Source organism: Lactuca virosa, chromosome 8 (assembly GCF_052849685.1).
Source record: "Lactuca virosa cultivar CGN04683 chromosome 8, Lactuca_virosa_CGN04683_v6, whole genome shotgun sequence".
Taxonomy (NCBI): Eukaryota; Viridiplantae; Streptophyta; class Magnoliopsida; order Asterales; family Asteraceae; genus Lactuca; species Lactuca virosa.
In genome coordinates this window covers 28719070-28791158 of record NC_136433.1, presented here as the reverse complement: position 1 = coordinate 28791158, position 72089 = coordinate 28719070, and the positions used below count along the sequence as shown (strand labels likewise).

Below are 72089 nucleotides of genomic sequence, written 5' to 3'. Positions count from 1 at the left end.
TTGGCAGATACGATGCCACGAGGAGAAGCCCTAAAGATGTCATGGGAAGAGTTCTTGGAACAATTGAAAATGCAGTACTGTTCAGAGATAGATCTGATAGACCTAAACAACGAGATTCAGAACCTGAAGAAAGGGAAGATGAGTGTTGATGAGTATGCCACCGCATTCACCGAGAGGATGAAGCTATTTCCCTACTTGGTTCCTACTGAACTCTCCAAGATTGATAGGTTTGCTAACGGACTGCCCACAGACTTTGGCCCAATGGTCAAAATGGCAACTACTTTGAAAACAGCCGTTAGAGCAGCTAAGAATGTAGAGACCCAGATAAGAGAAAAAGGTCTAGAAAAAGATAAGGCGGGAGAAAAGCGAAAGTTTGAAGGATCTTCAAGGTCCAATAAGGAGAGCAAATTCTCAAAGCCTGGAGAAGGAGAAAGAGGTGAAGCGAGATGGTGTGATAAATGCAAGAAGAAGCATTATGGGAAATGCAACGAAGAAGTGACTTGTTACAAGTGTGGAAGGACTGGTCACTATTCCAAGGATTGTACACATAATGATAAGGTATGCTACGGATGTGGAGGAAAGGGGCACCTGTCTAGAAATTGCCCAAAGAAAAACGAAGCAGCAGGGCCAGAAGCACCACCAAGGCCAAGGGCATTCCACATGATCCTCGACGAAGCAGAAAACAACGCGAGGAATCAAGGACGAGGACTTCATATATGAAAATAGAGTTATGCAGTAGCCATAGTATCGTATGATGTAACCTGTTAGAGGCATAGTCTAGGGTGAACTTGAACACCTATGTAATAGTTTCAAGAAATAATAAAGCCTTCGTTTTGTTATCTGATGTGTTAAACTGTTATGTGATTTTCTTGGTGACTTGGGGACTGCGAGACAATACTTGGGACGAGTATGAGTAGGTGTGAAAGGTAGTAGATGCATATACTACCGGAAGCACAAGACTCACGCTTGGATCAGAGAAAGTCACAAGGTTACCAAGGCACTAGTAATTGATTATGTTTTGTTCATGTGTGTCGTTACCATCATTTCGGTAATGACTAAGAAGATGATTGTTATTCCGACCCTGGTGGTCATATCAAATCGAGTCCGACTAAGATGAATATGTTACGTGGTTCAAAATACCAAGTTTGTTGTAGCATCTGACTTAAGCTAGAAGATTGAAGTGAAAGATAATCAAAGCAGTTGTGATCGTTGTTAAAGTAAGAAACTTGTAGCTAGAAATGCTACATGCTAAAAGGTGATTATATCACATTAGAACATGAAGGAAGGTATATTCCATTATGGAATGTGACTCTAAGAGACCTGAGTCTAAACGTTGCATCACACGATGATAGGTCATTAGAATATGACACATCGGTCCATTGTAGTAGTAAAAGAACTTATCTTAAGTTCGTATCCAATGAGGATCGAGATTGTGACTTGAAGGTCATAATTTGGAGTCTAACGTGAGATAGGGAGCAGGTGCAAGATCGAGCACCGCCTGCAGTTAAGGAGTCCAGAGAGTTAGATACTCGTTTGAAACAACATAGAAGATACAATTATTACCTAGGATGAAGAGATAACGTATGGAGTCATTATACAACCCTGTTTTGTTGATGATTCCGGGACGTAATCATCCTAAGGGGGAGATAATTGTAACGCCCGTAGATCCGGGCTAGTCAATTTAAAGACAATGAACGTCAAAAATGACTTTTTGATAGAAGATTATTTAGAATAAATAATCTTAACCAAGTTGTAGAATATGTCTCAAGGTTTCCGTACATATAAAGAACGCTGAAATCCGAGTTATAACGAAGAAGTTATGACCCGTCGAAGTTTCGCGACGGAACCGACACAATACCGGGAAGCGTAAATAGTGAATTTACGATAGAGCGACTTTTAGCCTTAGCGATCTAAACGAAATTTGTAGAATACGTTAAACCGAGAGCGTCCATAAAAAGAACGCCCAAATCTGACTTCGTATGAGGAAGTTATGATTTTTCGAAGTTTCGGCGTAACAGTGTACAACCCGAAATTCGAATATCAGATCGAGCTGTATTTAGCCGAAACAACCTAAACGAGAATCGAATATCTCGTTAATAGTAGTGTAACGATAAAAAGACAGACGAAAACGGACATCAGATGAAGAAGTTATGAATTTTTAACGGACCAACCCTGTCCCGGCCTGTTAAAAATATAACTTTTAAAATAGAGTCAAAATTAGCCGATGGAGTCTAAACGAAAGTTGTAGAGTACGTTCCCGCCTACATGTGGATATAAAGAACGTCGAAAACGGAGCTCGTATGCGAAAGTTATGATTTTTAGAAGTCGGGAAGCAAAATTGCGAATCTGCGAGAAGGGTGATGATGTGGCCGCATCTGAGCCGTTGCTTGTTGCCCAAGGCCTCGCTTCGGATGGATGACACGTCCCCTCGCATTACGCCCAGCGTCCGAGATCTCGTACGCGCAGCGTACAGCTGGTCTCCTCGGCCCAGCAGCGAACACGTCGCACCACCGAGCCTTCGCCACCTGTCGTCCCTATCCGAAGTTACGCGGCGCGTAACCTGCTGAACGCGCAGCGTAGTCCGAGCTGCTGGCCCTAAAAATACCATGTGAATTCTCCCGGATTTCTCACACATTTCTCCACTCTTTCTCTCACTACGTTCTCTCTCTAGGGTTTCTAACCCCCCCCTAAAGCCTAGGTGGACCCCTAGCTCCTGAAGGAAGCCCCGAGGCTCCCGGAGTCCCGAGAAAAAGGGTCTTTCGGTTTGGAAATGCTGCTCCAAGCGAAGCCCAGTTTTCTATAAAACTCGTTGTAAGTGAGCTACGCCTACGCTATTTTTAATATAACTTTTATTTAATTATAGAAACATTATTAGGACTTTAAAATAATTATTTGGGCTATTATTATGAGTTATATAGGGTGTTGTTTAACGCTTATATAATAATAATAATAATAGCTAGACTATTAATTAGTCACGGTTAACGTTAGACTAAACCCTAGTGGTATTGATACTAGGTTTTGTCAAGGGAAAAATTGTTTGGAGATAACGAAGCGCTGTCCGAGTTCCGAGTCACCACCTTTCAGGTGAGTGCATAGTCCCTTTCATCTTACACATAGATATGCCGTATTTAATATAAATTACGTGCTATGTGTGCATATTATCTGTATACTTGCTATCTATGCTGGATGAACGTTTTTATACATGTTTTAACTGATTTAAACTGTATACGTATTTTTATATCTACAAATATGTTGGGTATAACATGGGTAGATGAATGATGAGAGATAAAAGATGATGTGAGTAAACATTGGCAGCTATAAACTTAGTGCCCAATAAATAAACACCGGCAGCTATGGACTTAGTGCCTATTGGAAAAACGATGGTAGCTATGGACTTAGTACCTATTAGGTAAACACAGGTAGCTATGGACTTAGTACTTGTTAGTGTTGGATTAATGTCTAAGTCCATAACTATATTTGGTATGTACTTGACCCAACCCGGCATGGTCCATTTGGGTTGCACTTCACCGACACAATTTATATGGATAGTCTTTTGAGAATAGTATATTTATGATTTATATTAATATATTATAAGTTCTAATATATTAATATGGAATCATATTATTTAATTAGTATTGATCAAGAATTAATTTAGAATTAATTAAGTGATCAAAAAGAACTAATTAAATATGGACTCTTATATATATGGAATGGGCCAAGTTCATTTAGGTTGGGCTAAGCTTTCATGGATGGTCCATGGAGCTTTTAACCCATGGATCCTATGTAAATGAAAGGTCATGGGTATTAGGGTTTACATGGATGTAACCCTAATCCTCCATAATATATAAAGGGGTCCTTGGCTCACAAAATTGGCACAAGTGTGTGAAAATAAGAGTGGGCCGATTTTAGTGTGCATACATATTCTCTCAAGTTCTTCCAAGGTGTTTTGGTGATTTGTGATTCCATTTGAGGCTTCCACACTATTGGGGCTAAGCTCTTAAAGCTTGAAGACATCAAGCTACATCAAAAGGTATGTCATCTAACTAGAACTTTGTAGTATAGGTGCTTCGTAATATGCTAGTTAGGATGAAACCTTGGAATAGTTAATATTTGCATGTATAATAGAGAAAACATAGATCCAAGGTTTATAGGGTTGCATGTACACCATAGGAGTGTTAGAATGCTTAAAACCCAACAGTTAGGTGTTAGTAGCTGTGGATTTAGTACCTGGTAGCTATGGACTTAGTACCTGTTAGATAAACGTTGGTAGCTATGGACTTAGTACCTACACTGGTAGCTATGGATTTAGTACCCGATGAAGGAACTTTTGCAGCTATGGAATTAGTGCATTGGCAGCTATGGACTTAGTGCCGACCTTATAACCCTGGAAGAAAGGGACTTCAGAATAAACGAATAGATGACTCTTAGGGTAGACCCTTGAGAGTAAGGAAGATAATGGGGATGGGTAAATGGGGTTGATTGTTTGTTGTTTAAACATAATAATTATATTATTATGGGTTGAAAACCCTATATACTCACCAGGTTTCCCAACCTGACCCACTCAAGCTTATTTGTATCACAGGTGTCGATACGAAGCTACTTTACACCGAGAGATTTAAAAGAGATGTAGATCACTAGTGTAAATAATGTAAGTTCTGTTTATGCTTATGTTTTTGTATTGACAATGACATCCCAATGTTTTGAAAATGAATAAAAATACATTTCCTTGGAAATACATTGATAACCTATTTATCATGTTTTTCTGGGAACAAATTCCGCAATATTTTTATTAAAAAAGGTACTCTGATTTTTATAAAGCATAAACAAAATCGGTCTTTTCTGGCCGTGAAAATGGGGATGTCACAACACCTTTAGCGAGCTAGGCAGTTTCTTGGACCCTAAGGCAGTCTCCAACAATTTCAAGGACCCCAAGGAGGAAAGGAACACCCCCAACATATTCTAATAGCGATTTATTTATTCATGGACTGCATTTTTTTCCATGCAATGCATTCACTCATAAGCTAGAGCACATATGGGTCGGGAAATGCTTTTTACTTCACCAATAGTGCTTTTTGTCATGCTCCACCAGAAAGTTATGTCAAAAATGCTCTGTCAAAAAGCTCCGTCGGAATGCTCCTTCAAAATTGCAAAATGTTAAGTCTCATTTAACAAATATAATTTTGCAAAGTATTTTTATGGAAAAAAATACCACATACCAAAAAATAAATGGGCAACAGGTTCTCCTTCCCAATCCCGATACGAGCTCATTAAGAGACACAGAAGCTGCTTTTGGTGCATTAAGATGTGCATGTAGGCCATAGCTTCTTATATATATCAACACCTAAGATTCTAAATTAAATTACACAACATTAACTACAAAATTGTTTTTGTACCTATGGCCCTAAACCAAAATAATTTGTCTTAGTATACCATATTGACTACTGAAGCATCATCACTTGCCCAATAGAACCAAACTTATTATCCCAAAGAAGTTAGATTGTTCTAGAATGATCTGGAAGATTCTAGAACAATATGAAAGACTATGAAAGATTCCATAACATACCATCATATTCTAGAATATTCTATAATGATAATGAAGATCTTAGAATGTTATGAAATATTCTAGAAGATCGTGGAAGACACTAGAATGTCCTAGACTTCTCTTGGATATGGTAGAACTTTCTAGAAACATATGGAAGATATTATATAGATATAGAGTATGTTAGATGATTCTAGAATGTTGTATATGTATCTAGTAACAAAAAGTCTAGGACCTTCCCTAGAGGAGGTAGTAACACCTATAAATAGGTGTGAAGATCATTTGTTCTAATCCCATCATCAAACATCCAACCATCCAAGAAACAATTGAACAAAACAAAGTGCAGTAGTATCTCAAAATGTAAGTTCTTATCAAATGGCCTTAATAAAAGTGTTGACGGAAGTGAAACTACGTTACCGAGGAAGATGTTAATGGGGCCTTGCACAAATAGAGAATGAAAGAAACCAAAACGATGTTTACCTTGGAGACCACAATCAAAGAAGAGATGTTAGAGCATATTCGGGACGAGAAGAGGCCAAAAGAACCACAAGACATGTTTGTGACACTTTTCTCGAAGAAGAATTATATGAGATTTTAACTTTTAAAGAATGTGCTATTATCAATGTCACAACATGACGTGACTATTTCTCAGTATTTCCATAAGGTAAAGTTAATATGTCGGGAGATTATTAAATCAGATTTGTTATTGTTGTATAAAAATGACCCATTCAACCACCACTTATAGTGTTTGAGAATTTGCTGGTCATTCAAGAAGCTATTACTAAGCAGATGGGAGGCATCGCACTGAAGAGTGAAGAGGAAAGTTTTACATAAGTAAAATATGGATAAATTTCAAGCTGCCATCTAAATAAGGATACAAAGATGCTAGCACAGGAAGGAGTCAGCAAGGAACCTCATAACCATCAGGGACGGACGCAGGAATACATGGTAGGTGTTGCCGGGATGAATATGTGTTGCCGATACATGAAAAATAGGTAGAAAAAACTGAAAAATCGAAAAAATTTCACTACGGCCAAAAAAGTTAGGGGCACACTGGGAACCCCTTAGAACTGTCCTTGATAACCATGGAGATTTGAAAATACTAACAATAAGAGTTCTTGGGGTAGAGGTTTGAAGCAAATTGCAACAAATGTGGAAAGTGGGACCACTCGTCCAAGGATTGTTGGTCAAATAAAAAGTCCAGTGAAAGCAATGCGGTAACTTCCAAAAAGGAAATAAATGATGAATTGGATGATAATGCATTAGGTGCTATTAAAGAAAATGAGTTGTCACTCATAACAATGATGCAAGAGCATATCAATTATGAGAGCGACTGGATAACTGATTAGAGATGCTCTAACCACATGATTGAAGATTATAGGATACTACATGACATGAAGGAGTATAAAGGGAGTCATATGGTACTTACAACGAACAATGAACAATTGCCAATTGCTCAAATTAGTAACACGACAATAATGCCTCGAAATGAATATGACATGGCGTCGCTACATAATGTCTATCATGTGTCGGGTATAAAGAAGAACTTGTATCAATTTCACAAATAAAGTCATGGGCCAACTACGTCTTGTTTGGGCCACATATTAGAGGATAAAAATGATACGTACTACTTTGAAAATCATCTTGTAGGTGTGAAAAGGGGGGAGTAAATGGAATGTCAATGTGTTCATGCATGAGAAAGTTCATTTCTTCAAGTAAATTGTCTTGCCCTTATTTGTCCTCAATGTCGTACTTATCACATCAGATTGGCGGGGTATTTCTATTAATTAAGTTATGCGTGATAATATTTCTATCTACAAAATAGGTTTATGTATAATATCAATTATATAGGAGTAAATTCATGATTATTCTTAGTCTAGGCATGATTATCTATGTTTCAACATCCGATTTAAGTTACCTACCTTTCAAAAAGATATAAGGGGCATGCCTCATCCTGGTATACATTAAAACTCTCACATATTGTGATGTTGAAACTCTGCCTGGTATGCATTGAAGTTCTCACATATTGTGATACTTTCAACATTAGCTGAGGTGTTCAATTTTGAAGACCTTGATTAAATGCATAATGTTTTTTTGATCAATTACATACTTAGATATGATGTAGTTTAGCACTATGGACATTCAGTTGGAGAGAATTTTTTCCATTTCTTATGTTTTAACCGAAGAGATGAGCATATATATATATATATATATATATATATATATATATATATATATATATATATATATATATATATATGGTTGTCATTTACCTAAAATTATATATAGAACCCTACAAACAATGTAGTTTTGATCAATTTATATCCAAACTAATCATGATATCTCTTTTACTATTCTTCCTTAATCATGTAACTTACTAAATCGATCAAATTTATGTTCTTTTTCTTCATTGTGTCTAAGAACTTAAAACATTAAAAGTCGTGACCATTTAATCAACCCTACTAAATTCTAAATGGAAACTAAGAGAATAAAAGAGAAAAGAAGAACATGTCATAACTCAATAAAGCTTTTCACAAAATCATTGGATATAATTTTTTAATTGAAAGACAAAACGCTTGAGTTATATTCGTTAAAAAATATTGGTTTTTTATTTTCTCTATAAACTTCAATAATTATTTGCAATAAAAATATATATAATTGATCTTTTTTTCATTTCATAATTGAACTTAATTCAATGGTATTCTATTAAAACAAAACTAAGATAAAATGAAATTGGATTTGTTTTGTTGAAAACTATGTTGTTTAAAAGGTTCTATACCTAAGCTTAGGTACATAACAACCACATATTCACTTTTCCCATATATATATATATATATATATATATATATATATATATATATATATATATATATATATATATATATATATATATATATTGTGACAACCCGAAACTTTTCCTGTTTTCGTTTCGTGATTTCCGTTAATAAAATTTCAAATTCGTTAACTTTTCCGTCAAACTTCTTGGTTTAGAAAATAATCTAGTTATATTTAATTAAATTATTTACGAGTCGGAACCAAAAATCGCACGGAAACCCGATTATCTCGAAAAATCAAACATTTCTGGTCTAAGTGAGATTACGACCGTAAACGTGTTTACCGCCGTAAACTCGTTTACGACCGTAAACCTGTTTACGGTCAGTAACGAGTGGACCCCCACCTCACCCCTTTAAATACGATGCCTCCACCTTCATTATAACATTTCTGGCCAAAAACTCTCTCCTTCTCTCTCTAAGAACCTTAACCGTAAACACTCAAAACGCCTTCAAACTTCGGAAATCATCAAGAAACCACGTTTGGAGTCACTAGGGAACGCTTGGAAACGATTATCTCATCAAAATCAGCAATCAGAACCATTTTTCTTGAGTTTACGATCCACCTTCAAGAACCGTAAACCCTGTTCTTGAGTTTACGGTCCAAGCCTTCAAGAACCGTAAACTCTGTTCTTGAGTTTACGGTCCGAGCCTTCAAGAACCGTAAACTCTGTTCTTGAGTTTACGGCCGTAAACTCACCGAGCCTTCAGGAACCGTAAACTCCTCTTCGACCGTAAACATCTTTTAAGTGGTGCTTTTGACTGAAAACCCACTTTCATCGATTCGATCAAGTCCCGGTAACATTCCTCAACCGAATACAAGTGTACCTCTAACACGTTATCTAACGAAATCGCTAATTTAGATACATATATGTATTTATTTGATAATAGGATTCCGTTAAGTGTCACGTGCAACAACTCGAGGATCTTCATTTCAGTCAACGATTTCACAACAAGAACTGTGAGTTCATACCCCTACATTTTTCCGTGTTTTTAATGTTTTCAGGGGGGAATACAAGCTAAACATAAATGTTTTCAAAACTCATGCAATTCTCATACTCTAACCCTTTTGTACTGTGTTGAGCATAAGGGACGTTTTCACTAAAATTGCATAGTTTTCCGGATTTGCTATTCACTACATTATACATGCAAACTATAATCGGTATAGTTTGGGAATTTTCTAAAACATATCAAGTATAGAAACTTTCACTACTAAACATATGTGCTGAAACAGAAACCGTTTATAGTTTACATCACTACTTTATCATGGTATCCATAACTGAAATTATCACTATATACGGTATACATACGGATTTTCACTACGGTAGAACGCTACTACACTACATGTAAACTAGATTGTACGATACTGTGAGGCGCTACTTCACTACTGTACCCTTAGGTGTACAGGGATAAATCCTACCACTGTATAACCAGAGTCTCCTGGAGGGAGAGCGTGAGATTTGTGAATAGATCTATTCGGGACTGACAATCCCACATCTGGACTGCTAGCTACAGTTAGGCGGCCACGCCTGAGATGTACAAATGTCATTTAACTCGACGCCTGAAGAACGTTGGAAAGGTCTCTAGTCATATCAAGCATGGTTATACGACTCACATTATGTATAAATCACCTTTAGTTTATAGCTTAATATTCTTCAACAGTTCTACTTTTACTAAATAGAACTGATACACACTACGTATTCTGGCTAAAGCCAGGGTTTTTCAAACAGAACCGATTATGCAATGGGTTCACATATAAAATACTTACACTTCATGATTAGTTTTAGCTAGTCACATGAGGTAGTATTTTCGCATGTCACTACAGTTTTCAGTAACGAACATTCATGGTTTTATACGAAATCGATAACGCTACCTTTTCACTAAAGAAAATATCGGATTTTCTTGGAAACATACATATATTCATGGTTTATTACAGAACTGATAACACTACATTTTCACTAAGGAAAATATCGGATTTTCTTGAAACTATACAAATATTTTCCGAACTCATCAACGATTTTCACTACAAACCACCTCTTACGAACTCACCAGCTTTATGCTGATACTCTTTTAAACTGCTTGTATTCTCAGGAAATCAGTAGACAGGTACTTGCTGGATTTTCGAGGACGGGAGCAATAAGAGTTTTAAGTTTATACTATACAAAGCTATTGAATGTAATTCAAACAACATTACAAACTGATGTAAACATTTTTATTTTAGTATGCACTGTACTGGTTGTGTTGCTATGATTGCTATTATTCATTGGTTGTGATGCTACACATGACGTCCTCCACCCCGGAACGTTTCCGCCTTTCTGGTTTCGGGGTGTGATATATATATATATATATATATATATATATATATATATAGAGAGAGAGAGAGAGAGAGAGAGATAGGTTCATGTGTTTAATGTATCTATTGTGTTATTGTATGCATAATTGTGGGACAATCAAAATTAAATAAAAAATTAAATAATTAAATAAATAAATAAGGGTAATTTACTAATTTGTTTAGTAACTTCCAAATATAATCCCTATAATCATGGTATTGACCTAATCTCTCCAATTTAAATCTCGTTCCCCTCTATATCTAAAAGCCAAATCTTGGCCGATCTACAAAATTGGAATAGATTACAAAATCAATCTGGTGTGATTGCCATCGCCATAAAATCGAAGAACAGATACCCACCTCCTCTTAAATCGACAAAGAGAAAAACACACAAACAAAGTTACAATCCCCATAATTGATAACGAAAGAAAACAAAAAACAAGAAAAAAAGTTCGTCGCTTTGGGTATTTCCGCCAACATCTCATCTGGGTTGTCCTTCGTCGGTGTTTTAGGGTTCGAGGTGTACCATTCTTGGATGGCCTGGGGACTGCGTTTTTCGGGTCATTGTGCCGGTGCTCAAGGTTGGGAGTATAATTGGACGGGAAGGAGATATAATCAAAAAGATGTGCGAAGGCACCAAAGCTCGAATTCGCTTACTCGACGCCCCTGTTGGTACCCTGATCGCATTGTAAGTTGTTTACAAATTCTTCTCTTCAGTTTCAACCTGTAAATCTAGAATCTTTTCATTGAATTCAAGCATTCTTTCACCTCTACTTAATTCGAGAAGCCCTACACCAATTTAGGGTTCATAATTACGCAAGTTTTACTTTCTGTATGCGAGATATAAACGTAGTTAGCCATAATACTTGTGGTTACTTCATTAGATCTTAATCTATGGCAAAGAAGAAACAGAGGCACCTCTCTCACCTGCCATGGATGCTGTAATAAGAGTATTTGTTTTTGTTTGAAATTTTGATAGAAATCAAAGGGAAGAATTTGTGTTTGGTTTGATCGTTTGACAGAAAACGTAGAAGAAGAAGAAAAAACACAGAAGTGATTCGATTTTTTTTCTTTTTGTGTGTGGTTTTAATATTTCCTTTGTGTGTGATTTGGGTATAAGTTTTTTGTGTATGGCTTTGGTTTTGGTTTAATTGTTGAAAGCTAGGGATTTGATTTTTTTATTTCTAATTCGCAGATGACATCCTTTAGTGGTTTAATTTTATTTGGGACTAATATACATATCAGAATGAGAAGTTTTTTGGCTGCATTTTATGAATTGATTCATATTTCAATTTATGTTTTTTTTTTTCTGATTTAACACTTCATTTATGTGGACAGTGCAGGATCTTGACAAAGTTGAATTCTGAAAAGGTATCAAGTATGTTTACATAGATGAGTCAATGGATGATAGTGGTGAGATTCCAATTCTACTGGAATGGAATCACGAATTCCAATTCTGTTGGAATGGAATCACAAATTCCAATTCTGTTGGAATCACAGAAGTTGATGCTTGAAGAACGGACCACAAAATTGAAATGGACCACATTATTCTTTTAGAATGTATTAGTCGTTGTTAGATTTTGATGTTTTCTTTCCCGTTTTGAAAGTTTTTTTAGTTTTATTCTTTAACAATAAATGTAATTCTTAACGATTGTTACTCGTATTCTATAAGAAATAATGTATTTTTTGTTTTTATTCTTCAATTGATTGTTCTAGAATTTATATTCTATAAGAAGTTTTTAAAGTCATGATCAAGAAATAGGTTAAGAATATTTTTATTATGTATGGTTCAAGAATATTTTTATTTTTTAAATATACTTATAAACATATTCTGTCAGAATATCCGAATTAAAAGAATTATAATTCGTAAAATCGGATTTTTAAAATTAATAAAATCTATGATCCCTTAAAATATGCAATTTTCCTTTATTAAATCTATATTAATTGACTAAAATACATTTCTAATTAAATTAGACGATATTTTCAATTATATTTAATTCAATGATATATATTAATCACTTTCTTAAAATAAGCAAAATTGATTGGCCCACATTTATGCATACAATAACACAATAATTACTTTGAATAGAATAACCTAAGCCTATATATATATATATATATATATATATATATATATATATATATATATATATATATATATATATATATATATATATATATATATATATATAAAGCGAGGTTCAAATGTTTCCTACAACTATTGTGTGCATGAATGCACCAATAGGAATTTAGGAAAAAATAAATAATTAAATAAATCATTTGAAAGTATTATAGTAATCTTTGTCTATTTAATTATGGTAGATAATTAATATATTTATTATCCTTTTAAATATGGGATATCAAAGTCAAACCCGGTAGAAATTGGAAGGCAACGAAGGCGGCTTGGAAGGCAACGAAGGCGGCGAAGGTGGAAGCCCTAATTTCATATCAAAACGAAGGAACGACTGTGGGGTCATTTCGTCTTATCTTCTTCCCCAAAAAAATGAGACTCACAAACAACGACACAGGATATGAGTCGCAAACTAGACTACTCTTTTTCTTCTTCTTCATTAGGTACAATCCCTTGCTCTCATCTTCGTCTTCACCAGCTTCTCCATGGCGGGTGGTGTTGCAACGGTGCAACATAACCTCAAGATGCAGCCTTCTGTCTCACTCCTCCCCTCATCTCAATCCTCCTTCTATGGCACCAAATTCAACACCTCCATTCAGCATAACCCGATTTTGAATTGAAAATCATAACCAAGTACAGGGAACCATTTGGGTTATTTCTCCCTCTGCCTCTCTCTTGGCTTGATTAAAATAGTGGAGATGGAAATCCATGTCAGGTGGTGATGGTGAAATTAGCAAATTTCAGGAAAGAATTCGTTTTTGTAAGTCCTTTATACCTCTCTCTCCTTTTGCAATTTTGATTCTTATGATTGGATAATTACCACAAATTTTTTATTATGGGTGTATCTGACAGCAATTATGCCGGAATGGAAGATCAAGTTCTAATTCTATCATAATGGAATCTCGATTTTATGGCATGGAATTTCAAATTACTCGTTAGTATTTGAAGGTATATGCTCTTTTATTGTAAATTTAGTCACATTCATGTATTTATTAATTACATATGTTGTATGTTACATCAAATGGAGTATAAAGATATAAGCATCCGATTTTGCCTGCCAATTGTTTGCTAAAATGCTTGAATCAAATATTTCAGCCAATTTTTTTGTAATCTTTGAACTATCATATCTCTCTCATACTAGCTTGGAATGATTTGAAGTTTTTTTATGCATGTTCTCCTTTGTGTTAGATACAAGTTAGGTTCTGAAGTCATTTTAATTGGATTAATATTGGTCGAGCTACAATCCTTCGAACATTGGATGTTACAGCTATATTTTTAGCACTTCTACTTTGTTCAGAAAATTTTTGTTATCTTTGAACTGTCATATTTCCCACATTCTTGCTTGTAATAATATGACTTTTTTCCAACATATTGTCATCTGTGTTAGCTACAATGTAGGCTCTAGAATCATTGTAATCAGATTAAGTCAATTATTTGGATCAAGTGACTCGGGGAATACTTGATCAAGTGACTTGAGTATTACATTCTGTTAGAATAAATTAAAATTCTTTAATGTCTAACACATTCTATTAGAATTTATAGTTTTATTCTTTTAGAATATACTAAAAGTTTTAATATTTTAAAGTTGATTATGTTTTCTTTGTGGATATAGATTTTGAAGAGGTTGCCATTGATATGGAAAAAGAAGAAAACATGGAGAACGAGAGTATTCTAGCAGAATGTATTCTGCCAGAATGTATAAAGCGTTTCTTAACAATAATATTCTTTCAGAATAGATTAGTGTTTTGTTAGATTTTGATGTTTTTATTTTTATTTTTTTACCCATTCTTAGTTTTAATCTTTAAGAATAAACGTGAGTCTTATTCTTTACGAATTAATGTAATTAGTGATTCTTAAAAAATAAAATCCGTATTCTTTAGAAAATGTTATTCTTGATAATATGTTGTATAATTCTTTAAGCATGTTAATTATAAAAACTATATTGAATGAACCATATTCTGCACGAATAAAATCGAAAATATATTTACAAGTTTATGTTTGACTCTCTGTCATTCTGACAGAATAAAATCGGTTAGTATTAGAAATTATAATAAAATTAAATTTGAATTAATTTTAAAAAATCAGATTTTAAAAAAAGGAAATTAATTATCCCTTAAAATCCAAAATTTTGCTTTTTTAATATAGGTTAATTGACCAAAACACCCTTCTGCTGAAATTTGTGTGATTATATGGTACATGTTACCCTATTGTAAAATCGTAGACTCTCAGATCATAACCATTGATTTTATTCATCCATTGGTCCAGAATTGTGCTTACGGGCCCATAATATATGTAAGAAACAAAATAACCTAGCCATATATATATATATATATATATATATATATATATATATATATAGAGAGAGAGAGACTAATTTAGCCAAAACACTAATGATTTATCATTTAATAGCAAAAAAATAACCACTAGCCAAAAATAGCAAACCAAACAGTAGACGAGATTAAGAAACCTATGGTTTGGAGAGTATCGGACCATAGTGGGCTACAATTTTGGGTATTTGGGCTACGGTTTGGGGGCCCATTAGTCCAAAATATATAAAGTTAAAAAAAATCATTTAGGTCATTTTCGGGTAATAGAAGCTAGCGATTCTCTTAATGGCGGCTCCATACAACATTCATGTTTTTCTTTTAAACCTCAATTTTTATTTGCTTTCTATCATTTACCTTGAAATTTAATAGTATTGGATATAGATTTTTTTGCAAAAAATCAAAAAGAATAAGAAAACCCTAGATGCGGTATGCCTCCTACGGTGTACAAGTTGTTAATGCACACAATGTTCATTAGTAGATTGTACACTGTAGGTGGCATACCACATCTACGGTTTTTAGAATTAAATATTGTTATTTTTGGTGTTTTTGTTTCTAACATGTGTAGTGATATCCTTTTACTACTATTTGGGTTGATTCAGTACTTTGAATGAAATATCTTTTGAATGCCAAGAACGAAACAGTATTTGGTATGATGAAACAGTAGTCAACACCAACCAAATAGTAGTCAAAACTATTCTGAAATAGTAGTCAACTTCAACCAAATAGTAGTTAACACAAAAAAAAACTACAAAACCGTAGCTGACGGAGGGAAATCATAGGTGCGGAGTCCTAAGCTATAATTTTTTTTCATCCAAACACCAAACCGTAGCTTAGTTGAGAGTATACCATAGGTGAGTAACTTCATCTACGGTTTTTCCAAAAAAATGAATTGGTGGGAGTTGGGATACTTATCCTATTTTAGAAAAATTCTCCTACAACAATAGTTACCACGTCAACATTGATATGCCTCCCTTCGAGTTGTTTTATAGGAGGAGATGTCGGACTCCTATTTGATGGGCTAAGGTCGGTCAACGGGTGATAGGGAGCTTCGAAGTGGTGCTCAAGACCACTGAGTATATTCAGCAGGTGTGGGATAGGTTGCGGACCGCACAAAGCAGGCATAAGAGTTACGCTGACCGACACCGATCTGACCTTGAGTTTCAGGTAGGATATCTTGTGCTTCTGAAGGTGTCACATTGGAAAGGTGTCATCCGGTTTTGGAAGCGAGGCAAGTTAGGACCCAAATTTATTGGACCTTTCCGAGTTGTCGCATGAGTGAGCAAGGTTGTGTATCAATTGGATCTACCCACCGAGCTTAACTAGATTCACAATACATTTCATGTCTCTCAGCTACAGAAATGTTTGGCCAATAAAGGTATTCTACGAACACGTCTCTTTATAGAAAAAAAAATTCTTTCATAAATATTTCTAATGATTTATTTTTCAAATTTCCATGAAGAAGTGAATTTCCCTTTGCATGAACAAGAAATTCAACTTGATCCCCCTATTTCACTCTTACAAGATGGACAAGATGTAAGTACATTACTATTATGTCTAAAGAAATATAAATTTGTTCGTATTTTAGGTGAAAAAAAATAAAGTTTATTTTACAAGTTTGATGTTATATAGATCAAAATTGGTAAGTGCATTAAAGACCACTCTCCAAATACTTAAAACCTATGACAACTCTCCAAGCGTTGGATTTGAAACTTGTTATAATCACAATAACAATTCGAGTACATGAGAGAAAGAAGCAACAAACTAGAACAAAATAATTTTCTGGAAAATTGCTTTGGTTTCGATGCTTTTATTAAGAAACGAGAATCAAAACTTAACAAAAATTACTTTTAAATAACATATTATCTTCCTAATAGATAAAAATATTTTTGACACATGTCCTTTTCTAATAATACTTTCTTCATATGGTGTTGATATCACATCTTATATGGTTTTTTATTTAATTTTTGTTTCAAAATTCTAAATATTTTTTATATTTTATTTTAATAATATATAAATAAAACCAAATATAAAATAAAAATAAAAGGAAAAATAAAACCAATCAAGGGTGGGAAACTGAAATCAAAGAGTGGGTTTGCAAATAAAATGTGTAAAATCAAAATCTTGGAAAAAATGGATTTAAGGGGTGAAATAAATTTAATAGATAAAGAGGATTTTTCCTAGATTTTGATTTTACACATTTTATTTGGAAAGGGAAACCCACTCCTTGATTTGGGTTTATTTTTTCCTTTTATTTATATTCTTTTGTTTAATTTGAATTTTGTCTTTTCCTTGCTTGCTAGAAATAGAAGTATATGCCATGCCATACAAGTTTCCATCTTCATCAACATTAACATAGCAAGCATCCTTTCTTCAAAATTAATTCTGATATATATATATATATATATATATATATATATATATATATATATATATATATATATATATATATATATATATATCCATTCTTCTTGCCCAACACATCCGGTTATAAGTTTGATAATATGCATCAACTTTACACACCCGTTTCAAATCCTTCATCAATTTCTTTTGTAGAGATTCAAGGCTAAAGTTTGATATATATCCATTCTTCTTGCCCAACACATCCGGTTATAAGTTTGATAATATGCATCAACTTTACACACCCGTTTCAAATCCTTCATCAATTTCTTTTGTAGAGATTCAAGGCTAAACATTCACCCAAAAGCAAGTGCTTCCAAGAAAATGAGAAAAACTTGTCTTGTCATATGATTGTCTTTTAGAGTAGAAAAAGCTATATATCAATAAAATCTCAAATTCAGATGACCAAACAATAACATGCCCTAACAGTTGTATATAAGAAGAATAGCACAAGAAGCCTGACCTGAGAAGATCACGGAGCCACTGATCAAGCTTTATCCTGGGATTCCACCATAAATGACCAGTTCTTTCCATCCAGTACTCTCCACAGGGTATTCCATTGATGTGTTGTAGTGTTCCTTTAGAATCATTTTGAAGAATGATAGTGTGCCACATCATCAATGTCAAAACTCTTTCTCTTGAACAAGCCACTAGAATTCAAATTTTCAATGTCTTCTGAATTTCCTAAAGGCATGTATTATTAATTAAGCATCAGTGCAAGTGTACATTAACTATAAACCAATTGTACAGCATGTTTTGTTACCTGCTAAGATTGAATTAATAGGCACATGTATGACAATGGGTAGACAGACTATCAGAATTCAAACAAGACAATATATATATATATATATATATATATATATATATATATATATATATATATATATATATATATATATATATATATATGGAAATGATTAAATAAGAACACCGTAAAAGGTTGAGAACGCGAAAACAGTTCTGGACCAATCAATATATAAGGGTATATTAGTAATTGTATATTTTAATAAAATTAAAATAAAATAAAATCAATCAAATTCCCTTAAATTTAGGATCAGTTACCAAAAAAGAAGGATATATTTGATTTTTTATTTTTCTTATTAATGAAATATAGATAACATTTTTATCAAAAAAAGAATTTTAAACTAAAAAAAATTAATTTTTTTTTCTTAAAAAATAACTTTTTTCTCTTATTTCACGTTTTTTTTTTTTTTCGAAAAAATTAATAGAAATCCAACCCCCAATCAATACATTTGTATTCATAAACGTTTTTTTTTTCAAAAAAACTAATACTACTACAATCACAAATGAATACATATCAATTTACTAGTAATCCAATTCCTTTCTTTTAATCAACCGAAAATATCAATTTACTAGTAATCCAATTCCTTTCTTTTAATCAACCGAAAATAAAAGGGGTGTAAAAGTTATCATTTCTTCATAAAAGAATACATTTAATCATAAATAAATACACTTATTCACATATGATTACACTGCTATTTACAAATGAATACATTGTTATTAACAAATGAATACTCTGGTATTCACAAATGAATAAAAGACTACATCTAATCATAAATAAATACATTCATTCACACATGATTACACTGCTATTTACAAATGAATACATTGTTATTAACAAATGAATACCCTGCTATTCACAAATGAATACCTCTCTCACACATTTCATCAAACAGCCCAATCGTCCCAGATACAAAGCCAATGAACCCGATGTCAAATACGCCCTCCACAACCAAAGATAATCCTTATACAAAGCTGGAAGCAACACAAATCTAATGTTGCCCCTCTTGCTCATTGGTAATTACTTTTTTCCCTTTATACCCTTCCTTTTGTATGTGTAATGTAACAGTGGCATAGCACAAACTTTCCCATGCAACCTGTAGAACGGATCACTTGAAGATACAAAAACAATCAATGATAAACTCTAGAGTATCTGCCACAGTGATGACCTGCAAACAAATCAATGATGTTTTGAGAAAATTGGCAATTCACAAACTTTCCCAGCTACCCTGTCAAGAATGTGTTTTGTTTTTACTCTTCAAATTGCTCCTGGGATTCCGAAATCAGAATCCACCAAGAAAAAAATATAGTCAACTAACCTTAAAAAATCTAAACATCCAAAAATTGAATATAATAGAATTTGGATGTAATTAGACCTCGACTCCATGTTCTTGACTAAATCGCTCCACCACAAATAGACTATAGCGACAATCAATACATTTGTAAATCAAAATTGAATCGTTGGTTTCAAAATTCACACCACACAACGCCAACAAAGACAAATAATCCTCAATTTCAATTAATTATCGATTGCAATTGATAATCTTCGAAAGACAGTTCTGGAGACGCAACAAAAAAATGCTCCAGTTGTTGATTTTTGTTGTTGTCGCATCTCAAAATTCAAACCACACAACGCCAACAAAGACAATCCTCAATTTCAATTAATTTTTTTGTTGACCTGGTGGATCGAAACGAGAAATCAGAAGCTTAGGAAGGAAGCTTATTAATTGAATTTATGTTAAAATGACAATCAAGGAAATTTTACAAGGGCTTAATATCAATCGACATTATGAACTTGGACAACAGAAATACGAAATTGATTTAACTCGTACCTTTTTTCGGACACCTCCGGTTGAGCTCCGCCGTTTCCCTCTCTGGTGGTCAGTGTTGCCGCCATCGGCGACTACCCTGCTCTTATTTCTGTTCTCGTGACCATACAGCAACACAGGGAGATTGAGAACCCATGTGCGTTCGATTTATTCCCTCTGTATCTCGATTTCCTTCAACCAAATTACCTCAAATTGTGTTTGATGCTTCGAATCCACTCCCGTCTCCTCGTCTCTTCTGATTTTTAAGACCACACACACCCACCCAAAACGCAATTAGTGTTTTGTTGTTTTATCCGGGATTTTAATTGTGCGATGGTCGACGATGGAGGATGGCAGAAGATGATGAACGAAAACAGTGGTGAAGAAGGTGGGGGTGTGCGGCCGGTTTTTTCAAAAAAATTAGATTAGGGTTTTCTAGTTAAGTAGAGAGAGAGAGAGAGAGAGAGAGAGAGAGAGAGAGAGAGAGAGAAATTTCTATTTAATTAAATTATATGGATTTCCTATTGTACCTTTCTTGCCATTTCAAAGTTACATATTTAGCACATCAGTTTTATAAATATTCATAAATGGTCCAGTTGATAATAGCCATAGATCTAATTATTTGTAAGGTTGTGATCTGTTCTCGTGTTCTCAACCTTTTAGGTGTTCTCATTTGATCCTACTCCTATATATATATATATATATATATATATATATATATATATATATATATATATATATATATATATAAGCCATGCAGGAGTCAGGAGTAGTAGGGGGATAATACTCTCAGCAAGTTGGCAAAATCATCTCCAAGCATGCTAATACAGATAATCGGGAAGCAGGGGAGACCTCTAAAATTCTTCAAGATCCACAACTGATACAGGTGCCAGCATGCATCTACAGGTTGAGCTGGGAAGGGAAGAATCCTGAAAGCAAAATAAAAATAATAATTAAAAATGGTTGCCTATTTGTGTATTAAATCCAGTTATGTGCCACATAATAAAGAATAGCATAATGGTATTCCAAAATAACAACTTAAACAGAAGGATGCATTTTGGCTCTTTAAAAGAAAGAATAAATAACACAACTTAAACAGAAGGTATCTCGTGTGAAACTACCTACAAGACTTTCAGTAGAGACAGGGCACCAATCCATAGATGAACAACATGTAATAAGAAAGACAAAGCACAAACATTAACATATAAAAGATTAGCTAGCCTAGCAATGGCATTAAAATGCAAGAAAACAACTGGTGATTAACATGAGATCCGAAAATACGATGCCCACTGGCTTTCAGATACAACATTACATTGAAAAGGCCTTTGTTTGAAGGAGAAAGTGTGTACAAAACAGCAAGCAACCGTGATTTACTATTTAGAATGTGGAGTCAAACCATTGAATTTTAACAACTCTTTCTCTAATCCCATGACACCTAGTAAGTAAGATATAGAAATGAACACCCCTCTTATTCATGAACATCATAAGATTCTAAAAAGCTTCACTTTCAAGAAGAAATGAAGACAATAGAAGGGTGAAATAGTTGTTAACCTTCTGAAAGATTACGGGAACCTCACGACACAGTATGAAGGCAAGCTTTAATCCAGAAATATCACAACCATCTTTCCTAGAAAAACAAATAGCAAACAGATCACGTGTTAGTAAAATCAAAAGGTTTAATTGAGAAAAACTGTTTCATTTCACAGAAAAAACTTTTACAAATCAAATTGAGAAAAAACTCTTCTCTGGCAATCACATGCAACTATCTGATTGTAGAAATATAGCAAAACAATGTGATTGTCTAGCTAGCAATTACCTTGTACCCAGTGAAAAGCAGCAGCATATGTTGTAGAGGATTGATGCATGCTCAACAGCAAAGACATCTGTGGTCACATTCTTCTTCTCGATTAACTCGGCTAAGAAAGAAACTGAAATTGAAAAACATGAGGGCTGAAAATGTGCTTCTGTTGACCAGCATTCCCGCCTATCAAAAGAGCATCACAGAACATTGTGTTCCTTCCACTTGCTTCACTCACACAGTTTTTCCATTCAGAAAGTTTCAGCTTATCTGTAGCAGATCTATACAGAGTATAAAAAGGTATATTCTATTACCTCTTTTATTTTTATTCCATTGATTTCGTATAACTGTATACCAACATTGTGCAAATAGGGAAAGAGATATTTCAGCCCATTAGCTTTCATCCAATCAGCTGAAATAAGATGCATAAGAAAAGTAGTACTCTCCTGCAATGAGTAAAGACAAACATAAGCTCAGCATATAACTCGGATCTGCAATAATAAAAAAGACAATCAACATAAAACATGATTTGTAGCTAGCTGTCTTATAATGCTTCAGAAAAAATAAACCTCAACATTTTCCAGTATGAAAGCAGCTGCAGCTATAGTGAGTACAGTTTTCATATTGACCTCATATACATCTCTTTCCCTTTCATATGTACTGCATCTGTAAGTCAAAGAGAATAACACTTGTTTATTATCTAATAACATATGAAATTGATAATCTTTTGTTCTCTAAGATTAGCTCAGTGTCACTATATGTATGAAAGAGAAAAAAAAAATTATGTTACAGCATTTAAAGTTGAATGAAAAATCGTGATCATTCAAGGTTATTATGCATCAACATTTGGCTTACTTGTAAGCAAGGAAAACAAGTCCAAACTGATGGAGAGCATCTTGAATATTAGGCAGCTTCATAGAAAACAAGACATCTTCAGGTCCACAAAGTATGTCATCATGCTCAATCATCACTAACCTAGAAAGGGGCCCACACAAGAATCTTAATGCAGTAAACCACAAAGGCACATAGGTCCTTTCAGTAATTTTACACTGACATGTAAATGAGCCAAGTGTGGCAGTTAAATTTTGTAGCTGATCCTCCATGTTAAGCAAAATTTTGGGGAGGGAAGTGTCTTTTCCAGCTTTCTTGTTGCCCATCGTTGAATAAGTATTCAAGTAACAGACAGGCAATGCGATAGCATAAAGCCTCGTGATAAAACAGATTCCAAACAACTGAGGCAAAGCGTGTACACTTCAAACAGTTCGAAGGCGTAACAAGATTCGATTTTGGGGGTATCCTCCAGGCGTTTGGGGATAATATTTAGGGCTTTGTTAAAGAAGGAAGTGAACGTCTTGGCGAGCGACTGGATAGTAGTTGACGCTTCGACATTGATTTTTGAAGATTTGGACTGTCTCTTGGGTTTATTGATGATGGCGGTGAAGGGGTGGAGGTAAGAGGAGAAAAGGCGGTGGATGGAGGAGAGATCTGAGGACGACTGGAGCTTGGAGAGGATGGAAGATTCGGTGATGGTGGCTGAATCCTCCATAGCGGGTGTATGTATGAGAGAGAAGGGGAGTGAGGAAGAATGAGAGGAGTTAAAGAAGAGGTGGACGCCAACAAAGAGTTTTGGATTTTGAATTTAACGGAACACGGGTTTGGTTTTACACCTTGATTAGGTTTTACACCTAGATTATAGATTATTAGCTTATTGCTTATTAGCTTATTTGTGGCGGTAATAAGTAATAAACAATAAGCAAGGGGAGATGCTTATTAAAATCAACTTATTTAGCTTATCCCTACCACAATAAACTGATTTTTAAGGATTCATATCCAAACACTTAAACTTAGCTTATTGTGGTGGGAATAAGCAATAAGCACCCTTTTTTTCCCTATCCAAACACCCCCTTACATAATCCTATATATTGAACAAGGGTCCACCATTTGGACCAGAGCGAATCGAACCAGATCGGACCGGTTTTAGAGAATATTGTGGATCGTGGACCGGACAGGATGAGACTTACCGGGTCCAGGTCCGGGTTTTCCGGTTCTTGGACCGGTACAACTTTACATACATACGATACAACTTGTTAAAACGCATTTTTGAGTTTGATACAACTCATTAAAATGAATATGTTGTTGGGTTTGATACGTTATAACTCGTTAAAATAAATACTTTTTTGAGTTTGATACGGTACAAATCGTAAAAATGAATATGTTTTCATTTCTTGTGCCCTTTGAACCGGTCAAACTTTGATTGTTTATACTTTATACCATTTGTTTGAAGGATTATAACTCATTGAATATAACACCAAAAATAACAAAATTATAGTCTAAAATCATCTACAAACTCTAAATTACACGTTGGAAAAAACCTCTTGTCAATCCGACTTAAAACAAATGAGATATGCTTGCTTAAAGAATTTCACATAATACAAAAGTTTAAATTCTTGCTGAAAAGCTGGAATATTTCAGCTTTGATATCTCATCTTTGAAGGATTTTAACTCATCAAATATAACACCAAAAACAACAAAATTATAGTCTAAAATCATTTACAGACTCTAAATTACGCGTTGGAAAAAAATATTTGTTCTGACTTAAAACGAATGAAATATTCTGGTTTAAAGAATTTCACATAATACAAAAGTTTAAATTTTTGTATGAAAAGCTGAAATATTTCAGCTTTGATATATCATCTTTGAAGGATTGTAACTCATCAAATATAACACCAAAAACAACAAAATTATAGTCTAAAATCATTTACAAACTCTAAATTACGCGTTGGAAAAAACTGCATGTCAATCCGACTTAAAACGAATGAGATATGTTTGTTTAAAGAATTTCATAGAATACAAATGACAATTGTTAGAAGCGAAGTGCTGCCCGAATTTCGATTCGTCACTTTAACAAGTGAGTGCATAGTTACTTTCATCTTACACATAGACATGAAATATTTAATATTAATACATGCAATATGTGCTTATTATCTGTTAAAATATAAATTTTTAAATAAAGTCAAAATTAGCCGACAGAGTCTAAACGAAAGTTGTAGATCCCGTCGATACCTATATGTGGATATAAAGAACGTAAAAAACGGAGCTTGTATGCGAAAGTTACGGAATTTAAAAGATAATTAATGTTTGGGATTAATAAGCGAGTGACACGTGGCAAGATCTGGGTCACACCTTCCTCCCCACGGCTTCGCATGCGATGCTGACACGTGGCTTAAGTACGCCTAACGTAGCTCTATGTACGCCCCGCGTACTGAGTATGCGTCGTGTACCCTTGTGTACGCCCAGCATACGCGAGTGCTGCCAGCCTATAAATAAAGCTTGTTTTTCCTCATTTCTCCACACCAATCTCATCTATTTCTCTCCCAAACCCTCAAGGCTTTTCGCTAGCACCTCCTAGGTGTTAGTAGCGAGCCCCGGAGCTCCAAAAGGCTCCGAGAAGAAGAGCTTTCGGCTCAGAAGTTCTGCCCGCGCAGAGCTCAGTTCCTCGTTAAACCCCCCTTGTAAGTGAGTTATGCTTACCATACTTTATGTATAATTTATGTTTAAGTTCATTATCGTTATTATGAACCTATAAACAAGATTTATCAGTGATTCCAAGTCGTTATATTGATTGATCTACTTACGGGGATGATGTCTAGGCTGTGATTTAGTGATGTGTGTAAAGTGGGATTTCCAAACTGTCACAACTGGCATTTTTGCCAGGAAATTCTGTGATCATGTAAGCGTCAACTATGATAATACTTGTAACTCTAACTTGATATCATACACTATGTTCATCCTATGACCACCAACTTAGTCAAGATTTATAATTGAAATTCAAAACTCTATTCAAAACATTTCAGAAAGTCAATTGGGGAGTTGAAAACCCTAGAGATCCAGGTTCAAGTTCATTATGGACGAGGACTTCCTTATTGGGCCTAATGGGCCAATAAGCATTCAATTCAACTATATTGGGCTTAGAAACCCTGTTTGGATTCTAATGTGACCCAATTCATAAATCTATAACATTTTGGACCATTTGGGCCTAGAATGATTCATTCTAACCCTAATGGGCCTTATTGGGCCATAAATGAATTAATTTGCCTTAATGGGCCACAAACTCCCTTTCTTTCTTTCAAATGGCCAGTGGACCATCTAACGAGCCCAATGGGCCGAAAAATAATATTGGGCCTATAAAATTCGATCGAGCCAAGAGTTTGGGCCCAACACCATTTCTTCATCCTCTTTCCTCCTAGCCCATTCTCGGCCCAGGAGTAAAACAAAAAAAAAAGGAAATGGAGGATTTCTTAACTCTTGACACCTAATCTTTATATGTTGGGTATCCATGCAAGGGTGCATGTACCCATGCACCTATCACACCACCATTAATCAAACTCTATGTCTCTCTCTCTTCTTCTTATCCTCTCGTCCGAGAGCTAACACACACACACACACACACACTTTCAAATCCTCTCCAAACACTCTCAAGATCATCCTCCTTCCTCCAAGGATCTCGAAATTTTGCTTGTGTTTCAAGGATCTTCATCAAGTATTTTCAATCTTTGGTAAGTTGTTATCAAACACAAACATCTCCTTTCATTTTAACATTTAGAACTCCTTCTTACATAGCTTTACTCCATGATCACACTCTTAGAAACTTCTTAAGCTCGAAATCTACTCAAGAAGGCTTGTTAGGGCCGAAAACACACTCACTTCTTCTTCAAAACCGAGAACAACAAGCAAAGGTGAGTTCATACCCCCTTGTTTTCGGTTTTCACTTGTTTTTGGGGGAGAATACAAGTATTTATGTGTAGATCTATGTATTTATGCATGTTATGTGTGATTTTCTTGGCTTTTGTTGTGCTTGTGTGATAAACTCGATGGATCTATAAAACTCTAACAAAAGTAAGTGAGAATCACAAACAAAAACACTCTAGACACTATACTACAAAGTTAAAAGTGTTATAAATGCCTAAGTTGTGAAAAACCAAACAAAATCTTGTATAAGGATCATTTTTGGCAAATGAACAAAAGTTTGGGGTCAAGAGTGACACCTGCGGTTTTATAGGGGCTAAAAGGGTATTATTAGCTTAAAAATGAGTTTTTATAACAACCATATTTTTCTAAGGGTCAAAAGTGTAAAATTTGGTATTTTGGGCCTTAATGTGGGCCTCATGGCCTATTGGGCCCAAATTGCCAAAATATCAATTTTTGGGGATTAAAATGTTATTTAATCAAAACTTGAGCCAAAAATGAGAATAAACGAGATTAAGGGCTGAAAATGACACTATCTCAAGATTTGGACCAAAAATGTTAATTTTATAAAAATTGGGCCGGAAATGTTATTTTATGCAAATAAGGGCTGAAATTGTAAATTTCTGCAAAAATGGACTGAAAATGTCATTATATGTATTTTTGGGCCAAACCCGTCAATCACTAAACATTTGGGGCGAAAATATAAATTTTTATAAATTTATGGACTAAAATGTTATTTTTGATTTAAAATAGACCAAAATGGCATTTTATGTAAAAATAAGCCTTTAAATGTTCAAATTAGTTCTTAAGAGACCTAAAGGGTAATTTCTAATAAATACGGGTTCAAATTATAGAATTTTGACGTATCAAACTAAAAATATCATTATAACAAAATATTGGATTTTTTTATAACGCTATGGATAAATAATTCGATTAAACGAAATACAACAATGGTGCGATTATTGGGCCTAGTATTTGCTATACATGTTTATTGGGCCTTCGTGATCCAATTACATGTTTATTGGGCCCAATGTATTCATCACATGTCTATTGGGCCTCAGTGACCAAATTACATGCTAAATGGGCCAAATTTAGCTTTTACATGTTATTGGGCCTTAGTGGCCCATTTACATGCTAATTTAGCCTGGAAATAACTTACACGTCTAATGGGCCATAGTTTCCTTTTCTTCATGTTTGTTGGGCCTTATCTTTTCATTTCATACATCATCTAGTGTTCGAACTTCTAAATATATATAACATTATACAAATTCATGTGGAGACAAATGGGATCTAGTGAGACGTGTCGGTTGACACCACTGAGTGTATGGTCGTAGCTTGTAGTTATAATCAGAGTCTCCTGTAGGGAGAGCGAGAGTTTGTGTATAGATCTATATGGGGGTGACTCCCCCACACCTGAGCTGTTCTCTACAGTTAGACTAGGCCAGTATAGGGTGACAAAACCTTGATCGAAAATCCGACGTTTGGAAAAATGCCAAGACATGCAATCAGTCACTATCATGTATGGTTATAACGACTCATATAGAGATCCATTCCCATCATGACATTACGGAAAATTAAAAACTCGTAAGTCATATTGATACAAAACATTTCGACAGTGCAAAGACCGTGACATTTTTTTTATAAATCAGAAAATATCGGATTTTCTGGCGAAATACTATTATTCAAATACCACTTACTTACAACAGAAAGAATACAAAGAAAGTTCAACTGCATTTCTGTGACATCCCCTAATTTCTCGGCTAGAAAAGACCGATTTAATTTATGCTTTTAAAATAAAGTCAGAGAAATCCTTTTAAAAGATGTTGCGGAATTGGTCCCCAAAACAAAACATGATAAAAATTTATCAAAACATTTCTTTAAGAAAGTATATATTTGCCTTTTATATCAAAACCTCGGGATGTTATGTTCCGATACAGATCAAAAGCATAAACAAGACATTATAAGTCTTACAACAGTTATTTACAACTACTGGCCTATAATCCAAAAATCTCTCATCATCATCCGACTATTCTCGGGGTCCACTACCTGTAATAATAAAAAAACTGAGTGGGTCAGGCTTGGGAGCCTGGTGAGCATATAGGGTTTTCAACCCACAATAATAATAAACTTATTAAGTTCATCAATCAACAATAACCCTGATTATCCATTCTCGTCATCCTCACTTTACGTCCGTAAACACCTATCACAAGTAGGGGTGAGCAGCGGAACCGGGTACCCGCTTTCGGAACCGGAACCGCCTCGGAACCGCCATATGCGGTTCCGGTTCCGGTTCCTAAAGTTTTGGAACCGCCTCAAGCGGTTCCGGTTCCGGTTCTCATTTTTTTGGAACGGGTACCCGCCGGGTACCCGCCGGACGGTTGTATATATATATATATATATATATATATATATATATATATATATATATATATATATATCTTTATTTTGTGTATTCTGTCTTTAATATATTAACCTTGCAAATGCTATCAAATGTTTTATTTTGTGGTAAAAATAACTTATCTTTGAGAAAATAATCTTAATTATTTATTATTTATCAATATATTTGTCAATGAAGCTATTACAATCCAAAGCAGTTGTCTGCCAACTTGTATATGATGTTGATGTAAACGGCTTATAGTAGATTTTAAACTTATATAGTAATAAATTAGACAGTTTGTATATTGGAGATGGATTTTGAATAAGTAATTGAGTAAATAAGTAAATCTTATATGAAATCCTCCCACATCGCTGGGGAGGAAAGAAAAAGCAATCCTCACTTTATAAAATGGAAGCCTTGTATAGTAAAAAAAAAAAAAAAAAAGAACAACCGATGAAATAAAACAAACCATTTTTTTTGGGATGGGTTTAGAAATGTACCGAGTTTTAATTAGTTTAGTCTAAAAAAATGTTGGTTTAAACCATTTTTATTCAAAAAATTTAAGTTTTTTTTTTAGTTTTTATTGGTTGAGTGGGTACCCAGAATTGGAACCGGAACCGGCGGTTCTGGTTCCGGTTCTAAAAATATGGGAACCGCTATGACCGGTTCCGGTTCCAACAATTTAAGAACTGTCGGTTCCGGTTCCGGTTTTGGTTCCTTCAAATTTAGTCGGGTATCCGTTTATACTCACCCCTAATCATAAGGGATAGCCTAAGGAATATTATCGAGATGAACACTACTGCTAAGGGGACTCCTCAGGCATACATGTCGTAAAGGCAACCATGAGGGGGATGGAGTACGCCAATGAACATATAGTTCACCAACACCTACAAGTTGCGAACCTGCTAGTGTTCCACTGGACTGTCTAGAAAGGTCCGTGGTCGTCATCTATACTCCGCTAGACGACTACAACAAAAACAACATCGAGGCCTCTCACCATTTTAACACACATCGACTATTTCGTCTACCCATGTTTTACCAAACATATTTGTAGATAAAATACATATACATTTTAAAACTTGTATAAAACATCTATTCAACAGTCACCTCAATTAAACAATTAATATAATTACACATAGCACGTATTTTATAGAAAATACTTCATATCTAGGTGTAAGATGAAAGTGACTACACACTCACCTGATTTAATGATAATCGGGCAGCACTTCGTTTCCTAAAACGATCGTTTCTAATAAAACTGGGAGTTTTATTGAGAAACCGGGCTCTGCGAGGGTTGGGCTTCAAAACCGAAAAGATAAATTTCTCGGGCTTCTCGGGCACTTCGGAACGTATTTTGGGTGTTTGGTATAATACCGAGACTTTGGGGGAAGTTGGAATGGAAGAAATATGGGTTTAGGGGTGTAAAATGACAATTTTCTAAATTATCCCCGGGAGGTCTCGCACCCTTCTATTTATAGGGGCGAGGCTTCTGATCCGAGGGCTGAGAAGCGAACAGGTGTCAGCAGATCCGAGGGAAGGCTGATGGCATGCATGTGCGAGGGTCCAGGTGTTGGCTTCTGATTGGACCGAAGTCTAGGGTCCGAGGGTGGAGACGTGGCGCGCCTGCGAAGCTCGGACATGTCAGGAAGGGCACGCGTCGGACGGAGGCGAGGCGGCTTTGGACGGCTCTCTGGATTCGAACACACGTCTGCCAGCTACTCTGATGAATCAACAATTTCGGACACGTGGCATACTATGAGCGAGGGTGACGTGGCCGAAGCATGACTATGCGAAATTTCTCGGTTTTAGCATTTTCCTCGATTTTTGTGCAAAAACTTCTAAAATCCATAACTTTCGCATACGGGCTCCGTAAGATAGCATTTGAACAACACTGAGCAGACACTGGCCCAATTGCACAACTTGTTGCAGACAGCTGAAGCAGGGATGAAGGGTAAAAGTATAGCCTCCACTCCTGCAAGTGCCCCTGTCTTGGCTATTGGACAGGGAAAGGGGAAAAAAAAGGAAAGGTCCTCCTAAGCAAAATTGGAAGAGCAAGGCTCAAGCTGGATCATCTAGTAATGGCCCAAAGGCTAAGCCCAATGCTACCATTCCCCATGTTTCTGATCCAAAGGATGCTAATTGCTTTTATTGCAATGACAAAGGGCACTGGAAGAGAAGTTGCCCAAAATATCTGCAAGATATCAAAGATGGCAAAGTGAAGCCATCTTTAGCAGGTATTTACACTATTTCTTCTAATAACTCATTATCTTCTCGTTCATGGGTCCTTGATACAGGATGTGGTTTTCACATCTGTTCTGATTTGCAGGGGCTAAAAGAAAGTGAGGTGGTGGAGCGAGGGAGGATAAACTTGATCATGGGGAACAAAAAGTCTTCACCAGTGACCAAGATCGGAGTTTATCAACTTTTGCTTAATAATGATGTTAGATTAGACTTATTGAATTGTTGCTATTCGTCTGAGATGACGAGAAACATTATTTCATTTCATGCATTGTTCAGACAAGGTTTTAAGTATTCTTTTAATGATTTGAATGGTTCAATTTCTGGTTATAAGAATGGTGTTTTTGTGTTTGAAGCTTTACCTTGTGATGGTGTGTATGAAACAGTGACTTGTGTTGATAGCTTAGGTAATAGTGTGTTTAATATTGACTTGTCTAATAGTGTAGACAAGGCATGCTTGTGGCATTGTCGTCTTAGACACATTAACAAGAAACGCATAGCCCAACTCTAAAAGGATGGAGTGTTGGAATCATTTGACCTAAAATCAGATGATATGTGTGAATCTTGTCTTTTGGGAAAGATGTCGAAATCACCATTCACAGGGTCTTGTGAAAGAGGTGAAGGTTTGTTGGACCTCATACATACAGATGTATGTGTGTGACATCCCTTAATTTCTCGGCCAGAAAAGACCGATTTAATTTATGCTTTTAAAATAAAGTCAGGGAAATCCTTTTAAAAGATGTTGCGGAATTGGTCCCCAAAACAAAACATGATACAAATTTATCAAAACCTTTCTTTAAGAAAGTATATATTTTCCTTTTATATCAAAACCTCGGGATTTCATGTTCCGATACAGATCAAAAGCATAAACAAGACATTATAAGCCTTACAACAGTTATTTACAACTACTGGCCTATAATCCAAAAATCTCTCATCATCATCCGACTATGCTCGGGGTCCACTACCTGTAAGATAAAAAGCTGAGTGGGTCAGGCTTGGGAGCCTGGTGAGCATATAGGGTTTTCAACCCACAATAAATAAATTTATTAATTTCATCAGACAACAATAACCCGATTACCCATTCCCGTTATCCTCACCTTACGTCCCTAAAACATCTATCACAAGGGACCTAGTCTAAGGATTTTCATCGGGGCGACAACACTGCTTTGGGGGTTTCCCAGCAATTTATGTCAAATAAGGCAACCATGTGGGGGATGGAGTACAACAAATGAACACCCAAGCTCATTAACACCTACAGGTTGCGTTCCACTGGACTGTCAAGAAACGTCTGTGGTCGTCATCCATACTCCGCTAGATGACTGGATCACAATAACATCGAGGCCTCTCATCATTTTAACACACATCGACTATTTCGTCTACCCATGTTTTACCCAACATATTTGTAGATAAAATACATATACAGTTTAAAACTTGTATAAAACATCTATTCAACAGTCACCTCAATTAAACAATTAATATAATTACACATAGCACGTATTTTATAGAAAATACTTCATATCTAGGTGTAAGATGAAGGTGACTACACACTCACCTGATTTACTGATAATCGGGCATCACTTCGTTTCCTAAAACGATCGTTTCTAATAAAACCGAGAGTTTTATTGAGAAACCGGGCTCTGCGAGGGTTGAGCTTCAAAACCGAAAAGATAAGTTTCTCGGGCTTCTCGAGCACTTCGGGACGTGTTTCGGGTGTTTGGTATAGTGCTGGGGCTTTGGGGGAAGTTGGAATGAAAGAAATATGGGTTTAGGGGTGTAAAATCTCAAATTTCCAAATTATCCCCGGGAGGTCTCGCACCCATCTATTTATAAGGGCGAGGCTTCTGATCGGACGGCTGAGAGGACTCCACACGGCAGCAGATCCAAAGAGAAGGCACATGGCTCGCACATGCGAGGGTCCAGCTGCTGGCCTCTGATTGGACCGAGGTCTAGGTCCGAGGTTCGGAGTCGTGGTGCACCATGCGAAGCTCGGACACGTCAAGAGAGGGCACGCGTCGGACTCCTACTGGACCGCACTTCGGATGCGAGGGAATGCGACACGCCTCGCTAGTTGGCTTCGGTGACTCAGCAATTTCGGACACGTGGCGCGTTATGAGCGAGGGTGACGTGGCCGAAGTCCGACCATGCGAAATTTCTCAGATTTGACATTTTTTTCTCGATTTTTGTGCCAAAACTTCTAAAATCCATAACTTTCGCATACGAGCTCCATTTTTGACGTTCTTTATATGCACGCGTAGGTAAAATTATGCTCTACAACTTTCGTTTAGACTTCGTCGGCTAATTTTGACTTTAATTTTAATATTATTATTTTTAACAGACCGGCATAGGAAATCCGTTAAAAATTCATAACTTCTTCATCCGACGTCCGTTTTCGTCCGTCTTTTTACCGTTGTACTACTATTGATGAGACCTTCGATTCTCGTTTAGTTTGTGTCGGCTAAAAATCACTCGATCTAAAATTCAAGTTTTTAGCTGTCTACTGCTAAGCTGAAACTTAAAAAAATCATAACTTCCTCATACGAAGTCAGATTTGGGCGTTCTTTTTATACTTACTCTCGGTTTAACGAACACTACGACTTTCATTTAGATCACTAAGGCTAAAAAGTAGTTTATCAAAAACTCACTTTTTACGTCATTCGGCACCGTGTCGGTTTTGTCGCGAAACTTCGACAGGTCATAACTTCTTCGTTATAACTCGGATTTCGGTATTCTTTATATATCCGTAATCCTTGTCACGACCACTACAACTTTCTTAATAGATATTGGCTTTATCTAATATTTATTTTCGACACTCATTTTTATTCTTAATTAATTAAATCCTAATAATTAAGCATAAAACACATAATATTCACATAATTCCTTTTTATTTCTTCAAAATGAGTTACAAAGGTTAACCTAGACTATTACGTCAATATTAATGCCTAGCCTAGAAACACGAGCGTTACAATTTCTATATGTCACTACTATGAAATTCACACATGCATTTATACTCGATTTTCACATCATTTTTCAGACTTTTTACAGAAAATATCGGATTTTCTGGGTTTTACAAACAATACAAAGACTTTCATTCAAACATGCTTATGAACTCACCAACATTATATATGTTGACCGTTTTCAAAATAACTTGTATTCTCAGGTAATCGTTAAGCAGAAGGACTTTCAAGTGTGTATGGATTTATTTTGTGTAACGTCACTCAACGTACTATTAATACTTTGGATTTATATAACCTATGACAATGTACTTGATGTGTACAATACCAACTGTAATATGTAATGTTTGGTGATGAATGTGTTATGTTTCATGTATATTCATTGTGATGATATTTCAATTGATAGTCACACGAGCCCTTGGACGTTTCCGCCGTCTGGTTCGGGGTTGTGACACAAACAGTATACTTCGTATACCAAACAGACCCTACCTCCGATATGATCCTACCTGGCTGTTCCTTACCTGATAGATCATGAAAGTAGACTTTGAGTTAATGATGAATCTAGACTAATAATTAGTCGTAATAAATATTATACTAAAACTTAGTGATAATAATACTACGTTTCGTCAAAGGAAAAGACAATTGTTAGAAGCGAAGTGCTGCCCGAATTTCGAGTCGTCACTTTAACAAGTGAGTGTATAGTTACTTTCATCTTACACATAGATATGAAGTATTTAATATTAATACATGCTATTTGTGCTTATTATCTATGTTCCTGATATCTATGTTAGATGAACGATTTATACATGTTTTATGTGATTTAAACTGTATATGTATTTTATACCCATAAATATATTGGGTAAAGATGGGTAGATGAATGATGAGAAATGAAAGATGACATAGATGATGAGAGGTGAAAGATGATGAGAAGTCTTGACTTTAATGATGATCCTGTCATCTAGCAGAGTATAGATGACAACCACAGACTATTCTAGATAGTCTAGTGGAACGCTAGCAGGCTTGCAACTTGTAGGTGTTTGTGAACGACGTGTTCACCAGATGTACTCTAAAAAACCCTGACAGCTATGGACTTAGTGCCTTACAAATGAACGTTAGCAGCCATGGATTTAGTGCCATATATATGAATATTAACAGCTATGGACTTAGTTCCTAATAGATAACATCGACAACTATGGACTTAGTGTCTGCTAGATAAACCCTGGCAACGATGGACCTCGTGTCCATTCCTTAGGACAACCCTTAGGAATGAATGAATGAAGAATAAATGATTCTTAGGGTAGATCCTTAAGAATAAAGAAGATAATGGGGATGAGAAGATGGGCTAATTGTTTCATGATTAAACATAATAATTATATTATTGTGGGTTGAAAACCCTATGTACTCACCAGGTTTCCCAACCCGACCCACTCAGTTTATTTGTATCACAGGTGTCGATACGAAGATACATTACACTGAGAGATTAGGATATGTAAATCACTAGTGTAAATTAATGTAAGGTATGTTTATGTTTATGTTTCTGTATTGACGATGAGATCCCAATGTTTTAATATAAACAAAATACATTTCTTCGGAAATGCTTTGATAATATCTTTATCATGTTTTCTGGGAACAAATTACACAATATTATTCTTTAAAATGAATACTATGATTTTTAAATAAACATAAATAAAATTTTAAAATGACCGTGAATTTTGGGATATCACACGTCGGGCCCTTGTCCTTAGTACCGGATGTACCTGAAACATAAACTGAAAACTGTAAGCACAAAGCTTAGTGAGTTCCCCAAAATACCACATAGCATACATAAATTTGCCATGGGTTACCCCCATGGTCTATTCCCTGAAATGTCATGGGCTACCCCCATTTTCTGACATCCAAGTGCCATGGGCTACCCATATGGTATTTCCTTGAAATTCTATGGGCTTCCCCATGGTCTGACATCCAAGTGACTTCCCTACTAAGCGTACGGGTCATGTGCTTCGAGTAGTACGGACCCATACTACCTTCCGCATCTAGCCGTATTTGTCTCAGAAGATCATCACAACAACCCTAACAACACACACTAGAATACACATACACCATATTCTCACTTTCTAGAGAAAGGCTAGACATTCCTCAACTGGTTGGCTTCTCGCACACAAACCCATTCATGAAACTTCCACCAACACTGCAACACTCGTGTATGTTAATCATACATAACATTGGATCCTATAGACAGTCGAATACTTGATTCTACCCTAAGCCCACAACCAGACGAGGAACAGGAAATAAGGCCAAATCAAACATTCTCAGACTATAAAATCTTATTTATGTACAATTTTGATGCATACACTAAGCAACTGCAATAATGATGTCAATTTAATATAAGGAAGAAACCCTAGGCTATCAGGCATCATATAATCAGGAAATTCTATCATGCAATTCCTGAAGATCCCTAGCCTATCACTAGCATGCTGTTATGTCATAACATAATATCAAATAACAGTGTGGTAATTTGGGTCTACTTACTAGCTCCGGCTGATCGTACACATTACATCCTTTCTTGATTATTATATTTTTTTAAAACAATTTTTGAAAACCATTTTTAAAACTTTTGCAGTTCCTTAGTTTGAGACTGGATTCACACAGATGTTCCTCCAATTCGCTCAAACCAAGGCTCTGATACCAACTTGTAACGTCACAAAAATCACAACAAATTTAAACTTTTCAAAACAACCCATTTGCTAAAAAGAAGTGTTTACATAACCATTATTTTCAAAACAGAGTCTCCCAAGATCAACAACATAAAATCCAGGATGTGTACTGTTAAACCTTCACCTTGCCACGGTCCTCTGAAGTACCTGAAACAAAACTAAAACTGTAAGCCAACGCTTAGTAAGTTTCCCCCAAAGTACCACCATATAAACATAACAAACAACAACATGCATACAGAGCCTTCACCGTGACTGGACCGCCTCACCGGGCCTTCAGCCTATCTGGACCGCTCTCTGGGCCTTCATCCTGACTGGTCTGCCTCACAAGCCTTCGTCTATCCAAACCACAATGGATATCTTGGCCTTTAGCAAAAAGCAAGACCGCCTCAACCCAATACACCATCACATATCAACATATATAACATATACCATAACAATCAATAGCTAGCATACACAGATAGTCATACATATCTCACAGATCACTGCAACATAGCAACATCCTATATACCAAGATACAAATCTAACAGATCACTATAGCACATCAACATACAGTAAACCAGAATATGAATACAATGGGCCGACCTTGGTGCCTTCGACTCGTAAGTACAATGAGGAAAAATCAACTCACAGTATGACGAATAGCTGATCAATACACTGTTCCCAAATACCAGCTCAACCCAAATCCTCCTGGAGGTTGCTAACAAGAAGATAACCTCAGATCTAAGATGATTCCAAGCTCCAAGCTCTTCTCACCTTCTCCTTCTTCAAGAACACTACCAAAGTACACCAATGGGCTCAAAATATACTTTTCTCACCTAGGGTTTGCTTGGGGTCAGTTTTCACAGAGGAAGGATGGTGAGGGAATGAGAAATGAGAGATAATGATGTTTATATATGGACCAAACCCTAAGAATCAGGGTTTTACACTTTCTCCACGTACGCCCCGCATACGAGGTGTACGCCCAACGTACTAGGGCGCGCCCTAGTACGCCTAGAGTACACAACGCACACTCAACGTACTAATCCTGGTCAGAATTACCATATTGCATTATGGGCCATTTTGTACTCTTTCTTATACTCAGGGACCAAAATGCAACATTCAATCATACTTAGGGTTACATTTGAAGATACCTCAACATCAGGATGTTACACTGGCGAAGGAAGGGTTTTCCATTTTGCTTCAATTTGAAGCTTCCACTGCAAACTCAAAAGTCTCCATTGACTTTATGGTGTTTATGGTAGATATTTTGGAAAATAAATATGTATAATTTATTTTGTGATGTAAATCCCGATTTCTCGATTCTCGTGCTATCATATGGTTTCCTAATTTATTTTTCTGAAAGTGCATGCTTATTGTTCCGGTCATGGTGATTCCAGAAACGCAGGCGAATTTAAATTCCAATATACCGAGCTCCGTGAATTAACGTTTAAAGTTTCACGATTAATTGTTCCGGATTCGACAGAATTTACGAATCTGATTTCGGTCGAGATTAAAAATGTGATAAAAATATAATAAAATAATATCATAATCTGAATTCAAAAACATGCTCAAAAACAGTTTATGATAAATAGTTTGTTTTGAATTAATATCCACGGAATCAGGAGAACATTATCTATTCAACAAAACCTGATAAATACTGATTTTTATAATTTTAAAGAAGCGTAACTTCTTCATACATCTTCGTTTTGGATGTTTTTTATATCCACAAAATCAGGAGAACATTATCTATTCAAATCCCTTATCCATAACTCTCAGATATACTTAATGCAAAAATTTATTTTTAGCGTCACCAATTGAATTAATATTTGGTGATTTTCGATTCGATCTTCAATGATAGATGGTTTGAGTAGTTTGAGATGTTCAAAAAGTAATTATGAATATAATATATTTAATATATATCATAAACATAAAATTACACACAATTGGTCCTTAATACATAGCGGTTCTCGGTGGTTTGACCGCCGAACTTTGACCAAATTTTACCAATTGTTACACGTATAAGGGTGGTCCGGTTCTGATGAAGGGAAGGTGATGTTCGGTGTTTCCTGAGATGGATGTGATGACGGTGGAAAGGGTGTTGTCGGTTGGTGCTTCGGTAGGTGTTGGTTGTGCTCCGTTTGTGGTGGTTCATGGAGATGACAGCCGTGGTTGGTGTTGGTTGTTTAACAGTGTTAGGGTGGTGATGTTGGTGGTGTAGAGGGTCGACTGGTGTAGGTTTCCCGCGATGGCATCGACTTGGATGAAGGAGGGTAGTGGCTCTCTATTTCCAGGTTCAAGATGGAGGTTTACAAAAAAAATTTGATTTTGTACGCTCTGTTATTGTATTTGTTGAAATCCATTTGTGAATTGGAAAGCAATATGATGAAATGCATATGATTTTGTCTTGTATTTATTAAAATCCATTTGTTGTCTTTTTTAGACAGACAGAACAACCATCCATGGTAATCCATTTCTATTTGCCAACCATCCATGGTAATCCATTTCTATTTGCATTTTGTGGTTGAATATGAATATAATTTTAGGTTTAATAAATTGGGGTTTTTTCTCATCCATGGTAATCCATTTGAATCTTATGGTTGAATATGACTATAACTTTAGGTTTAATGTAATGAGTTTTTTTTTTCTGTATGTTGGGCAGAAAAACATGGATTATATTTCAATTATTTTAGTTTTTTTTTTAAATCATTTTAGTGACGGATTTGCTGCAGAAAAGTCTGTCACATTGGAAATGCTGTAGGCAATCAGTAGTAAATAATCCGCAGGAAATCAGCAGGTAATATTTCTGGAGGGAATTTGTAGCGAATATTCTGTAGGTAATCTGTAGATAATAATTCCGTAGGTAATTTGTAGTAAAATTGGTTTCCTAGGTAATCCGTAGATAAAAGTAGCCGTAGGCAATCCATAGGGAAATTACTGATGGAAATTTCTATACGCAGACTGTAGGAAATTACGTAGGTAATTCGTCACAACCAATTACCCACGAGCTATATTCCTACGGAGTTGTTTCCGTAGGCAATCCGTATGTAACCCGTTTTACCTACAATTTACCTACGGAATCTGTTGTAGGTAAAGGGACAATTTTCTAATAGTAATCATTTATGTCACCACTGTCAAAAGATACCAAAATGACATGTTTGGAGGTTTGACAACAGAGTGTTGGACTTCGTTTCACAGTTCAAAGATCTTTAGAGCGATCAGTATGTGCATATAATTGCTCATTATAGTCGACGTGGACACGCCATAACGGCGTTGTAACGGGGGAACACCGCCCCCTGCTCATTGTTTCTCGTTACGAGGCATATTGTTGCCGTTACCACCGGATGAAACGCCTAAAATTTTGAACGTTAGGCTATTTTGACCGTTGACGACGGTCAATTGATTAAATAAAAAAAAATATTTTTTTTAATTATAAATACATTTCATTTTCATACATTTTATATACATTTCCATTCTTTCTTTCTATATTTTATAAAATCTACTTCTACTTCAACAACAAAAAATGGAGCAAAACCCAAACACCCTTCTACCAAACCAAAACTCAAACACACAACCACCACCTCCAACACAACCATCTGTTGAAACGCAAACGAGAGGGAGAGGGATTTAAAGCTATAGCAGTTGACATGGAAAATGAGGAAGCTCTACATTGGTGGACATCAGATGAAGAAAATGCTTTGGCGCAAGCGTGATGTGGTACTTCAAAATACAAATGTCGTGGAAATAGGATGAAGAAAGGTGCTTATTGGGAGGCGGTGTGCAAAAATTTTCACATTATATTGAAGAAAAAACCATATCGCAATACGGACATGCTTAGTAGCAAATGGATTCAAATTAGGAAGCGGTGTACAAAATTCAATGGTATTTACAACCGACTTAAGGTGCAACAATAAAGCAGAACCAACGGATTTGATTTGTTCAAAGCTGCAAAAGAACAATATCGGGTCGAGATGGGACATATGTTTGAGTTCGAGAAAGCGTGGGAGCTGGTGCGATTTGATCCAATGTGGAATAAAACTCATATATCGTAGTAAAATGTTATGTATTAGGTTTAATTAATGTTGTCTTTTAATGTTGTTTTTATTGTAATCTTAATTTGAGTTTTTAAAAATTATGTCTTTTTTTTTGTTTTTTTAATATTATGTTTTATAAAAATATATTTTATTTAGATATTTTGTTTTATCTAAAATATATTATTTTTAACAACAAAAATAAATTCGGAAAAAAATAAAAAATAAATAATAAAATAGAAAAAAATTGGTGTTATAACATGCTTTTAACATGGTGACCATTTTCTCACTTGGTGTTATAACACCATTGGTGATGTGACATTTAAGGTGACATCAAAAATGGTGTTATAACTAGTTGTCCACACCCAATGCTCATACAATGAAGTATGTATTATCTAAACTTAACAACACGAGTCCGAAATGTGGAAATTCGGAAAACATTGTCATTCTAGAAAATCTCTAAAAATCAAGACTAAGGCCCCGTTTGATAGACATCTTTTCAGGTCCAAACAGATCTTTCTGGCTGAATGGACCGGAAACACTGTTTGATATGCACAAAAAATGAGTCTTTCCTGGTAAGATATGTCTTTCCCAGAAAGCTCCAAAATCATATCTTTCTGACTGAATAGGCTGGAAAGACAATTATGCCCCAAACCCCACCTCTTTTTTCTTGGATTATTAATTTTTTTTAAATAATTTTTTAAATTTCCTTTTTATTGGATTATTACTTTTTATTGCATTATTATATATTAATAAATTTTGGTTTTAATATATAATATTTACGTATTAATTAATATTATTTTATTGTATTATTAATTTCTTTTAAATAATTCTTTTTTATTTCCTTTTTATGGATTAATTCTTTTTATTGGATTATTATATATTAATAAATATTATTTATAAATATATAATATTTATATATTAATAAATATTAGTTTATTAAATTATTAATTTCTTTTAGTTATTTTTTTAATTCATTTTTATTAGATTAATTCCTTTTTTTTTGGACACCACCACCATTATCCTAATATATTTTTAAAAAATTCATCCATCCCACCACTATCGGACATAAACCGGATCAAGAATCACATGTTGAGTTATAAAAAAAAATTGTAGAAAGAATAACAACGTAACGTCAACTTGAAAAAAAAAACTAAAAACAGCTTAATCGACATTTTATTTGGATTTTTAATTGATTATTGTGTAATTTTGATTTTGTATGACAATTTGTATGTTTTTATAATTATTCAGCAATTTCATCAATCGCAGTATAGAACAACATGTAATATTATCATTTTCATCATTCAGGATAGTCAATCAGATGTACGATCAAACAACATTGTTTCTTTCACAGTTAGAAAACTTTCTCATATAGTATTTTCTCAAACAACATTTTCCCGGACAACAACTATCAAATGGGACCTAAGTTTAGATATTATGTCATCTTGGGTTGGTTATTTTTGTGATTATCCTTAAGAAAATATATGGATATTATCTAAAATTAATTGACATTGCCTAAGAATTATCCTAACTAATCCTTGAAATTATCAAACAATGACATCTTTTCTTATATTTCAAGAAACATTCCAAGAAAGCTTACACTAAGTTATAGGTTGTTTGGTAGAATCTAGGAATACTATAGATGCAAACTCTTTATCGATTAAGAAATGTTAATATTATCTAAAAATTCAACAAGCTTCACCACATATGGTATGTACTTCTTTTGGTTCTACAATATGATTATCAATGAATTTAAATTATCTAATTAACCAATTCTGTATGAGATCTTATCATAATTATCTGACATATATGCCAGGAAAATAGGCTCGGAGACCCATGGCGAGGCTCAGTCGGAGGCATAGTTGATGCACCTATAGAAAAAGTATGGCCCATAGTGTCGCAAACTAAACGGCTGCCTGAATGGATGCCAATGGTCGAAACATGCACTCACCTACAAGGAGTCGAGGGTACTCCTGGATACGTTCGGTTAGTCTCGGGCTTCATGTTTCCACAAGAGGATGGAGATCGATCATGGATCAAGGAACGACTAATTTCGATGGACCCGTTGTTGCATAGCTACGTGTATAGAATGGAGGCTAGCAATGTGGGCTTGGACGGATCCGTAAATTCACTCAAACTAATAGATTATGGGGATGGTTCAACCTTGGCTCATTGGTCCTTCGAGATAAGTCCCATTGAAGGGGCATGTGAAGAAAGTCTGATAGATTATCTTGGATTTTTGTATAAATCTTGTATTAACAAGATCGTAGGTGCTATAGAAGCATCCTCAACAAAGAATTGAGTTTCAAGATGTGTATTTTTTGTACTTATAAGTAACGTATATTAAAACAATATCTGTTGAATTCGAAACCAATTTGTTTTGTTATAACATACACTAAAAAGACCATGAATCTCGACCTTAAAAGTGATCAGGTACTAGTATGGGTGAAAGCTTTTTAAAGGCAAGAGTACGAAGACGAGTGGAGATGGTTTTTTCGAAATTATATAAAGGAACGAACAATATCATTTTTTTCATTAACACCAAATGGAAAGTTGGATGCATGACGTAATTAAAGTGGTTCCATTTGATCGACATTGTCTTTCCTTTTCATTAATTTATATGCCTAATAACAATCGACACAAGTTTATTCTATTGGAAGCAATTATCTTGATCCAGAAGGTCAAAATCTATGGCGTCAAACGAACAAGATGAAGAATACCCATCAATAATAATCATGAAAATCATGTCGCATCTTATAGCTAAATTAACAACCAATTCAATAACATCCAAACATAATTCCAGCATCCGTGGCCACTTACCCTTCTGGATTTCTGCTGTTGAAAGCCATCTCTCATCTCAAAACTCAACACTAACATCCAAACACCACCACCACCATGATCACCTATCGTCCACCCACCACAGGTCGCTGTCGCGGCATACCCTTCACCTGTCAAATTAAACAATAAACTATATAATTATGAGATGCATGGACTAAGAATTTTGATCCAATTAAGGTGGGAAGTATGTTTTAATAATAGTTTTATTTCAATATCTGTCGGCTCTTGGGCAAATGAAAATGCAAAAATAAAATTCCAAATGGTGCTTATATAATTTTGATCAAATGACGTCCTCCATCTGTACTTTTTGCTCACCTAACTTCGTAAAACGACATTACATCACTTAATTTCATTGACATCCTGTATAAAGCCTCCTACGATCGACTCCACAAAGAAACTAGAAAAAGATCGAGCCGAAGCTCGAGTTAGAAAAAAAAATGGCGAGTTGGGTTCGGTCAGTGTTGGTGGTTCTAGCCATGGTCTTGTTTCCGACCACAGTTCAGTCTAAGGTTTGGCATTATAAGTTCAATGTAAGCCCGTTTCCTGTTTCTGATTTCCGGATCCTTAATTGGTGCACCAAGTAAGTCCCTGTTTAATTCTGATAGGTTTGGTACTAAATTGCAGGTTGTGATGAAGAACATGACTAGGTTGTGTGAAAGTAAACCCATCGTTACTATAAACGGAAAGTTTCCAGGGCCAACTTTATACGCTAGGGAAGACGACAGAGTGATCGTTCGAGTTGTGAACAAGGTGCCACACAACATCACTATACATTGGCATGGAGTCCGGCAACTACGAACAGGGTGGTCCGATGGGCCGGCGTATATAACACAGTGTCCGATACAAACAAACCAAAGCTATCTCTACAAGTTTAATGTCACCGGACAAAGGGGTACGCTTCTTTGGCATGCACATATCACATGGCTAAGAGCCACTGTACACGGTGCTATCGTCATTTTACCTAAACACGGCGTTCCTTACCCTTTCCCTAAGCCCGATCATGAAAAAATCATCGTGCTAGGTAAGAGCTGGACCTAATTCTACATCTTGAGCGATTTTGAAAACTAAAAGCGATGGTTTTTATTGGTTTTTGGTAGGAGAATGGTGGAAATCCGATGCCGATGATGTTATGAACCAGTGGGTTCAAACTGGTATGCCTCCTAATGTATCGGATGCACACACCATCAACGGCTATCCGGGGCCAACTCCTGGTTGTAGTTCTTCAGGATTCACGTTGCATGTTGAAGCTGGAAAGACATACTTGTTACGTATAATCAACGCTGCATTGAATGAAGATGTGTTTTTCAAGATCGCGAAGCATGAATTTACAGTTGTTGAAGTTGACGCCTGTTACGTGAAGCCATTCAAAACGGATACCATATACACCGCTCCAGGTCAAACCACAAACGTCCTTTTGACCGCCGATCAAAAATCCGGCAAGTACTTGATGGCCATCACCCCTTTCATGGACACCATTGTGGCGGTTGACAACCAAACTGCTATAGCCACCGTACGCTACAAAACCACCAAACCCTACACACCGCTTACCCTCACCACCCTTCCGGCGACAAACGCTACTCCGGCCACCAACTCCTTCATCGAGTCTCTTAGAAGTCTGAATTCCCCAAAATACCCTGCTCTTGTCCCTTTGAAAATCGACCACTCTTTACTGTTTGTTGTTGGTGTTGGAGTCAACCCGTGTTCCACTTGTGTTAATGGAAGCAGAGTTGTGGCGGGCATCAATAATGTTACATTTGTGATGCCGGACACAGCTCTCCTTCAAGCACATTACTTTAACACAAGTGGGGTTTTCACCGATGATTTTCCTGGAAATCCGATGACACCTTATAACTATACTGGCAGTGGGCCCACGAATATACAAACGACTAATGGTACAAAAGTTTACAGGTTAGCGTATAATTCTACTGTTCAAGTTGTGATTCAAGGTAATGGGGTTATAGCACCCGAAAGCCATCCGATACATCTTCATGGTTTCAACTTTTTCGTGGTGGCAAAGGGATTAGGGAACTATGATCCGGTGAATGATCCAAAGAAATTCAATTTGGTCGATCCCATTGAGAGAAACACCCTCACCGTACCTACAGCCGGATGGATTGTTATAAGATTTAGGGCTGATAATCCAGGTAAAAATCAAAACTTAAAAACTTACAATTCTGAGATGATACTTTAAGACATGCATTTTAGGTGTTATTTTTTTAATATTAATTGAGGTATATGGTAGATGTAAATTACGGTTTTACCCTTCATTTTAGGTGTGTGGTTTTTGCATTGTCATCTGGAAGTGCACACGACATGGGGGCTTAAGATGGCGTTTTTGGTGGATAATGGTAATGGGCCAAATGAGTCGATTATCCCGCCACCAAAGGATCTTCCGACATGTTAGGAAATTGTATTTCCTTGAGAAACTGTGACAATTCATGAGATTCTGAATATAAAATTCATTCAAGTGTAGAGTGTGAGGTCTTGATACAAACAATTTGGCACGTGAAAGTGAAAGGAGAATAAAGATGAAACTGATAATTTTTGTGATTTTAGTGGTTTAGTTGTTGATTCCATGTTGTGGAAACTTGTTTTGGTGTGTGAGAATTGCTTTCTAGGTGTTTGTTGTTGATTTGAGGAAATCATCATGTAATTTATTTAATTTTTATACGGGGTTAAAGTTAAATAAAAAATTTCTGAAGAAAAAAAAAAGATAGCAGCAAATTACAAAAACGCGCCAGGTAGGGGTCGAACCTACGACTTTCTGCTTAGGAAACAGACGCTCTATCCACTGAGCTACAAGCGCCTTATTGTTTTCCTTATCATATAAAGACAATTAATTGATTTTCCAATTCTAACACTACTTTTTTTTTTTTTTTTAGCTTCCATCTTCAAAAGAATAACACATCATCGTATTCTTTACACTAATTAGTATTTACAATGCGTTATAACTTTACAATCCTTATATGCACATATTCAAATCCCAAATGATCAAACCATAATTTCATAATACCATCCTCATTCTCTCTCATCAACTTCTCACACAACATGTAAATGTAACCATCTCTTTTCCAATTCTAACACTACTATTTTTTCGGCGTCCATCTTCAAAAGAAACAAGAATTAACTAATTTGGGATCATATATTCATATTCATGGCAAAGAACAAGATATGGCCACAAAGTATTTACACATCGTGTTATTCTTTACACTATTTATTTACAATGCCTAAATAACTTTACACTCCTTATATGCCCACATATTCAATACCAAATGACCAAAATCATAACAACCCATAATTTGATAATACCATCCTCATTCTCTCTCATCAACTTCTCACACAACATAAAACAAAACGAATATATCAAATACCCAAATCGATCATATCATCTTCTTCCATTAATCTTCCTTCTATACACATCTCTAAATGGGATAACAGAAGGAGGGCAATCTGTTCTTGATCCAGCAAAAGAATAATACGCAAGAACATGAGCAGGATGTTCCACCACTTTATCTTCACCACAATTCACCCTTCTAGAAGGAATTATCTCAATATTCCAAAAAGGTCTCGCCATAGCCAAAAAATCACACCCATTCTGCGACCCTCTATACCCTTGAACCCAAAGATACCTAAGCGACCTCAACTCCAAAACAGCATTCGCAAGTGCATGTTCACTAAAACAACACCCTCGCACTTCAAGCTTCTGTAAACTAGGGCACCCTTTCGAAAACCCTAAAAGCCCTTTATCAGATTCACCAACATACCCTAACAACATCCATCGAACATGTTGACTGTATTGACCGATGTAACTCAAACCCTTGTCAGTCAACCCTCCTTGCCTGAGATAAAGAGCGAATCTTTTGAGTTTACGGCATCCGCTAAGTAGAGATCGGACACCCTTGTCGAGGGGTAAATCGGTAATTACGTCTTCTCCGTCGAGCAAGACGAGACGGAAGTCGGAGAGGTTTGTTAAGTGGAGGCCCATGGATTCGAGGGCGGCGTTTGTGATGTCGGAGACGTAAACGGCGATGTATTCGAGGAGTAGACAGCCTTTGGCTATGGCTGTTAAGCCTCTTTGCGATACGACGCCTTCTTCGTATTCCATTTCTTGTTCATCTGCCCCTCGTTCCACTCTTAATCGTTTTAGTTTTTTGCAAGAGTTTGCGAGAACTTCAAGTCCCCTGTCTCCAATCACTGTTCTTGTCTGTTTATCAAGATAAAACACGAGTTAAATACATCTCATGAGTCATTGATAAAATTAAAACATTTTCTCTTTATGTTGTTGATTTTAGTCCACGAGATTGCTTTATTTTGTGTTTTTATTGAGAAGGGTATTTTAAATACATAACAAAATAGTCAAATTTTACAAATTTTCATGGAAAGGTAGGTCTCTTCAGGACAAGTCACAAAACAAAGAACCAAAGAAAACTAATGTTATTGAAGCTATTGCTTTTTATTGTGCTTTTGTTGAAGGTATGTTGTTTAAATACATGGCAAAATAGTTGATTTTATTGAAAAAGTTACAGTTTTTATCATCATGTATATATGAAGTTGGGGCGTTTAACGACAAAATCAAAGACGAAAAGACCTTTTTTTTTCAATTTCATCGTTACCAAGAAACTGAAGTTATTGATTTTTGATATGTGACATTTTTAGTATATTCTAGAACTAGTTTATAACCTGTGAGAAACATATTACAAAATTAATTAAACTTTCATTCATAATGAAGATTCATAATTATTAATAACTTATTTTAAATAAATTATGAATTAAAAGATATATCAAAATTTTAAAGGTATTATAACTTCAAATTTAAATTTAATTAGAAAAAATAAATTTGAAATTGAAGTGATTTGTCTAATATATCTCTATGACATATTACATAATATTAATAAGGAGTTGTATTAGAGTGACACATGGCAAAAAAAAATTAAAACTATTTTTTTATTAGAATATGGAGATAACTTCTATTTTTTGTTTCTATCAATTCAAGATAAATGTTAAAATTGAAAGATCCATTTTTTTTACTGTTATAAATGTCAAAATTAAGAAAATATTAATAGAGTAGAAAAATGGATAAAGAAAAAGATAAAATGATATTCAATTTCTCTTCTAGATTATATTAAAATTTAAAACACCAAGCATCAATTTTGGTCCACAAGATTGCTTTATTTTGTGTTTTTGTTACTTAAGAAGTGTATTCTACATACACGACAAAATAAATAGTCAATTTTACTAATTTGCTTGAAAAAGTTACGATCTGTATACAACTTTTAATGTTGGGTCCTTTCAAAAGAAAACATCCCAATTCATCGACAATTCAACACCAAGAAAGTTATGATATCGATTTTAGTCCACAAAGTATCGATTTTGTGTTTTTGTCGAAGGGTTTTTTTAAATACATGACAAAGTAGTCAGCTTTACTAATTTTCTTGAAAAAGTTACCATCTTTGTCGTGACTCTGAAGTTGGGTCTTTTCAAGAAAAATAAAAATCAAACACGAAAACGAAAAGGAAAAGGAAAAGGATTTTAGTTTTTTACCTCAAGAACTTCAAGATTGGGACAACGTTGGAGCAAGAGACAATGATCCTCTGTGTCAAGAAGAGCATAAAGGAGATCAAGTTTCTTGAGCCTTGATGCAAAGGGAAACACAATTGGCATTTCAGAACTACTCATGTAATTTAGACCCAAACGACATAATCTTGGAGGGTATGCCACGTCACCATACCCTCCTGCTTGATCATTAAAGCAACCCCCACCAAACTCTTGTAGTGAAACAGCTGCCCGAAAGAAGCCAACAAGATCCAAGATCTCACAATCCCCAATTTTGACTGAAACTAGAGACTTGCATTTTGTAGCTATGAGTTCAAGATCTTTAAAATTTACTTGTGAAAGATCTGTCATGTAAAAGTTTAATGTCTCAAGCATTGTGTTGTTCAAAGCAAGCTCATGTAGCCACTCTCCATCTTTTTCTGTTACTTGGCTCTCTTCAAGAAACAAGGTTTTCAAGTTCCTGCAATAATTTCAGGGGTATTTTAGACATTTGACAAACACTCTTAAGCTTACTCTATATGTTTTGTCGAATGCTGTGGTTTTGATGGATGACAGAAGTATTAATATATAGCAAATCAATATTTTGTTTTTGAAGGGCAAGTTTTCTAATTACAAGCATCACAATTGAATAGCAAGTACTCAAAACTTCAACTAACTTGATGTTGACATTAAATGCAATAACAAGTTAACAACTGCTACACAAAGAAAGTTCCTAATAATCCAAATGAAATTGTTAAAAAACAACATATCAGAAGACAAATACACAATAATCATGACATGGGCTTGTGCAAATGATCCACATATACATAATAAAAACATCTAGTATTTGAAAAGATAATGATCAGATTAAGCAGATTAGGGGAGAAAAAAGAAGATGAAATCGCATGATAAGATTGAAATTGAAATTATTATGCAAAAGAGCCAAAGTTTCAACAATAAGATACCTGCAAGAACGTGAAATATGCAACAATCCATCGGTGGAAAAGCCAGAGCACTTATCAAGCTTAAGAACCTGAAGAACATGGCCACGAGCTCTTGCGAGTACCTCAAGATCGTCATCTGTCACAATCATCCGTCTAAAGTGCACAGCCTTTAAGCATCTGAAAGATCTCGCAAATTCCTCAACCCATGGCGTCACAAACCCACCCCAATCCTCCGGGATCAAGTTATACATGGCGGCGCGTGGCTTCCCTTTTAACTTCAACGATTCCAGATACGGGAACCTCCGCCATAGCTGCTCCGGCGTCGACGAGTAACACAACGCTATTGTAACGTGCTTCCGAGTCTGTGCATCTAACTCGTACCATCTCCGGCACACCAAGGAGACTGATTGCCGATCACGGGAGTCGTGTATGTAAGGAATCACGCATTCGAAAACGACATCCGACATGCCGTGAATCCTGTGGAAGTTGTAACTCCGATCTTCCATGATTAGATTCGAAACACACAGTGATGAAGCTTCGTTTACCTCAAGATTTTCAACTACATGATTGAATTAAAATAAAACAAGTTGATGAATGAGATGTGATAGTCGATATTCATGGAGAAAATAAAGAAATATCGGTTTAAAAAATAAAAATTGGGGAGATTGAGATCCACGAATGATAAACTAGAGAGATAGTTGGAGTGAGTGTGGGTGATGGAGGTGTTAAATGTTAATTGGGGAGAGACAAGTGGTTAGAGAGAGAAACCTTTTTTACTCTTTTGCCAAAAACTAAAGTGGATAGAGAGAGAAACTTTTTTTTTTCACAGACAACTATCCATCTTTAAAAAAGGTTAATGTTGTTTGTAGATAAGAATTTGAAATATTTATTTTTGCTTATTATTAAAAAGGTTAATGTGTTATTTATTTTTTATTTTTTTGAAAAGCTGAATATCAATAAATAAATAAAGTTAGAAAGTACAAACTAGAAAGGAAAACACGGTAAAACAGAAAATAAGGATTATAGCCAAAGAATACATTTTAAAATAGTATCCCGAATGTTATGATTCCTAGTGCGTAGGGTAGGCAGTGTTAAACCTTAAATGTTATGGTTAATGGCGGATCATGACGTTGGTTAAAGTGTGATTTAAGACGTCAATTATATATATATATATATATATATATATATATATATATATATATAACCTAAGATAACTTTTTCTTAAGGTGTGACTGTACAAACATTAAAATCATGACTAGCTTTTTAGAACCATGATCACAACTAAAAATGAAAAAAACAAAAAAAAAAAAAATTGACATGATACGATACTTAAATGTGAGCTTACCGGTAATAATATAGGGAAAGGAAAGGTCATCCCAAATCTATATATCTTATAAAGTTAGCATTTTTCCTTAAACCTCATGTATTTAAAACTCCCAAGACTATATATAAGCATTTTTGTTCAAACTACATTCATTTGAAACCCCCATCTTTTAACTAATACAACTCAAAAGTCTTCTTAATAATGATTTAACACTCAAAAGTTTTATAACTTATATTATGTTTAATAAGCACTTAATGAAACATTTACTATAAAAAGATCAATCTTTTTGGTAGACATGCATACAAATCACATACAAACTTCATAAAGAAAACAAGCTTAAAGGTTTTTGTGTTGGTTTGAGGTCTTATTACCACTTTTCGAGATATATTATTATGTTATAGTTTTTAATTTGTAAGTTTGTTATATACTAATTATTTTTATATTTTTCTTGGTTTTGGATTCTTTTAATACAATTGTTGTATGTTGTGCTTAAATCGTTAATATATATATTAGATCATATAGATGTTATATATCATATATTATATACCGTGATGTGGATAATATTTAATTAGATATGTTAAATATTATCGTTTGTTTTGTACCGCTTCAAAAAAATAATTAACTAAAAGTCGTGAATATTTTAAATTTTCCACGTAAATCTAAAAGATATATTTTTCTTTTTACCGTATGTATTTGAAACTCTCATTACTTTTCAATTTCTTTCTAATAATGATTATACATTGGTTAATAATGTTAAAGAGGTGTAAAACGCTAATTGTAATTCTAAAATTAACTAAACTTGAATATTAATTTAACATATTTTACTTCTACTTAGTTTTGATATGTTATTTCTTAAATTGTCAATTTAAATTCACAACTTTTGAATAATTTATATAAAATACTTAAATTTGTTAATTTAAATACAATGTTTAAGTATTAACTAAAATGGAAATTTAAATTAAACTTAAAGAAAATCCAATGACTATTTTGTAAATAGTTATAAGTTATAAATTATAGCGTTAAACGTAAAAACTAAATTGTAATCCCAAATCAATTAAAATATTTCCTAGAACTATTTTTATAAATATTAATAATTTCTAAGTAAGTATCTTACAAATAACTTACAATGATAATAGTTAAAAGTAATATTGTTACCTTTAAAAACAAAAACAATGTTTGATGTTTTAAATAACTACAGTAATAGAAATTAAAAAGTTAATCAAATATGGTTTTTAAAATCTCTTTTTTTACACTAATTAATCATAACAACAACTATGAATAACATTAATTCATATACTCTATTTAATTTTATTTATGAGTAACGTGCTGATAGAGTCCACTGAGACGATTAAACCTATACAGTTTTAATAGATTTAATATGATCATGTAATTCAGAATAATCACTATTTTATACTAAATTAGTATAAGAATTAATATATCAAAGTTAACTATGACATTTTTATATTTAAACAACATATATTTTAAATTTATATAAAGAATGCATTTTTACTTGCACCACATGCATTTGAAACCTCCATGACTTTTCAAATTCTTTCTAATAATTATTATAAATTGTTTAATAATGTTAAGTTAATGCAAAAACTACATTTTAATCATAAATTAACTAAACTACAATATTAAAATATTATATTTTACTTCTATTTATAAAATTATGACTATAATTATTTAAAATATTATAGTTAACTTATTAGATTATATATGTTGTTGCAAGTGAACAATTGTCATTTGAAAGTCACAACGTTTGTATAATTTATGATTTTATGCAATATAGTTAAATTATTAAATTCAATATAATGTTAAACGGTTAACTTAAATCAAAATTTCAGTTAAACTAAAAAAAATCGATAAACTATTCCATAAATAGTTAAAAGTTATAAGTTATAGTGTTAAATCAAAATTGTAATCCTAAATTTAAAAAAAAAAGCATGAAACTATTTTTTATAATAATTAAAAATTTTCAAATATGTAGCTTACATACAACTTACAATAAGAATAGTTAAAAGTAATATTATATAAAAAATTATAATGTTATCTGTAAAAACAAAAACAATGTTTGTTGTTTTAAATAATTACAATCAAAGAAACTAAAAATATTCATCAAATAAATTTTAAAAAGTTATATTTCTGAAACAAAATTAAAATAATTAAGAGTTTTCAAATACGTTATTTACAACAATAATAGTTAAAAGTTACATTCTACACAAAAATTATATTGTTACCTTTAAAAACAAAAACAATGTTTGATGATGTAAATAATTACAATGATAGAAATTAAAATCTTAAGCAAATAATCTTCTTAAAATTTACTAATCATAACAACTATAAATATTATTAAACCATATATTGTATTTAATTTTATTCATGAGTAATCGGTATGTATAACCCATTGAGACAATTGAGATTATATAATTTTAAAAGATGTCGTCAATATCATATAATTGAAAACAAACAATGTTTATATCAACCTACTATAAAATTTATTATATAAGAGCTAACAACAACGCCATTGATATATTTAAAAAACATATATTTGTAAAATTTTTAAATATATTGTTGTATTCTGCGCAACGCGCGGATATTCGCCTAGTTAAGAAAATGAAAGACGAGGACATGGATGAAAGTGGAGATGACCATGTGTCCCCAAACCTAAGCCCAAGTAGCATAAGTTATAAGGAAAAGCAAAATGTGCCAAAAAAAAATAGTAAGAGACCTTCAATCAATCAAGGGAAATGACTTGTAAGGGTAACACACTATCGTTTTGGTCACTTTCCATTTTTTATATACCATGTATCATTAAACTTATTGTAGTTGTTCAAACGATATCATTATTACCGGGTATTGAAGATTTCCAACGAGTATTTTACTTTGGTCGTCTTTTCCGGCGAGTTTTCGGCCAAATGATTTTAGGAACAATTTCAGATCTAAAAACGATTTCAAGAACACTCCCTTCCATATGTTCGTCTGCTTCTGTAAAAGATTTTAGTTTTCGAGTCTTCGGTCATGTTTAATTTATGGGTTCATATTCAAGAACACACAAAATTTTTTTGAGTGTGTTCATCTGTGAGATTGAAGGTCCAAAAAGCGAAGGGTTGAAGGTCAAAAAGCGAAGGGTTGAAAGTCAAAAAGCGAAGGGTTGAAAGTGTGTCGGATCTGAGAAAACAAGCAGGTGTTCGTCTTCATCGTGTCCAACAAAACCCAGAAATCAAAATCATTAAGTTCCAGAAATTGATTCGTCTTAGACATGTTTGTGTGTTCTTCATCTTCACTTGTTCAAAAACATTTTGGTTTGAACACAAATCTTCAAATATCCAAACGATTTTAGGAACGATTTCATATAAAAAAATGATTTCAAGAAAACACAGACACTTACATCTTGTTCATCATAGTTCAAAGCAAAATATGGCATCTTATTCGTGTTTTTCAGGAACAAACCCAGAAATCGACGAGTGTGTGTGTTTGTGTGTGTTTATAAGTCTTCGAGTTTCAAGAATACCCACCAAAAAGCTACAAAGATCGAACGGTTTCTTCTTGTTCTTGAAAACCCAAAAAGCGCAACCCTTGAAATCGAAGGTTTGAGTTTTTTGTGTTCTTAAGTCGTGAGTTCCAGAAATAAAAACAGATGAAGACAATTTTTTACACAACACATCTGAAATCATTTTACAGGTAAGAGCTTCATGAAATTAAGATCTTCATTTCTTCTGAAATTGTTTCTAATGAACGAACCCTAGATTTTAGGGATTTTGATTTTCAGGTTTTGGGTCTGGATCTAGATTCTTGTGAGTTCTTCAAAACTTGATTTTGAAATCAATTTTAAGGAGCACACCTGAAAAAATCTAGATTTCAGATTTGTTTTCATGTGTGTTCAAATTGCCCGGAAATTCATATTGTTTATCGAAAATGTTATGTTTGGCCGGAAAACTCATAGGCTTTGCCGGAAAATTAATTTTGACTGGTTAAACTTATGTTAGCCAGTCATAATAATATATTATGACAACGATAACAAGTTAAATGGTAAAATAATAATAATAATAATAATAATAAAAACCAAAAGTTTGTTACCGTCCTGAGTCATTTTCCCTTAGATTAAAACAGATGTTTCGTGTTTGGGTGTACCTGTTACCGTCCGACCATGTCAACTTGTGCCAAATGTTGGAAAACGATCTAAGTATTTTGAATTTAAATGGTCATTTAAGAGGGTACTATACTACTATAAAAAGAGGTTTAGAAAATAGAGTTTTCCAAATACAAATCTAGTAGAATTTTAATAATAATAATGATTTTGTACAAGCCTTTATTGTGACGCAAAAAAATTATAAATATGGGGGGTTTGATTGTCCGGTTTTGTTTTACATTAACTGATATATAGTTAACTATAAAACATCTATTTATTAGAATAGTTCTACTTTATTGTTTGTTTGAATCATTTTTAATATTCTTGTTTTATTACACTTTTTCAATTGTTGTGTATCTCATATTTGTATTGAACCTGCTACTGTAATTAGAGACTAATATAGTAACATACATGATTATAATGACGTATGATATGCCTACGATTTAAACTTATATTTTAACATTAAAACTGGAATTATGTCTATGTTATTCTTTCTATCCAATACAATTCAAGGAAAAATAAAATAAATCATTCTATTTTTATAATTATTGCCCCGTAAATTATCTTATTCCACCTGTTATTAATCTCGTTTAATTTTGTTTTCAACTTTGTTACAATAGTTAAAAGTTATTTAATTTGTTTTTAGTCACAAGTTTTTCCAAATTAAACATCATATTTTAGTTTTAGATTAGTTGTTCTTTTTAATTATAAACTACTTGAAACACCAAATCTGACAACATGCTCTTAGTAGATTCGACCTCGGTAACTATCTACTTTGGATTATGATGATATATGGTCCATTAGCATGACCTACACAACTCTGGCGCGTTAGCCTTGTCTGGCGCTCCCTCGCCAGCCTTGCTGGGGACTCCCTTGTCAGCCTTGTTTGACGCTCCCTTGCCAGCCTTGCTTGACACTTTCATGTCGGCCCGGCCTGGTGCTCTTTTGCCAGCCTTTCCTGGTGTGCGCCCGCCAGCCTCGCCCGGCGCCCCCGGGCGGCCTTGCCCAGCTCCTTGCTAGATGGGCCTTAATTGGGCTGGCCCAAGGACCGAACTAATTCCCCTTGACCTAATTGTCCCTATAAAGTGAACAGTATCTCCTCCATGGAAGGGGATTTTCCCCCTTGATTCGACCGTCACTCTAGACTCCGGTCGGGTGGCTCAGCCGCCTTCAGCCACCATACACCACCCCCAGCACCAAGATGGTCCTTTCCAGCTATAGAGAACCATCTCATCCATCAAACCGATCTAACTTGATCGTCGGAGCCTGCTCATGGGGCACAGTCCCTGGGGCGGTTCTAACGACCTTGCTCTGTGATGTCCAGATCTCTGTCGTAGCAGAAGACCAGAAGAATCGTCCGGGGTCCATGTCACATCATTTGGCGCCATCCTGGACCCGAACGAGCAGCCACCATCTCAGTTGGTCTCAAGCTCGTTTTTGCCTAGATTTGTTCAGATCTGTTGCATTTTCACATCAAGTTTGCTCAGATTTGTTCATGTCTACCATCATTTGATCAGATCCGCTTGGTTCTTACCATGATCTCTTCAGAGCCGTCTTACCATCGTTTAGATCTCAAGATCTACTTCATTTTCAGTTCAAATCTCTAGATCTGCCTTCGTTTTTAAGCTTAGATCTCAAGATCTGTTCAGTTTTTAGCTCGTTTGAGCATTCACGAAGCTTGCAAAGACATTTTAGATCTATCTTCGTTTTTAAGCTCAGATCTCAAGATATGTTCAGTTTTTAGATCTATTTTCGTTTACACTCTCTTCAACAACTTGAGGAAGGAGAAAAGAAATTTTTACAAGTTTTTATCCTTTTATCAAGTTCATATTACCATAAAATCGTTTTTAGTTAAGATTTTCTGTGTAAAACTTTACTCCCTGCAACAACTATTTGTAAGCACAGTTGGGATGTTTGTATATTTTACCAAGTTGTTTATTTGGTGTTTCCTTTAGAAGCTTGAAGGAAAACGAAAATTTTTTTAGATCTTTTTTCGTTCACGTTTTAGTGATTTACTAAGCAAGTTGAGGAGGAAATAATTTTTTACAAGTTTCTACCCCTCTTACCAGCTCATTATTTCAAGGAAAAATCACTTTTAGTTAATGATTTTTCATATACAACTTCGTTTAAGTTGTTTGTACTGATTGAGTGTTTATCTCAGAAAGTGGAAAAGAAAATAAGTTTTAGGGGTTTTACTTCACTTCAGTTTATTTTGATGATTTAATGGGTAAGATAAAGGGAAAATAAATCTCTATCAGCTTCTATCCTATTTTTAGTCCATGTTACCAATAAAATCTTTTAATTGACGATTTTCTAAGACCCTATCAGATCTATTTGGTTTAGTGGTTTTATTCATTTTTAGAAGAAAGAAAGCTCTTGGGAGTTCTTACCATTTTTCAGTCCATGTATCATCGAAATTCATTTCAGTAATGAATTTATATGTACAAGTTTGTTTAAGTTGTGAGCACAACTGTGTTACTTGTACATTCCAAAACCCATCAGATAGTGTAACATCCCGAGTCCCGGTATACTTCGAGAACCTTGATCTATTGAGCTATTGTCATTTTTGGTCCTTATTATAAAAGAGTGAAAACCAGTACGCGGGGCGTACCTGAGGTGTACGCTTAGCGTACTCGTCAGCGTGCATGTGACGCGGAGACCACCTAGTACGCTGGGCGTACTAGGCCCAAAGTGCAACCCTAATTTGGGGTGAGTCCCCTTTATAAGGGATATGATGGCCTCATTTCTGGCCACCATTCCCAGAGAGAAAATCCTAAGAGTGCCCTAACCTCTATTCTAGAGCTTGTGTGTGTGTGTGTGTTTGAGCCTTGAGAGTGTTTGTGTGGTTTTGAAGAGAATAGAAGGTCTTGAAGAAGGAGGAGTTTGAGTCCAAGCTTCTAGATCTGAGCAAATATGAGTGGGAAGCTTCTTATTGAGGTATAAAGCTTCAGACTTTGCATTTCCTTTGTTATGAGCATGTTATTTGAGCATTTTAGGGTTTTCTGTCACACCCCCGAACCAGACGGCGGAAACGTCCGAGGGCTCGTGTGACTTAAATTGAAATATCATCACAATGAATATACATGAAACATAACATAAACATCACCATGCATTAATACATTACAACTGACCTTGTTCACATCAAGTACATTGTCTAAATATTACATATCCATAGCATAAATTGTTTGAGAGTCACAAAACATAACATCCTAACACACTTGGAAATTTTCTTCAGCTTATCTGTTACCTGAGAATACAAGTTATTTTGAAAATGGTCAACATATATAATGTTGGTGAGTTCATAAGCATGTTTGACATAAAATGGTTTGTATTGTTTGTAAAACCCAGAAAATCCGATATTTTCTGTAACAAAAGCTATTTACGAAATAGATGTGATGATCCCATAAGTATATATGTATGTGATTTCAAAACATGTAAGAGTGAATGACTTTCATAATTGTTCATTGTATTGTAGTTGTTGTATGTAGAAGTGAATAATGTCGTTCCCCGGAAAACCCGATGTTTTCCAATTTAAATAGTTTAGGAGTTCTGTATTATTGTATAAATCACTTTGCATCGTCACAGTGTATGAATATGATTTCCCATGAATGATGATATGGTAATGGATCTCTATGTGAGTCGTTATAACCATGCATAATAATGACTATTTCGCCTGCCTTGGCATTCTTGCAAATACCGGTATTGAATTAAGATTTTGTCACCCTAGACTGGCCGAGTCTAACTGTAGCGAACAGCTCAGGTGTGGGGGGGTCACCCCCGTATAGATCTATACACAAACTCTCGCCCTCCCTCCAGGAGACTCTGGTTATAACTACAGGCTACGGCCGACACTTATTGGTGCCAACCGATAATTCTCACTAAATCCCTATTATTACCCCATGAATTTGAATAACATTGATTACAACCCGTTTGATGTTTACATGAATATGAATAAAACCTAACAAACACGAAAAAGGACAACTATGGCCCACTAATCATGTATGTTATTACAGACTGTCGAGTATGCGACGGACACGTTAGCCCGTTAAGCATATAATTGATTTGGACCATACTAGCAATGTCAATGGGCCACTAAGGCCCAATACTGTAACACCCATAAAATTCAAGCCAATTTAAAACTTTTTAAAACATTTAAAACCATTAAGTCATTACAGTTTACTTTCAAAATAATTTAAACATCAGAGTATCCCATAATCAATCATGAAAATGTAAGGAGATGCACGATCACGCCTTCGCCTTCCCGCGATCATCCGAATACCTGAAACAATAATCAATAAATGTAAGCTCGAAGGCTTAGTGAGTTACCCCCAAAATACCAACCCATACTAACCAGAACAAATATCATATCAATACAAATACAGAACAACAGGCATAATGAGCCTTCAGCCTGACTGGACCGCCTCGCAGGCCTTCAGTCTATCTGGACCGCTCTTCGAGCCTTCGGCATGTCTGGACCGCCTCGTTTCAGTCTATCCGGACCGCTCGCCGGGCATTCGGTCCGACTATCATACCCTCCTGGGTCTGTAGTCTATCCGGACCGCCCTGGGTATGTTGGCCTTCAGCACAAAGCAGGACCGCCTCAACCCAAACCCCCAATCAAACAAACATGTGCACATACATATCATACGCTAGCATATATAACAGTCAACCGATCTAACAGATCAAATAGCATAACATCATCCTATGCCCAGGATACTGACCTAACCAGGTCACTAACATATGTACAGATAATCATACGGATCTAACAGATCACATAGCATAGCAACATCCTATAACCAGGATACCGACCTAACCAGGTCACTAACATATATACAGATAACCATACGTATCTAACAGATTACATAGCATAGCAACATCCTAAAACCAGGATTCAATCATAAAGGGTCGGCCTTGGTGCCGTAGACCCTGTTGATATAGTGAGGAGAACTCACCTGGCACTGCTGAAGTCCCGCAGGTACACTCTAGCTGCTGATTGACAGATTCCCGAACTGTCAACATCAAACAATACCCAATTAATAATTGGGTTCCAAGCCCAAGACCCAACTCACACCACAAAAGCCCAAAAGTAAAATAATGGCCAAAGCCCAACATATGGCCCAATTTTCCAAATTGGGCCCAGACCTCTACACAGTCTTTCCTTAAGGCGCATTCAATTATTCCAATCCAATTCCCATGGCCCATTATCACTTAGTCATAAAGGCTCAATTATGGCCCAATTTTCCAAATTGGGCCCAAGTCCTCACATGGGCCTTATCCTAAAGCCCATCTACTTATTTTGGTCCATTAACTTGTTCTTGGACAACCCATCAATAGTCCAATCACCAAAGCCCACTAGGAAGGCCCAACCAAAAGCCCAAGTGAAATTAGGGTTTTCACATGAAATGACGGCTAGGGTTAAGTGTCCTACTTAACCCATTAAGGACTTAATCCCCTAAGGACTTAAATCATTAAGTCCAATATTGCCTTAGGTTAATTTGCCAATTATTATTATTTAATATTTCAAGTTATTAAATAATCTCGTGTGTGCCGATTAATTCTCAAGAATTAGGGTTTTATGCAATTAGGGTTTTCCAAACCCTAATTAGGGTTTCCTACCAAATACTAGCCCATTAGTCAATTGGTTGGGTTTTTAGGTCACTTTGGGCCTCATTGGGCCCATTAGGGTTTTGTTAGCTCAATTAGGGTTTTCTTGGGCCCATTAGGGATTCATTGGGCCCACTAGTGTTTCATGCATCCCAGACGAATCAAACACACCAAGGCGAAGCACACCGCCACCCGACACGACGGTCGGTGGTGGTTTTAGGTTTCCTTTTCACTATTCTGATATGGTTACAATTTACAATATAATCCAAATTCACACACACTAATAACACACACGCACACTAATAAACACACACACACACGCAACCACCTCGTGGTGGCCGGTGGTGGTGTATGGCGGCAGAAGAGCAGCAACCGGCCAATAGCCACCATGGTGGGCTGCCATGGTGGCTCCCAACGTTTCCGACCAGCTCATAAACATGCCCACACGCCGACACATACAGAACCATGCACATACACGCGCAAAACACCCACCGAGCATGGCGGCGGTCGGAACAGAAACGACAGCGAGCATGGCGGCGGCAGCGGCATTGACGGCGGCAGCGGCAGACGACGGCGCTTTTGACGACGAGGTATCAGGCGGTGTCTAACAGAAGAAGAGGAGAAGAGGGATCGGTGGCAGTGGACTTCGACCAACGATGGGGCTCCTCCCCAGCTTGCTTCTCCGGCAGCAGCGTCGCAATGGCGACCCTCAACAGCAGTGGCGGTCCACAGCAACAGCTCCCGACGTATAGGGGTTGGCTTCGGTGATCTCCGTCTTCAATGGCGGCTAGGAAGTCACGAATCGGCGGCACCCACGACATTAACTCCATCTCCCGATCTCTACTGTTGCAGCGTCCTTTCCCCGGTTTCTTCCAGTGTGCGCTATTTCCGGTGACATGGGCCGTTCAACGGTGCTGGGTGGTCGGAGCCGGCAGCGGCGGCTGGAGGTAGAGAGAAACGTGGAGAGAGAGTGGCGGTCGGTGGGAGTCATAAGGGGTGATGGCTGGAAAGGGTTTGGCTAGGGTTAGGGTTTCGTAATGCATATATACCCGGTCACACAAACACTTTGCCATAATGTCAAGATCGGCCCCTCCAACCAGAAATCATTTCAATATAAGTCTGTAAATTACCGTTTAAACCCTGCCCCCTTGAATCCTTTACAAAACTAATCCAAAATGTTACCAATCAGCCCCTGCCTCCAAAAATCCTTACATATTAAGTCTAATAGTTACCAAATAGCCCTTTAGCCTCCAAAATCCTTTCAAAATAAATCCCAATTACTATTTAACCCCGAATAATCCGATTTATAACATTTGGCTTCCCAAAACCAATACTCCACTAAATAATATGGATTTAGGGCAATTATTCGTTTATCAATTTTATCTATTTGTTTATTAATTAAACAGGATGTTACAACTCTCCCCCACTTAAATTAGATTTCGTCCTCAAAATCATTCTTTACCATACCTCACACGCCCGACAACTTGGGCGACATGGTCATAACCCTGGGTACACCCTAACCTTCCCAGGGTAACCGTGACCAGCCTTTTCAAGGCAACATAACCCACTCTAGCAAGGTTCTAAAACTTGAAGATGAACGAATTCCCTACCACGAGATCGTATCTAGCCCGTCTGAAATCTGCTGTCTGGAGATAGTCTGATTCCTTCATAGACCATTCATACTGAATCATTATCATTAAGTCTAGTCCATTTATTTCCCAACTAATTACTCAACTCCTGATAGCCCGAGGTTCCCACTGTAAAACCGGTTTATGGACCTAATTATCCCTGCAGATCACTTATACTTGACCAAACTCAGATAATCTCGCTGTGAGTGACTTAGCACACCCAAGCAATACGTTACTTGGTCCATATTTGCAATCCAAAACACAAATACTAATACTGCCCGAAACGTTGAAACTGCCTGAACACTGAACTGCCTGAAGCAGTATGTTGCTACATAGCTGCTTCCCAAGATCTATCGAGACCTCCCTGGTTTCAATTCGTTAACCAATCATCTGACAGACCGGGTTCCGGCCCGGTCGTGGAGCTAAAGTACTCCCACATAGTTGCCTCACACGACTTCCGAACAAAATCCTTCCCTGGAACTAGTTGCCACTAGTTATCATGCCACTGCGACTCTAACAACCTCTTGATCCAACCGATCGGATCCATGCGTTGAATCCCGTCGTTACCAAATCCACGGCTAAAAAAAACGATTGCTACATGACCAACAGTAGACTTATATCACAAACGACCTTAAGCAATCCCTTGCTTCCTTCATCCCATAACTGTAGTGGCGTTCCTACAGTCCTATCACTGGCTCAACCAGATCTAATTCGTCTGGGTAATTCCGAAATTCAATCTGTGGGTTTCCATATCCTCACTGCTGCACCCGAACTGGTGGGTACTACTGTTCCTTCCGCGTCCTAACAACGCACTCATGCTATCTACCAACCTAGTGAATGCTACGGCTACGCCCGCAGACTTACAACACTCTAGCACTAACTGACCGCTAGTGAATGCTACGGCTACCCCCGCAGTCTTACAACACTTCCCATGCTAACTGACCACTAGTGAATGCTACGGCTACCCCCGCAGTCTTACAACACTTCTCATGCAAACTAACCACTAGTGAATGCTACGACTACCCCCGTAGTCTTACAACACTTCCATACTAACTGACCACTAGTGAATGCTACGGATACCCCCGTAGTCTTACAACACTTTCCATACTAACTAACCACTAGTGAATGCTACGGCTACCCCCGTAGTCTTACAACAATTTCCATACTATCTGACCACTAGTGAATGCTACGGCTACCCCCGTAGTCTTACAACACATTCCAAACCGGGTCGAACACGCACTCGACCTACCACACCACTGAACTAAAATCATGGCTAGAATCCCAACCTGATTTCCTGAATTTTGCTATCAAGCACTGAGAGGACACGATTCCCATGCTGGGGAGTTTTACCGAACTTCCAACTCACATAACTCTCAAACCCAACAGCCACTTGGGTTGTCTTCTTTCCGGACAACGACGCAAAACTTATCCCATTTTCAAAACCGATCTTGCTTCTGTATTCCGGGTCAGTTCTCCCCCACTTAGATTTAACTAAGTCTTCATAATACATGAAAATTTGAGAATTCCCAATCCTTCTCATTTTCCAACTATCGATCTGATGACAACCAACTCCTTCCAACTAGTGCTCCATTACTAGCTAATCCCAAATGATCACACACTTCTAAGAACCAGACGAACACTTCCTGAATCCTAGCGAAATCGACAATCCCTAATGCTTGAATGATCCCGCATCCAAATCTTGAAGACCAAAAGATAGATACTCAAACTAATACCTCAGCAACGAGCTACTTCCTTTGGCGCTTTCATCCGCCAATCAATAACGGTTACTATAACCACTGAATCCTGACAATGTTGAATAACCATTCTGCGGGACTCTGTCCGCAGACCTCCCATATAATACCCTTCTTCCCAAAGTACTCCAACAATTCTTCCGCTCTCGGCTCTAGAAATCATATCATTCAGGGTCTCACACCCTGACTCACTCACCAGCTCGATCATCCACAGCTGAACTGCAGTAGCTGAAGCAACCTTTGCCCTAAACCGGGCCACAACTACTCCCAAGACATAGTCTCCAATCCTGAAAGTGCAATAGATCGCACAATCAGTCCTTACCGTCCGATACAAGAGATCCAAGGCGAAATGGACCTCCAAAATACTTATGCCACATCGACCCACCCGCGCTTACCAGCGCTAAACTACTGTCGCCAATCCCTGCGACCAACTAACCCCGAGCTAGAATACAACCTGATCCTGGGGTCACAAGCCTGCTCAATCCTTTGAGCTCGTAAACTGAAAGGGCACATTCCTTGCCCTAGAAAACAAAATTCCAATCCTATCAATTAACCATTCTAATTCCAGCTGCATAACTCCAGCTGAACATAATCATTACTCCTTTCCGGAGTCCCCGCGACTCACATTCCAGCCTCGAGCAAAACCCCCGAAGCCTCAATCTAGAACGCATGTGGTAGACTCTCCCGCTTAACCCGCGGAATGTAACAAGTACAGAACATCTCCCTGATCCCAGATAACTACAGCCCTCTGCTCATCAGAATATGTGCCAATAACAAGTCCCGATACTGGAAAGCTCGACTAGCTCCTCTCCTGCCGTCGTTACAGCTGCTGAAGCTGCTGCGGCAGCCGTCTCAGCAATGGCTGCATAGTGATCGTCGAAATACTCAACCATGGCGGTCTTGATAGACCCAAGCACCTCCGGAATCTGACCCCGGACAATCTCCCTGATACGATCCTCTGACAATACTGGCCTATCCTGGCTGCCAGCTCCCAATCCTGATCCGGATCCGGTCGCAAAACGTCTTGTAATCACCGTTCTGATAGTACATTAGAAAGATCTTTGGTAACCTATATGATGACACGAAACCAACTCCCAACTAAACCCCATGGGTTGTGACTTCCTTGCTACGCGTATGGGTCCTGTGCTTTCAGTAGTATGGGCCCCTACTACCTTCCACACCTACCCATATTTGTTTCAAGTATCACCACAACACCGTGACAATATACATAAACATAGCGAGCGCTCAATCCTCACTCCTAGAGGAATGTTGAATATATCATAACTGGCCTCCTGGCCTCTCACTACCCAACCATCAATGAAACTTCCACCAACCCTGCAGCACTAGTGTATGCTAGCCATACATAACGCTGGACCCTATAGACTTTCGAATATCCAATCCTACCCTAAGCTCCCAATCAAACAAGAACAGAACATAAGGCCAAATCAAACATTCTCAGGCTATAAGATCTTAATTATGTATAACCGTGATACATACACTAAGCAACTACAGTAATGATGTCAATCTCATATAAAGGAAACCCTAGGCTAGCAGGCATCATGTAATCAGGCAATTCTATCATGTAATTCCTGAAGATCCCTAGCCTAGCACTAGCATGCTGTTCTAACATATCACAAATCAAATAATCCGTATGGTATTTTGGGGTCTATCCGCGAGCTCCGGCTGATCGTACACTTGCATCCTCCTTTTTATTATTTTGAAAACATTTTAAGAAAATCGTTTTATAATCTTGTCCTCAGTTTGAGACTGGAGGCACCTGAGTGTTTCCTCCAATTCACTCAAACCAAGGCTCTGATACCAACTTGTAACACCCATAAAATTCAAGCCAATTTAAAACTTTTTAAAACATTTAAAACCATTAAGTCATTACAGTTTACTTTCAAAATAATTTAAACATCAGAGTATCCCCAGAATCAATCATGAAAATGTAAGGAGGTGCACGATCACGCCTTCGCCTTCCCGCGATCATCCGAATACCTGAAACAATAATCAATAAATGTAAGCTTGAAGGCTTAGTGAGTTACCCCCAAAATACCAACCCATACTAACCAGAACAAATATCATATCAATACAAATACAGAACAACAGGCATAATGAGCCTTCAGCATGACTGGACCGCCTCGCAGGCCTTCAGTCTATCTGGACCGCTGAAGTCCCGCAGGTACACTCTAGCTGCTGATTGACAGATTCCTAAACTGTCAACATCAAACAATACCCAATTAATAATTGGGTTCCAATCCCAAGACCCAACTCACACCACAAAAGCCCAAAAGTAAAATAATGGCCAAAGCCCAACATATGGCCCAGTTTTCCAAATTGGGCCCAGACCTCTACACGGTCTTTCCTTAAGGCGCATTCGATTATTCCAATCCAATTCCCATGGCCCATTATCACTTAGTCATAAAGGCTCAATTATGGCCCAATTTTCCAAATTGGGCCCAAGTCCTCACATGGGCCTTATCCTAAAGCCCATCTACTTATTTTGGTCCATTAACTTGTTCTTGGACAACCCATCAATAGTCCAATCACCAAAGCCCACTAGGAAGGCCCAACCCAAAGCCCAAGTGAAATTAGGGTTTTCACATGAAATGACGGCTAGGGTTAAGTGTCCTACTTAACCCATTAAGGACTTAATCCCCTAAGGACTTAAATCATTAAGTCCAATATTGCCTTAGGTTAATTTGCCAATTATTATTATTTAATATTTCAAGTTATTAAATAATCTTGTGTGTGCCGATTAATTCTCAAGAATTAGGGTTTTATGCAATTAGGGTTTCCTACCCAATACTAGCCCATTAGTCAATTGGTTGGGTTTTTAGGTCACTTTGGGCCTCATTGGGCCCATTAGGGTTTTGTTAGCTCAATTAGGGTTTCCTTGGGCCCATTAGGGATTCATTGGGCCCACTAGGGTTTCATGCATCCCAGACGAATCAAACACACCAAGGCGAAGCACACCGCCACCCGACACGACAGCCGGTGGCGGCAGCCACCACCTCACGGTGGTGGTTTTAGGTTTCCTTTTCACTATTCTGATATGGTTACAATTTACAATATAATCCAAATTCACACACACTAATAACACACACGCACACTAATAAACACACACACACACACGCAACCACCTCGTGGTGGCCGGTGGTGGTGTATGGCGGCAGAAGAGCAGCAACCGGCCAATAGCCACCATGATGGGCTGCCATGGTGGCTCCCAACGTTTCTGACCAGCTCATAAACACGCCCACACGCCGACACATACAGAACCATGCACATACACGCGCAAAACACCCACCGAGCATGGCGGCGGTCGGAACAGAAACGACAGCGAGCATGGCGGCGGCGGCGGCGTTGACGGCGGCAGCGGCAGACGACGACGCTTTTGACGACGAGGTATCAGGCGATGTCTAACAGAAGAAGAGGAGAAGAGGGATCGGTGGCAGTGGACTTCGACCAACGACGGGGCTCCTCCCCAGATTGCTTCTCCGGCAGCAGCGTCGCAATGGCGACCCTCAACAGCAGTGGCGGTCCACAGCAGCAGCTCCCGACGTATAGGGGTTGGCTTCGGTGATCTCCGTCTTCAATGGCGGCTAGGAAGTCACGAATCGGCGGCACCCACGACATTAACTCCATCTCCCGATCTCTACTGTTGCAGCGTCCTTTCCGACGTATAGGGGTTGCCATAATGTCAAGATCGGCCCCTCCAACCAGAAATCATTTCAATATAAGTCTGCAAATTACCGTTTAAACCCTGCCCCCTTGAATCCTTTACAAAACTAATCCAAAACGTTACCAATCTGCCCCTGCCTCCAAAAATCCTTACATATTAAGTCTAATACTTACCAAATAGCCCTTTAGCCTCCAAAATCCTTTCAAAATAAATCCCAAAATTACTATTTAACCACGAATAATCTGATTTATAACATTTGGCTTCCCAAAACCAATACTCCACTAAATAATATGGATTTAGGGCAATTATTCGTTTATCAATTTTATCTATTTATTTATTAATTACACAAGATGTTACAAATACCATCTAAAGTCATTGAGTGTCCATTAGGCATGTAATTTGGCCACCAGAAGCCCAATAAACATGTATTATTTATGTTGGGCCCAATAGTCATGTTAATGAGTCACGAAGGCCCAATAAGCATGATTAGAAGTATTAATGCCCAACCGATATAATGTTTACTTGTTTTGTATAGTATTAATGTTGTAAGGTTTGTTTCACACGAATTGTTTAGTCGAAAAGTCACCACATTCGCCGAATTGTTTTATAATGATATTTAGATTTATAAATGTATATATATATATATATATATATATATATATATATATATATATATATATATATATATATATATTTCTATTTAAATCCATAAGTTATTAAAATTATGTATTTTTGACCCAATTATTTTAATATTGACATAATTGACCCAGAAATAATTGTTTGACCAATTCAGCCCCTTTTCTAGTAAAAATGACAAATTTTTACCCCTTTTATGAAAAATGAGATTTTAGGTCCTTAGATTATGTTTCTTGACATTTTCGGCCCAAACGCTCATTTAAATCATGATTTCAGCCCAAAATAAAGTTTTGGACAGTTTCAGCCCTTTAATTAAAAAGATTTACACTTGTAGTCCAAATTTTTGCAATTTTTATAATTTTAGCCCAAAATCCAAAAACTTTGCATTTTTAGTCCTATTTGGTAAGAAAGACATTTTCAGCCCCTGAAATTTGTTTATTTGTGTTTTTAACTTATATTTTGATAAACTTGCAATTTCAGTCCCTTAAGTTTCATATTTTTTCGCAAATTGGGCCTAAAAGCCGAAAAGCCCAAACTTTAGCCCATTAGGCTAAAATTTACACTTTTAATCCTTTAAAAACCATGATTTTCATAATAACTCATATTTTAAGTGATTTGACCCTTTTGACCCTTATAAAAACCATAAATGACATCATTTCTTCCATCTTTTGCTTATTTGTCAAAAATGGTTCATAAATAGAATTTGTGTTTTGTTTTACTTAGTTTGAACTTGTATAATACTTTTGCCTTTATAATAATATGTATAAGATATCTTAGGTCACATATTTCCTTAACAAGGTTAATAATCTCGAATAGATCAAGTTTCTAACACATATTCATCAAATAAATTCAAGAAATCATACATATCATACAAAAACACATGGATCTACACATTTTACTTGTATTCTCCCACCATAAATCATGTAAAAACCAAAAACAAGGGGCATGGACTCACCTTGCTTAGTTGTTCTCGGTTTGAAGAAGAATTGGAAGAGATTTTTGGGTCTTAGCACACCTTTGTTGTGGATCTCGAGTTTATGAAGCTTCTATGGTGTGATCATGGAATAAAACTATGTAAGAAAGAGTTTTTTATGCTAATGTGGATGAAGATACTTATGTTTGACAAGAACTTACCAATAATTGGAATGATTTGATGAAGATCCTTAGAATTCTAGCCAAATTTTCGAGATCTTGGAGGAAAAGAGGAAAAGTGCTTGAGAGTGATTGAGAGAATTTTCAAGTGAAGTGTGTGTGTTTGTGATCTTCGGCCTAGAAGAAGAAGAAGAGAGAGAAGAGAAAGCTTGAAGTGATAGCTTTTTGGAGACATGAGAACTTGCATGGATATCCAAGATGTAATAATTAGGTGTCTAATTCTCCTTAATTCATATCTTTCTCTTTTCTTCTTTTTTTATCTATATGGCCGAGAATGGGCCTAAAGACATGAAGAGAGTGATGTTAGGCCCAACTTTTGATTTGATTGAATTTTCATAAGCCCAATATTATTATTCGGCCCATTGGGCTCATTAAATAGTTCACGGCCCAATTAAAAGGATAGAATGGGTTTCACGGCCCATTGAAGTTTATTAGGTTTGTTATGGCCCAATAAGGCCCATTAAGGTAAACCAATTCATTTTGGATCCATTATGGCCCAAAATGTTAAGTTTCATGAGAGTGGGTCCAATTAGGGCCCATTTAAGGGTCCTAAGCCCAAAATAGTCAAATTGGAAGCTTATTGGTCCATTAGGCCCAATAAGGAAATCTTGGTCCATAATGGACTTAAACCGGGATTGTTAGGGTTTCCAATCTTTTGTTAACCATTTGAAGTGTTGTATAGAGTGTCTGATGGAGTTTTGTTGTTATTAAATAAACATCATGTTTTCAAGTCATGGTTACAATTATTGATAATGCTTACATAAGGATAGAACTTCCTAGCCAAATTTGCTAGTTGTGACATTTTCTCCCAAAAAGGTGGAGTCTTGATGAGATCTTGAACTCCATAGACTATGACCAACCCCTTTTGAGTGTATGAGTAGTGTTATGTCATAAAAATCCAATTTTGGTTGGTGAAATCACTCCATGCATGAGTTATGAGATCCTTGAGACAAAAGAGTGTATATTTTGGAGGATGGTGCCTAATCAGCCATGCAAAGCCTTAAAGTCAATGACTTTATGGATTAAGAGACATTAGAGAGTCCAGATCTGAGATATGAGCCTATGTCTTAACTGGTTAAGACCAAAAATGTGAGAAGAGTGAAACTGGGGCGTACGTTGGGTGTAATCCCAGTACACGCGACGTAGGGGTCGAGCATCCCCGATGCCTGCATGGCAGCCGAGTACGCGCAGCGTACTCCCAGCCGTTGACTTTTGTTGACTTTTAGGGTTTGGTCAAAAGTGTGGACTATTAAGCCTATGGAGGGGTAAAATGGTCTTTTCACCCTTCTGTGAGTGTAAAAGGGTTAATCTAGTTCTTGAGGGCCAATATTGATTAGGGATAATTATTATGTGCTAGGCGGAGGCTAGACTGGTGGGTAGAGTTTGAGAATCCGAGTTCGAGGTTTTCTTTTGCTAACTTACGAGGTGAGTCTTCTCACTATACTTACCTTGAGTGGTAATTTTATGTGTGACCAGAGGGTCTTATGTGATTGAGCTGTGTATTGAGATATCCTGCTATTTGTTATGTGATATGTTTACTGTGTATTATATTGAGCTGCTGAGTTGAGGGACCAGAGGGTCCATCTGAGTTGTGGGACCGGAGGGTCCCACTGAGACACATTGACCGGAGGGTCTTATTGAGTTATAGCCTCGAGTGGCTGATGTGTTGTGTGTGGTATTTTGGGGAACTCACTAAGCTTTATGCTTACCGTGTTATGTGTTATGTGTTTCAGGTAGTTCCGAGGATCGCGGCAAGGCACCGACATGATTGTACACACTGGCGGGAGATGTTTTTATGATTCTGGGATTGTGAATTACATTGTGATATGATTTTGGATACTTGTGTTTTGAGATGGTGAAATGAGAATTTAA

The 72089-nt window shown here is 36.2% G+C and overlaps 3 protein-coding genes and 1 non-coding gene across 7 annotated transcripts; 1 reads left to right on the top strand and 3 right to left on the bottom strand.

Annotated features, from left to right (window-relative positions):
• Nucleotides 1–19132: 19132 nt before the first annotated feature.
• On the bottom strand, nucleotides 19133–23577 carry LOC145128746 (separase-like). 4 transcript variants are annotated; one of them, XM_079063551.1, is made up of 9 exons: nucleotides 23016–23577; nucleotides 22817–22936; nucleotides 22531–22627; nucleotides 22276–22407; nucleotides 21980–22189; nucleotides 21715–21790; nucleotides 21016–21092; nucleotides 20188–20419; nucleotides 19133–19524 (listed from the first exon to the last, which is right to left on the bottom strand). In XM_079063551.1, coding segments are annotated over exons 1-5 (390 nt in total). In that variant the 5' UTR covers nucleotides 23018–23577; the 3' UTR covers nucleotides 19133–19524; nucleotides 20188–20419; nucleotides 21016–21092; nucleotides 21715–21790; nucleotides 21980–22150. The 4 variants fall into 4 exon arrangements, with proteins under 4 accessions (XP_078919677.1, XP_078919675.1, XP_078919674.1 ...); XM_079063549.1 differs by having other exon boundaries at nucleotides 19133–20033; nucleotides 22817–23577; XM_079063548.1 differs by having other exon boundaries at nucleotides 22817–23577.
• Nucleotides 23578–44216: 20639 nt separating this feature from the next.
• On the top strand, nucleotides 44217–46498 carry LOC145133815 (laccase-4-like). Its single transcript, XM_079068775.1, has 4 exons — nucleotides 44217–44362; nucleotides 44457–44853; nucleotides 44930–45976; nucleotides 46106–46498. The coding sequence occupies exons 1-4, from the start codon at nucleotides 44270–44272 to the stop codon at nucleotides 46234–46236; spliced, it is 1668 nt and encodes a 555-aa protein (XP_078924901.1). The 5' UTR covers nucleotides 44217–44269; the 3' UTR covers nucleotides 46237–46498.
• A 67-nt stretch (nucleotides 46499–46565) lies between these two features.
• TRNAR-CCU (transfer RNA arginine (anticodon CCU)) lies at nucleotides 46566–46638 on the bottom strand. Its single transcript has one exon. It is a non-coding gene; the product is annotated as a tRNA-Arg (tRNA).
• Nucleotides 46639–46955: 317 nt separating this feature from the next.
• Nucleotides 46956–51057, bottom strand: LOC145129483 (coronatine-insensitive protein 1-like). The gene is made up of 3 exons (XM_079064223.1): nucleotides 50330–51057; nucleotides 49374–49845; nucleotides 46956–48036 (listed from the first exon to the last, which is right to left on the bottom strand). The coding sequence occupies exons 1-3, from the start codon at nucleotides 50812–50814 to the stop codon at nucleotides 47218–47220; spliced, it is 1776 nt and encodes a 591-aa protein (XP_078920349.1). The 5' UTR covers nucleotides 50815–51057; the 3' UTR covers nucleotides 46956–47217.
• Nucleotides 51058–72089: the final 21032 nt, after the last annotated feature.

Bases quoted from the DNA above. Each gene is read 5' to 3' on its own strand.
- LOC145128746 (XM_079063549.1), bottom strand. From the start codon at position 23,118: ATGGGCAACAAGAAAGCTGGAAAAGACACTTCCCTCCCCAAAATTTTG. The intron at 22,628-22,816 runs GTAAGCCAAATG...TTTGACTTACAG, and splicing joins CTTGTTTTCCTTGCTTACAA to ATGCAGTACATATGAAAGGG. The intron at 22,190-22,275 runs GTAATAGAATAT...GTGTGAGTGAAG, and splicing joins ATGGAATAAAAATAAAAGAG to CAAGTGGAAGGAACACAATG.
- LOC145133815 (XM_079068775.1), top strand. From the start codon at position 44,270: ATGGCGAGTTGGGTTCGGTCAGTGTTGGTGGTTCTAGCCATGGTCTTG. The intron at 44,363-44,456 runs GTAAGCCCGTTT...ACTAAATTGCAG, and splicing joins TTTGGCATTATAAGTTCAAT to GTTGTGATGAAGAACATGAC. The intron at 45,977-46,105 runs GTAAAAATCAAA...CCTTCATTTTAG, and splicing joins ATTTAGGGCTGATAATCCAG to GTGTGTGGTTTTTGCATTGT.
- LOC145129483 (XM_079064223.1), bottom strand. From the start codon at position 50,814: ATGGAAGATCGGAGTTACAACTTCCACAGGATTCACGGCATGTCGGAT. The intron at 49,846-50,329 runs GTATCTTATTGT...AAATTATTGCAG, and splicing joins CATATTTCACGTTCTTGCAG to GAACTTGAAAACCTTGTTTC. The intron at 48,037-49,373 runs GTAAAAAACTAA...CTTGATAAACAG, and splicing joins CCAATCTTGAAGTTCTTGAG to ACAAGAACAGTGATTGGAGA.